Source organism: Rhineura floridana, chromosome 7, assembly GCF_030035675.1.
Source record: "Rhineura floridana isolate rRhiFlo1 chromosome 7, rRhiFlo1.hap2, whole genome shotgun sequence".
In the NCBI taxonomy this organism is placed as follows: Eukaryota; Metazoa; Chordata; class Lepidosauria; order Squamata; family Rhineuridae; genus Rhineura; species Rhineura floridana.
This window is the reverse complement of record NC_084486.1, coordinates 96,832,300-96,897,377: the sequence shown is the minus strand read 5'-3', so window position 1 is coordinate 96,897,377 and position 65,078 is coordinate 96,832,300. Positions and strand designations below refer to the sequence as shown.

General features: G+C 42.6%; 1 protein-coding gene across 1 annotated transcript; it reads right to left on the bottom strand.

Moving 5' to 3' along the window:
* Positions 1-4,750: 4,750 nt before the first annotated feature.
* KY (kyphoscoliosis peptidase) lies at positions 4,751-64,048 on the bottom strand. The gene is made up of 11 exons (XM_061636585.1): positions 63,755-64,048; positions 53,627-53,689; positions 49,356-49,403; positions 46,098-46,172; positions 43,476-43,532; positions 37,181-37,263; positions 34,895-35,003; positions 27,865-27,982; positions 20,335-20,523; positions 7,084-7,274; positions 4,751-6,258 (listed from the first exon to the last, which is right to left on the bottom strand). Exons 1-11 carry the CDS (start codon positions 63,894-63,896, stop codon positions 5,354-5,356), a joined length of 1,980 nt encoding a protein of 659 aa, XP_061492569.1. The 5' UTR covers positions 63,897-64,048; the 3' UTR covers positions 4,751-5,353.
* Positions 64,049-65,078: the final 1,030 nt, after the last annotated feature.

The window sequence follows — 65,078 nt, the reverse complement described above, 5'->3', positions numbered from 1 at the left end:
TTCTTCCCCTTTCCTCTTCCTTCTTCCTCCTCTGCCCACTCCAGGCCTTCCTCCTCTGCCCACTCCAGGCCTCCCTCCTCATGGTCAGTTTCACCTAAGCATGATTGCATGGGAGTAAATCCCACTGAACTCAATAAACATGCAAATGATCAAACCTCCCCTCCCCATTCTCCCCTCCCCATCCTGTGGTCAGTTTCACCTATCCTAAGCATGATTGCAGGGGCATAAATCCCACTGAACTCAATAAGCATGCAAATGATCAATCCATTCTCAGCAAGCTACAGGATCCCATTTCTTACCTCCTAGATTAAAAAGCAGAGAAATTCACTAACAGGCAAAAAACCTTGCGATTTAAGAACATACCTGAAGCCAACAGATACTTCTATCAAACTTTAAAAAGCAGGGAAATTGGGAAGCTATAGTGAATGCACCAGGGGAGCAGAGACCTGACCACCTCTCTGAGATATTGGACTGCCCTACAAATTTGTCAAAATGCGAACACAATTTGGGTTGGTCTTTCACAGTCCAATCCACTTCCTGTGTAGTTTGGAAGAATTTGGTAACGTGCCTCTGAGCATATGGTGAGTGGTAGCAACACCTGCAATCAGCCCAAATAACAGAAACAAGACATGTGCTGTGCTGATCTTGTTTTAGCAGGGAGGAAGCAACAATAGTAAAATAGTTGATGTAGTTCAGATAGTCACTTTAAATATGTTTGATTTATTTTGCAATTTTAGTGAAGTTTCCTGTAGTAAATCATTTTCTTTTGCTTCTGTTTCTATGAATATGTAAAGTACAGCAACATTTTGCAACGTTAAAAAAAGCTCCAAAAGCAATTGTGGAATAATGCCACTGACTATTCTGCAGAATAGTTTCCAGTGGGCATGACAAGCTTGTCAGTTTGCACAAGATATGACAGTGGGAGGTGAAACATATTGTAGCAAAATTCTAGGTGTGCTCAATATTTTTAATTGACCATGCCCCCCTTTCCTTAAGTGGAGTAGTTTAAGCATAGCAGGATGAAAACATACATCTTGGGCAGGCCAAGTTTGTTTTTTCCAACAGCTAGAGTCATTGCTTAAGTAGCAACATATTGTAATCAGTCTGATTTACATCAAACTGCTGTTTCAGATTCAACTGTTAATGCGCTCAAAATAGAAATAAAGCATAGCCCCCAGTTTGAAACACAACAGGCTGTCTTCACCATCACATGACATTGACCAATAAAAAGGCTTTGTAATTAATAAAAATAAATTTGACACAGATTTCTAGGATGAATAATGAGTGAAATTTAATTTTCTAGGTTAGATTCTCTGTAGAAATAGTAACACAGTAAAGAACAAAGTAAGAACACAAACATACAAAAATGTAATTCTCCATCTTTGGAGATGGCAGGTATTGCCACCACTCCCCATATGCTCAAAGGCACGTTACCAAATACTTGCAAGCTACACAGGAAGTGGATTGGACTGTAAAAGACCAACCCAAATTGTGTTTGCATTTTGACAAATTTGTAGGGCAGTACAATATCTCTGAGAGGAGGTCAGGTTTCCTGCTCCCCTGGTGCATTCACTATAGCTGCCCAATTTCCCTGCTTTTTAAAGTTTGATAGAAATATCTGTTGACTATAGATACGTTCTTAAACTGCAGGGGTTTTTGCTTATTAGTGTAGATCTTTAGCATCTTAAACTTGCCCAGTCCCTTCTGAAAAACCTAATATACTATGGGCCAGTTCTGTCCTACAGAGTGAAAGTAGTGAATTTTGAGAAGTGTATTTTTGATGGGTCATTGCTGCCACCACCACTGATTCAACAGGAACTGCTTTAAATTAAAAAGTAATTTGTTTGTATTTAAAAATTCCCTGTTTGGAGTCATACCTGATTCCAAAGAGATACAAAAATGTTTTGTGCCACTTCATTTGTGTCCTTTCATTTGTGTCCTTTCATATAACAAATTTGGTTACTGTGTTCTTTAATTCTGGGGAAACACTGGCTCATTCTTGGAAAGAGAGTTGTAATAACATGAAGTGCTAAGAACCTGAGACAGTTTTGTACTTTGGCAGGGCAAACTGTTAGTCCCGAAATGGACAGCAATCTGAGATGAGTATATTGTACACGGAGGTTGGAATTCCTGCTTGTTGCTTCCGTGTATAAAAAATACTAGATATGACTATAAGGACAAGTAAAAATAATATTGGGAGATATGTGTAGCTTGTATGCTACCTCATCAAAGCCCTCTTGAGTGGGCTTAATGTGTGTTGAGACTGTAAATATGCATGTTTTGTAGGTAGAGGAAGCTGGAGGGTGATGACAAAGCTAGTGCAGACTTCTGAGGCACTTTTATCTGTGGCTGCAGGGTTTTTATGCATTCATCTATGCCTTGAGAATGTTGAACATCCCTTTGGAATAATCAGTTGGTCTTAACAGTTTTATAATTAATGAAGCTGAAGGGGAGTTTTTTCTTTGAACTGAGCTTTTTAATAACACCAAAGAGTTTCTGTTTTTGCTTGCACAGCTGAGCCAGATGTTTGCCTTCTAGTTTACATTTTTTTTAAAAAAAAACCTTTGGAAATCAGTGTGTAGTATATTAGTAGATTGAATTGGTAATCTTCTGTAAAAGAGTTCAGAGAAAGTTTAAGGATTACACTGTGGCTAGTGTTCAGTATTATCTGCCTTTATCAGATATGGAAGTTTGCATCCAGTAGCCGAGGTTGCTTGTCTTTCAAAATTCATAGGGGCAGCCTTGCACCAAGTACCATTTTTGTGCTCCATAAGATCTGATAAGTCCAGAGCAGGGCCTTTTAATATTGAGGTCCCCATTCTGTGAAATTGTTTCTGCTAAGAGGCCTAACTGAGCCCTACATTGTAAGTCTTCAGAAAGCTTACAGAGCTTTCTCCTAAGAAATTTCTGATGATCCATTAGAGACAAGAAAGTGTGCAATAAAACTTTGGTAATACTTGGCATTAAGAGTGTTCACAGCTCTTATAATCCTAACAATATTTGGTAGGCCAGTGTTATGTCCATATTGTAGATAAGGCTGAAAAAGAGAAGGGCTTGCACAGGCCATCCCGTGAGGCTATGGTAGCTGCAAGATTATTCAAAAGGGCTTCCTGATTTGAAAGCACAGTATGCTAGTAGTTTGCCTAATCAAAAACATATTTCCTCCAACAGGGGAGATGCACCCTTGCTGTTTTAGGAATGTTTGGTAAAAGTGGGTATACTGCAGATTTCCTGCAGCATATTTTTGGGTGTACATTCAATGATAAAAAGGCAAGTACCACTTTACATGGACTGTGGTACAAGTTGGTATGCTGTAACTTTAAAAAAATTACATACCTGCTTCTACTCCAAGATATTAAGCACTCTTTAAATGTTTTTTCTAGTAAGCACTTAGAAGTTCTAATTACTTATTCAGGGTCATACTACAATTTTGAGGAAGCAACAGAAAGGCAATTGTCATTTGTTTGTCAGTGGAGGTTATCTGTACGACCAGCAAGATAGTGCTTCTTTAGCTGAAACCTACCATTTCCAGCACTCAAACTCACCTGCAAGGGAAACAGCAACTCTTTTGGCCCTTGTCATAAAATAGTATCTCTAACCCAATGTCTTCACGGAATGCAATTCCACAATGTACAAAAATGACACAGGAACCTGTTTGATAGTTGTGACTAAACTTTTCCTCTTTCCCTGTTCTAATCTATAAATACAATGCTTTGCTTGATTAGTCCTGCCCTCCTGTTGAGCTTTGCAGGAGCTGTAAAGGCTCATCTTGCAATGTTCTTTAAATTATATAAATGCTGCACCACGTGGCTCCATCACTCTTCAGGGTCAGACTGTTGCAGCCACAGTCTTTTCCTGACTTTCCTCCAGTGGTACTACTGTTTAAAAGTGGGGGTATGGGGAACATTGTTTGAACAGCAGTGTAGCTATCTTCCACTCTGCTCCCCCAAATCTGCATGACATGGGCTGCATATGGTACTGTTAGCACACTCGTGCAAGTTGCTATGAGGAAAATGCAATTGGAACATGTGTCACTTGTTCATCTCTATTAGACTACTAATACATTTATAGACTTCAAACTGTTGTCTGTTAGTGTCCACTGAGTCACAGGGCAGGAAAAATTATTCATTTGATGGGCTTGTTTGCGTATACTACAAAAAAGGCAATAAAACAAAACTCTTTTAAATGCATTCTGAAAAAATGAATTGCTGTGTTGTTGTTTTTACTAAGACAAGGAATCCATGCTGTTCAATGAATTTATGAAATTTGTAATAAAAATTGTTACAGCAGTGAAAGACTTCCAGGGCTATCAAAACTCTCTGCATGTTTAATTAGATATAAGATTTTAAAAAGCAAAATGCAGCCAATTGGTCATAGAGAAGATTAGATAGATTATAATTGCTGTTAAAATGAATTGATTTTCTGACTTTGTAAAACCACAGATAATTGCTGCTGTTTTAAACTATTCATGTTTAACAAAAAGAGTTCAAGTTTCTCTATATAAATAGGATACCTTTAACAATATCTGTATATATGTGTTTCATTCTGTGCAGGTCATCAAGATTGTCTTTGAGCATCCCACTGTGTTCCATAGGTAAATCATGCTGTGCGAGTGATATTTCCTAGAACCAGTGGCACAGTTTTTTAATTGATAAAGAAACAAATTAAGAGTTAAATTTCCCTTTTGTTCACAAACGTACTTCTTAACTGTGATGTGATTTAAAAAGCACCACAACCCAATGAGATAAAAACTAGTATTTAATTGCAATTAAGATCTGGTGTAAAAACATGTTTCGCAGTATCATTTATATTTGTAAGACAATGAAGTGCACACAAGAAGCTTCCACTTAAATTATTATCTTGCAGCATTTGATTGAATTCTGCAGCCACACTCACATTGATGCTCAAAAGTGTGTGGTCCTCTTTTCCTGGCCCACAGTTGTAGAATGCCCTTTTGTTGTTAATAACATTTTTGTTGAAAGTAAGCCATTCGGAAAGCAGCAGTTGTATCCCAAAATGTAATCTGGGTTGGTGGGAAGATGTACATAATTGCCTCTTTATTTGTATGCTATGGACCTAGTACATTAATATATAATTGAAATAATGTATATGGAAAGTCTTGTTTGATTTTTTCATGGGTAAGAAAGTGACATTTGCTACATGTGTCACTCATTATATAACCAATCAGGGAGTTTTGATCAAGTTATATTGTTTTGCTGCTGCTTTGGAGGGGTGAGCTTGGCCCCCTAGTTTTATGGCGAAAGCATGAATTACAGTAGTTCAGAGTGGTATGAACTGTGACATACATCAAATGTTGCTCATGTGGGCAGATAAGAAGAGTAGGAGTGGCCTCTTACTGTGGCTCTACTTCATATTTCAAGATGTGTGAGTAGAATTTATGATTAGCATTTTCCAGCACCATCACATAAACCTCTGTGCAGCCTGAAGTGCTGCAAGATCCCTCCCAGTAGCCATCCTTACCTATAGATAAGGGGCAGGTTTTTTCACATTGAACAAATGCCTTGGCAATGCTATGAAGCTTAAGTTTAAACTTAATGTTGCGGTCAGCTGGCAGCAATCCAGCTAGCGGCTCCACTAGTTCATAGCCCTCCACCCACTTGCTATAATTTTGGGGGAAAACTGGCCACTTCACCTTGGTGTTTGGACAACAGATGAGGTAGTTGAAGACATAGTTATAATTTCCAGGATCAGACTTCTTTTTGGCAAAAATTTTGAAAGCAAAATTCCCTGCATGCGGAAGATGAATCTTAAAGTCTACCCGGTTTCCTTCACAAACTTGCAAGATATGCCGTCTTGCTGTGTCCTCACTGAGGCCAATGTTGTCTGAATGCAGTGAAGCTAAAACACTCAAGTCTTTACTGAGGATGAAGCTGAGATCACAGCGCCCATCATTGGTATGAATGACTGGGCCCTTTTGTGAGGGCTTGAGGAATCCTTGTCTCTCTGAGAACCAGCTGGGCCCAACAGGTTGATGGAGTTCCTTTGGAAAGGACACATTCTTCTCTACAGAGCTGCATTCTAAGGTGTATTCTAGCACACAGCTGTAGACTTCGTCTGAGCCTTTGGATGGCTTGGCATAGATCTGTAGCTTATGGCTCCCTGTCTTCTGCGGATAGAGCTCTAGATTCATTCCATTCCTCTTCAGCGTCATCAAGCTATACTCCTTTGTCCCTTGCAATTCAAACATGAACAGCATCGACGAATGGCTCTCCACCGCTACTACTACTTTCCCTTTTACTGTGACATGCAAATAAAGAAGGCTGGTTAGGATGTTTCCTACTGTTTACTCAAAAATATAAATCAATCAAAAAGCCCTGGATAAAATGACCTGGGGAATGGAATGGCCTGCTGTATTGTCAATCATTTGGGCAGTGAAAAGGAGAATATTATGGTTGGCTGGTTAGAATTTGACAAGCATCTGTCAAATCCAAATTCAGAATAAATAAGAGGGTTGAGGGTGGGGAGGTTTCAGTTTGGAGTACTTGTTTGTTTCTGTTTTATTACAAATGCAGAATTGCTTATCATTCTTAGAAAAGATCATGAAAGCATATACGTCTTTCTGTTTCAGCTCAAGCTGCCTTGACTTTTGACTACAATGCCTTAGAAGCTGTCAGTGTTCAGAGAAAGCTGAGAGTTCAAAAGGCAGGATTTTAAAATGAAATCCTTTGTTCTGTGGTTAGGTTCTGAATGACATCACAGGGAGCAACTGGGAGCTTCTGAAACCCGATGTACTTGCATGTATCCACATAAGACTCTGTAGTTTAGCCCTCCATTTCCTGAAGCTCTTCAGGCTGGAATATAAATATTCTTGGGGCCTGTGCAATCTGATAGGTACTAGCACTTTATATTTTACATAGATTGGGATCCCAAGGGTGTCAGTGATTAGGGCTAAAAACGGCTGCAGACTCTGAGCCCTATGCTTTAGTCCTACAGAGCTAATCTTAAAAGTAGAAAAGTACCAGCCTAAATCCTAACCTTTGCTACTTTATTGGGTTTTTCCTCAACCAAAAGCTGAAACTTCCTTATAAGATCAGCACGTGGCAAGAGCCTATAAGACTGTACCTGTTTGAATAACTGGTGTTTCTGGGAGAGCTGTCAGCAATCCCATCTTGTAAAAGTCACTCTTGTATAACATGTTGCTCTCGAACTGTTTCAGTGTCACAGTTGGTTTGAGTAGCTGCCAGTTGCTGTTGTCTGGGAAATGATTATTAATAAATAGGGCAGGGTGGGTGAGGAAATAAAATTCGTTGTATCTGGAATAAGAAGGGAGAGGTCAATATCTCATTGGCACTGTGTACAATTTTCTTAGCTTTCAGCCTTGTATCAGATCTAATTAACATTGCAATTTTAAATATGTTTATCTGAAAGTTTATCTTCCCAAAATCAGTGGAGCTTCCTTTCAAGTATGCATAAATTAGGACTGGACTGTAAGAAGCACAACAGAGTTCTAGAAAGCAAAAGCAAGAGATGAGTTGTGTAGAATTGTGACTAGATCAATTTGGCTGAGAATACTGTAGAACAGACGGTGTCATCAAATTAGGCTGTCTGTCATAGGGTACTGATGGCCTAGTTCAGACATAATGCTCCTGTCTTAATAAACCATAGTTTACATGCTGGTTTCCTTACATCAGTTCTGGTCTGTTTAAACTAGAATTTCCAGTTATGTCTGAAATGAAGGACTCTAACGTCAGACTAACCAGGGTCTTCAACTGCAGTTTGATCCTAGACAGAAAATTAACATTACAAGTTTCCCATTACAGATGTTTTTGCAATATTTTTTAAATTTTTGCATATGTAACAATAAGAAGAAACCTCATCAGCTCATGTTGACAATATAAATAATCCATCAGTCCTAAAATAAACATAATGTAAGCAGTCCATATGTCCAAATTGGATATCCAAATGAGATTTCAAATGTAGAAGGAACTCTATTTTACAAATCAGGGCAGATGTGCTGAAGCCATTAACAAAGGGATGAGGTAAGGGGGCAGCACACAAATTTGACACCTGTTCCTGGCTTAATAAACTGGTATACATAAGCTTCCTATGTTGCATAAATCAATAATTCTGCAATAATTCTGTAAGTCATGGATGGCAGAGTTATGCAAGACACTGAAACCCCCATCGTCTCCAGCTTCTTGGATTTCACTGGATGATATCTGCACACTCCTTCCAGTCTATGTTTGCAGGCTTAAGGGCTACAACCTTGATTTTTTAAAAATGAAAGCTAGGTGGAAATTCTAATGGTGCTGAATGCTGCCCCCCCATATGTATGTGCAAAATGGGTATTTTAAATGCAGCAATAAGAAAAAGGTCCTCTTTTAGACATTAGGGACTCGGAGTGAAATTTTCAAAAATGGGGAATTTAACAACTTTATTTAGGAAATAACTGTTTCTCCCTGGAGAACAGCCCATCAGATGGAATAACAGTGCGACCTAGCATCAGCAGGCAGGAATGTATGTTTTTTGAGGAAGTAGCAACCCTGGCAAGTTCCCAGACCATTCCTGCCTCCTGTGTCTCTAAGTAGCTTCATTCTTCTCTAATCTTCTCTAGTTCTTTTGTTATTTCCAAACCCAATATCTTCATTTCATTTCCGTGTGTCTTTTTTAAAAAAGCCCACCCTCTTTTGGGGGGAGTTTTTTGGGTGTTGCTAAGGGTTCGTTTGCTTGGGGCTCTCTTTTCTTCCCCAGTCTCCCCAGTCTCTACTCTGTAGTGCAGCAGTACAACAGCTCCTCTTTTCAACTGCCATTGCGGCGGGTGCCATTTTGAGTGGTAGCACGGCTGCTGCCTTTTTTGTTTTCTGGCTGTTTTCTTGAGGGCTGTTTTTGCTTGGGGGGGCTCTCCTCTCTCCCCTGTTCCCCCCAGGCTGACTGTCCTGCTCCATGGAGCGGCAGCGCAACTGCTTCTATTTCAATCGAAGTAGAATAGTTTTTTTCAGGGGCAGCGCAGTAGGTGCCATTTTGAGCAGTAGCGTGGCAGCTGCCTTTTTGTTTTCTAACTTTCCCCCACCTCACCTCCCATTTCAGTTATTGTTGGGTTCCCTGTTCTCCCACTTGTATACCTCACTGTCTGTGAGGTCCTAAGTGTCTTTTCAAAAATTGTCTTTTTTTCTCCCCTTATTGCAGGGTTCCACCTCATCCCTTGTGTGTTCACCTTCTGCCACCGTGTTCCTTGTGGGTTCTTTTTTCTATTTTTTTTAAAAAAAACTTTCTTTTCCTTCTCAATCCTTCCTGATCTGCTGCAGGAAAAGTTAACTGTGGGACCAAATTAGTGTTCATATTCATACCAACTTAGTGGCCATTTCAAATACGCTTCCTCTGTTCCCCTCACCAGTGCGTGTGAGTTGAGCAGCCAGTATTATACATGTCCTCTGTGCCCCCCACCCGTGCTCGTGAGCTGAGCTGTGCTGTCATGGCAGCTGTATCTATTGTTGCTGATGTCCCAGACCAGAAGAGTGGCACAGTCATGCCAGATGATGCCAATGACATAACCTTTCCGGATGCAGAGTCCTCCGTCTCTGTGGCACATCCCCCTAAGGTGTCTGTCTCAACTTCCACATTACAGCACAAAAAGGCACTTAAAAAGAGAACACATGGCAAAGCTGCCTCTCATGCTCATGCTATGGAGAGTGCACAGCATAAGGCAAATGAAAAAGCAGACAGTGCACAGCATAAGACAGATGATAAGCCTCATCAGGCACAACCACAGTCTGCTGTTACTAGGGCCACTAACAGAGCACTGTACATTTGGACCCCAGTGCATGCAGATGGCGGCCATTCAGTTGCTGACAAAGAATGTGCTGAACATCATCGGTTTGCACCTCGGTCATTTGCCAGGAACCCTAACCCTCCTCCACCTCTGCCAGGTCCTCAAATTTTGCATTTGACTCCTGCAGTTCTAGCCCAACTCAAAGATGCCCTTTTGGGGGTGCTTTCAAATGAATTATTGCAGCAACCTCCCAGGGACCACTGTCAATGCAGACACAAGGTCGTACTGCTGGCCCTTACTGGGGCCTTCACATTCTTCAACAGAATACCGTACTGCGGCCGAACCATTGCCTCAATGCACACATATTCCCAGCAGCCATTCTTCAGAAGAGGAAGACCATGGGGATTCCAACCCTTTCATCACCATTGCATCTCTGGGTCAACTTGCTATCCAGTCCAAAGGTTCTGAGGCCACTATGGACCATCCTGATCCATCACTGATAGTGATGAAGGAGAGTGGAGTGATGGAGCTACAGTGGAAGAAGCTTCATCCCATAGGTTTTTTCAGCCAGGATATTATGTGTCTCTACTTTGTAAGACTTTAGAGGCCTTGAACTTGAATGAGGCTGTTGGGGATCCACCTGTAGTACTGGAACTTACCAAAAGTGTGTCTGTTTTAAAAAAGCCCACATGTTCAGCTCGTTATATATAAGTTGTGGGACCTTTCAAGAAGCTCACCAGCATGGAATGGGAGGCTCCTCTACATTCCAAGCACATTCCAGCAATGGCCAGCAAATTTTATAATCTTGACCCTGTCTTCATGGATGTCCTAAAAGTCCCAGGAGTGGATCACCCTATCTCTACTCTAGTGTCTCGATTGCTGCTCCCCAAAGAAGGGGATGTGCACTTCAAAGGCGCCTCTGAATGTTGCCTGGACTTCGCTCTGTGCAAGTTGCACAAGACATCTGCTCTTGCGTTCAGGGTGGCGTGCACAGCTTCTGTTTTTTCTAGAGCAGCAATGGTTTGGCTTGATGAGCTCCTGGATGAACCTCATCAGGATCTGGAGCACGTCTGCTGAAACTACACCGTTCTGCAGCTTTTGTGTCTGATGACATGTTGGATGCAGTTCAGTTCACTGCATGCTCCTTGGCTACAGGAGTGATGGCATGCAGAGAACCCTCTGGCTCTATCACTGGGATGCAGACACAATGGCAAGAGTAAATCTTTCTACTGAACTTTACAAGAGTCATAAACTTTTCAGGGATGACGCCTTGAAAGAGGTCCTGGTTGATCCCAAAGAAAAGAGGAAGTCTGTCTTGCTAACCACTCATCGTGAGGAGAGATGACCCTTCAAAAGATATGTTCCCTATTTGGTGCCTGCTACTTCTTACCAGTCAGCCTTTCACTCATTCTGGGGACCCAGGAGACAGGGTAGGGGTTGTGACTTTCGCTCCAACTGCCCCTACTGGAACAAGTCACAGTTTCAGGGCAGACAACAATCTCACTCAGGTGGAAGATTTGCCAACCCCTCTGCTTCCTCCAGGGGAGACAGACAGCAGTACCAGCGACAGTACTGATACTCTACTCCCACTGCTTGGGGGGTCACCTCCAACAGCTCTTTGCAGTGTGGAGGCAACATGTCACATACTGGTGGGTGTAGGACTCAATAGAGTCGGGTTACCAGATTGAGTTATTGGCTCTCCCTCCCACCAGATTTGTTCTGTCCCCAGCTTCCAATTCAGTCGACAAGAAACTGATAGTGCAAGAGGCCATAGAGCATCTTCTTCACATTCAGGCCATCAAGGAGGTACCTCACGAAGACCGCTTCACAGGGGTATACTCCTTTTTCTTTGTAGTACCCAAACAAGACAAGTCATGGAGAGCCATACTGAATCTCAAATTCCTTAATCAATATGTCAAGTATCAGAAATTCCAGATGGAATCCCTGTCGTCCATCAAAGGAGCACTGCAGCCCCAGGACTTCCTTGCTTCAACAGATCTAAAGGAGGCATACCTCCACATTCCAATCCATCCAGATCACAGGAGGTACCTTCGTTTTGCCTATGGCAATCTTCATTTTCAGTACTGGGCCCTACTATTCGGCCTTTTGTCCACATCAATGATCTTCACAAAAAAGATGGTCACCCTGATGGCACACCTCTGTCTCCAGGGGATCCATGTCTATCCTTACCTGGACGACTTCTTGGTACAGTCAGAAACAGCACAGAAGGCAGAAACAGGCATCCAGTTAACTCAGGCTGTATTAGAGTCTCATGTCTCATGGGCTCCTCATCAGTGCCAAGAAGAGGCATTTGTCTTCCACTCAACAAATTCAGCATCTTGGGGCACTCATTGATACACATAGATTAACGATGTCTTTATCCCTGGAGAGGTCTACAATGTTGCATCTACAGTGACTGCTCTTTGCTCCTCTCCTTTGGCAGATTTAATGGCCATGACCAAAGTCCTGGGCCTTCTGATTTCCACAATACAGATCACTCCTTGGGCTTGGCATCACACCAGGGCCCTGCAGTGGACTCTACTGCCTTACCAGGATGAGATTGCAGCCAGTGCTCACCGTCCTGTTCATTTTACCCCACTCCCTCTGGTTATCTCTCCGGTGCTGGACAGTGTGTGCAAATCTTCAGAAGGGAATGCCGTTCAGGGATCCTCCATGGACTGTTTTGACTATGGATGCTGGAGTGTTGGACTGGGGTGGCCATTGCCTGGGTGACTACATTCAAGGGCAGTGGTCAGATCAGGAAGCTCACCACAGTATCAACTGGCTGCAACTTTGGGCAGCAAGCCTTGCCATACAGCATTTCACCATCAAGTTCAATCTCCTTCATGTCCTGTTGCACACCGACAATACTACTGTGAAGGCATACTTCAACAGACAGGGGCATGTGCTGTCCAAACCTGCAGCTCGAGACAGCCTCTTTCTTCAGCTGGGCGGAACTATACCTTCTGTTGGTGCAGGCGGAGCATCTGCGTGACAACTTAAATTTCACAGCCGATTGGCTCAGCAGACAACAGATAATGCCGGGAGAATGGAAACTGCATCTGTCGATCTTCACAAGGATCGAACTATTTTTCAGCAAGGTAACTCTTGATCTGTTTGCTTCTTGCTACAACTATCAAGTACCCCGTTTCTACACGAGGTACCATACAGACAAGGCAGAGGTGACAAACTCCCTGTCAATTCACTGGCCTCAGGGTCTACTTTATGCTTTCCCCCCACTGCCTCTCATTGCACGTTGCCTTCAAAAACTATGGTCACAGAGGGCAGAGCTGATCCTAGTAGCATCATTCTGGCCTTGCTGCCTGTGGTTCTCAGAACTCCTCTATCTCTCAATGGGTGCTCCATGGAGGCTGCCCCTGCAACGGGACCTACTCTCACAGGGTCCCGTATTTCATCCAGAACCCGCGTGGCTGAAACTGATGGTGTGGCGCTTGAGCGCCGGTTCTTGAGATGTTCTGGTCTCTCTTGATATGTAATTGATACTTACCTGGCAGCACAGCAGTGTTCTACGAGAAGGATCTATCAGTCAACATGGAAAGCCTTTGCTCTGTGGTGTTCATGTAAGGATCTACATCCTTCTAGAGCACAGATTCCTCATTTTCTGGGGGGTTTGCAAGATGGTCTCCATCTGGGCCTTAAAGTGAATACCTTATGTCGATATGTCTCGGCCATCTCTTCAGACTTGTCATTTTGTTTCTCAGGAACAGGTGGGTCTCATCCACTTGTGAAAGGTTTCCTTCATGGGGCAGCTGCCTCTTGTCCACCGGCTGTCCGTCATTTCCCTACATGGAACCCCTCCACAAGGTCCTGCAGGCAAGGTTTTGGTGGCAATCACCTCAGCATGAAGAATTTTTGAATTAAATACTCTTTCTGTGGCCAAAGATCTCTGTGTTTCCATGTTGACAGACTGATTTTTCATAAGGACCAAGCTTTTATCCCTAGGGTGGACTCGGTGTATCATTGCCGGCAAGAACTGATTCTTCCTACCTTATGCCCCACTCCAATCCACCCACATGAAAAGGTGTGGCACTTGCTGGATGTCTGTATTGAAGGTTTATGTTCAACAAACTAAAGAATTTTAACAGTCTGAATCACTCTTTGTGTCCTTTCATCCAAAGACTATGAGTAAATGTGTCTCATCCACTACCCTCGCTGGGTGGCTTAAAGCTTTGCATTAGTTTGGCTTACAAGACATTGCACCTTCCTGCTCCTTTACATGTTATGGCCCACTCTGCTAGGACGGTGGCAGCTTCTGCTGCCTTTGCCATCAACGCTCCCTTGTCAGAGATTTGCAGGATAGCAACCTGGTCCTCACAAAATACCTTTATCTCCCACTACAAGTTAAATAAATATGCATCTGCAGAAGCCTCCTTTGGCAGACATGTGTTACAGCATGTTACCGTCTACACCTGAAGCATATGTGATTGTTTTCTTTCTATGCAATTACTTGTTCAGTCTTGGGCAGCTTCCCACCCTTTGCCTTCAGATGCTTTGGTACATCCCATCTGATGGGCTGTTCTCCAGGGAGAAGGGGCCATTGGCCTTACCTGAACATAATTTCTCCTGGAGAACAGACCATCAGGGCCCACCCATGGGAGGAATTGGGAATCACAGACTGGCTGGCCAAGGTTGGGAACAATATATTGATTGTCTTGCTCACGTTAAGGTTATATAAGAATTTCTTGGGAAACGTTCATTCTCAGCATTCTTTGGGGAATGGTTGTCATGAAATAGTGAACTCTTCTCTTTTTTGAGTTGTTGTTTTTCCATTTTAAGAAGTAGTGTTAGTTAGTTAGTCAATTAATTAATTATAGGATTTCCCCCTTTAACTCTAGGTTTTTCTCTCCTTTAAGTGCATATTAGGTTGTCATCGTTACAGTATCCTTCAGGCTATTAGTCAGTGAATGATCTGGGATCTTGCAAGGGTTTCTACTACTACCTCAAAAAACATACCATTCCTGCCTGCTGATGCTAGGTGGCACTATTATCCCATCTGATGGTCTGTTCTCCAGGAGAAATTATGATCAGGTAAGACCAACGGCCCCTTCTACATGTTGATGTAGTCCCTCGATGTTTACAGCACAGTGCCAAATGTAAACTCTCTGATTAATTTTCAGCAGGATGTACTGAAAACATGTTTTCAAAGTCAATGCTTGTCCTCAATTGTATTGTGCCAAAGAAGGTCAATGAAAGTGATGTGTTATTTGTCACTTCAGGGGGTGGGAAGCAACTATGTAGACACCAATCACTTACAAAAAATTCTCCCCTTTACGCTACATCCTTCAAAACACTCAGCTCAGAATAGTGAAGTAAATGGTCATCATGATTGAATGATGAGCACTGTACCCCCTTACAGAGCTTTTGTATATTTTAACATCTTAAATCTGACATGGATTTCAAAAAGTAGACAAATAAACATGAAACAAAACAAATAGTATACAGTGCATTGCAAAAGTAATCAGAACCCTGACCAATGCTCTCATATTTCTGAATTACAAATGATACATTGTAATTTTGTTCTGTATGAAATTTTATTTTGAAGCACTGACACACAAAATCAATTATTGTAAAGTGACATTGGTTTTATGTTGGGAAATGTTTATAAGAAACAGAAAAAACTGAAACATGTTGCTTGCATAAATATTCAACCCATGTGCTGTGGAAGCTCCCAGTTTACACAGATGAAAGAAATTGCCCTATGAGGACACAGTTACCTTACCGTTGGCCTCTACCTGTGAACCATTAAAGTTGCTGTTACATTGTCAGGATAAAAACCTCGCTGTTGAAGGATCATTGGTCAGGCTGTGGATCTGGAAAATGAAGACCAAAGAGCATTCTGCAGAAGTGAGAGATCATGTAATACAAATACATAGATTAGGAAAAGGGCACAAAATAATATCCAAATGTTTGGATATCCCAGTGAGCACAGTTGGATCAATAATCAGGAAGTGGAAGCTGCATCACACCACCCAGGCACTGCAAGAAAAGGCCATCCCTCAAAACTCGGTGCTTGAACAAGAAGACTTGCGAGAGAAGCCACAGAGAGGCCAATAATCACTTTGAAGGAGCTACAGAGTTCAGTGGCTGGGAGTGGAGTAATGGTGCACCACTCAACCATATCAAGAACTCTGCATAATACTGGCCTGTATGGGAGGGTGGCAAGAAAGAAGCTGTTACTCAAAAAGTACCATCTGAAAGCATGTCTGAAGTTTGCCAGAAAGCAGGAGAGTGCCCCAGCTGCCATGTGGGAAAAGGTTTTTTATTTATTTATTTATTTTATTTATTTATTTTAATAATTTATACCCCGCCCTAGTTCATAGAATTCAGAGCGGCGAACAGTAACAATATCCAATACAATCTAAAATAACAATAATAAGAGTACAGTAACAACATTAAAAATCAATTAACTATTAAATGTTTAAAAGCTAAACGAAACAAAAAAGTTTTTAACTGACGGCGAAAGTCCATGAGTGAAGAAGAACGTCGGATCTCTGGTGGCAGATTATTCCATAGGATGGGCGCTATGGTCGAGAAAGCTTTATTTCTAATATTGGCACGGCGGATTATAAAGGTGGATGGGATAATGAGAGAGTGTTCAAAAGGTATTCTTGTCGGTCGCTGAGGTTTAAATTCCAGAATACGATTTGATAAATATATTGGTGCTAAACCATTTAGAGCTTTAAAAGTTAATACTAAGATTTTAAACTGATGACGGAATGAGATCGGAAGCCAGTGAAGTTGATAAAGCAGAGGTGTGGTGTGTGTCTGTGGGCTTGCTCTGGTCAGCATTCTTGCCATCGCTCTCTGTATCAGCTTAAGCGGGCGAAGTGATCTTGCAGATAGTCCAATATATAGGGAGTTGCAATAGTCCAGTCTTGAGGTCACAAGAGCCTGTGTCACTTGCTTCAAGTCCGACATCTCTAAAAAAGGACGGAGTTGATGGACTAGTTTTAATTGAGAGAAAGCACTTCTGGATACTGTTGCAATTTGAGGTTCAAGGGACAGACCGGAATCTAAGATAATACCCAAACTCCGAAGTTGGGATTTCAGAGGGAGTGGGACCACGTCTAAGGTAAGTAGGTTTTTAATTTCATGAGATGGTTTTTGTCCAATTAACAGAACCTCCGTCTTCTCTGGATTAAGTTTTAATTTATTCCTATTAGTCCAGTTTTGTATGGCAACCAGGCATTGGTTTAGGGGATGAACCGCCTCTATGGTATCTGGAGGGAAAGAATAGTAGAGTTGGGTGTCATCTGCGTATTGATGGTAGTGTATTCCGAATTCGCGGATAATCCTTCCTAGGGGCTCCATATAAATATTGAATAACATTGGGGATAATACGGAGCCTTGGGGGACACCGTATCGTACTGGCCAAACCTTGGATGAGAAATTTTCAAGGACAACTCTTTGTAGCCTGCCCTCCAGAAAGGAGCGGAGCCATTGTAGTACCGTTCCTCGGCATCCTATACTAAAGAGGCGGTCTAAGAGAATGGTATGATCAATAGTGTCGAATGCGGCTGACAGGTCTAGCAAAATTAAGTAAGTTAGATTTCCTCTATCCAATTCAAGTCGTAGATCATCTACCAGTGCTGTTAGCAATGTTTCGGTCCCATGTTTTGGTCGAAAGCCTGATTGGAAGGGATCATAGCAATCATTAGTATCTATAAATGTTTGAAGTTGTGTGGCTACAGCTCGTTCAATAACCTTACTGATAAAAGATAAGTTAGATACTGGACGGAAATTGGTGTGGGGTCAAGGGAAGGCTTCTTCAATAAAGGAACTACAATTGCTTCTTTCAATGTCTTGGGAACATGGCCTTGTTGGAGTGAGGCATTAATTATCACACAGAGCCAGTTCGCAAGTTGAGCTTTTGATGTTTTTATAAGCCATGAAGGGCAGACATCAAGTGAGCAGTTTGTCGGTCTCATTTTAGTGAGAAGTTGGGGGATATCAACCGGTAAGATAAGTTGAAAGTTCGTAAATTGGGATGGGAGAACAGTTTCAGATGGAGTGTCATTGGATTCTGCCAGTTTGGCTACATCAATTTCTGATGGAATATCATTATGTTCTGCTATTTTAATAGAGTCCAAGGTGGAGCGAATCTGATCTATCTTAGTTTCAAAGAATGTGGCAAACTCCTGGCAACGGGATTGAGAGTGGGCTATATCAGAAGCCGGCTGTTTAGGACGAAGGAGGCTGTTAACTATCTGAAAAAGTTGTTTTGGTTGATTTCTGCCTGAATTGATTGCAGTTGAATAGTATGCTTTTTGGGCAGCGTGTCTGGCCAAAGTATAGATTTTCACAAATTCCTTGGTTTGGGCTCGATCAGATGGACTCCTGGTTTTTTGCCAACGGCGTTCTAGCTTTCAATAAGTACGCTTCATTTCTAACAATTCTTTGGAGAACCAGGGGACTGATTTAGATCTTGTAATTTTTAATGGGCGAAGGGGAGCCATTGAATCCATAATTTCAGTCATAATGTTGTTCCAAGAGGAGATCAAAGTGTCGATTGGAGTTCCAATAGGGGGGCATGAATATTCCTTAAACTTTGATGCGAATAGGTCGGGATCTAACAATCTCTTAGGGCGATATAATTTAGTTGAAATTCTAGTTTTGTGGGGTACAGGTGACACAAGAAGGTTAAAGCTAATTAAGTAATGGTCAGACCATGATAGTGGGGTAGAGGTTATATTCTCTATTCGGAAATCAGAAGTACCTGTTTCTGGTAGGAAGACAAGATCTAAGATATGGCCTGCAATATGTGTTGGGGTTGAAATTAACTGTTGCAACCCCAATGTAGACATTGAGGATAGAAAGTCAACAGCGTTACTTGAAGTAGAGGATTCTATGTGAATATTGAAGTCTCCTAAAATTAAGAGTTTAGGAGAATCCAATATTAAACCTGCAATTAGATTGGATAAATCAAGCAAGAAGTGGCTTGGTGAATTGGGAGGACGATAAATCACAAGAATTACAATGTGATTATGATGACCAAGTTTCAGACAAAGAGATTCAAAACCAGGGGAAGGCTGAAGGAAGATTCTAGATAAGGGAATAGATTTACGGAATATAAGCGCTACTTCCCCACCACGGTGATCCAACCTGGGTTGGTGGTAGACAGCGTAATCAGGCGGGCATATACCAACCAAGTTGGCTCCACCTAAATTGTTAAGCCAGGTTTCTGTTATACAGACAATATCAGCCTGTTCGTCTAGGATGAGATCATAGATTATTGAAGTCTTATTATTGACTGATCTGGCATTAAAGAGTAATATTGAGTAATCAATGTGTGACTTTTTTCCTGGAGTAAGTTGTCCCTTTTGTTGATTGACTCGAGTAGGGGTTACTAGGCAACGTGAAACAATGATATCTTTAGAAGATTTGGCGATGTTTAGTCTTTTGTATTTCCCTTTGCCTAGCAGTGTTGAAATAGGCCTAACGTCAGGACTCCTTTGACGGTATGTGTAGGGCGAGGTGGGTACTACCGTTATGGAGGAGTTGGAATTTATTATACTAAAATCAGCAGTCTCTTTTGTAAATAGGCCTAGGTAATTTGTTATATGGGAATGGTGGTTGACCCTTCTCTCAGATGATTTAGTAGTTGAAAAGGGGTCCGCAAGTATTGATGAAGATTGTCAAATTAGTTCTGGTGCCTCATGTACTATTGCATCGCAGAGCATACTGGGTCAGTATTGTGGTCAGATGAGACCAAGATAGAGCTTTTTGACCAAAACTCAAAGTGCTATGTGTGGTGCAGACCTAACATTGCCCATGCCTCAAGACACACCATCCCTACAGTGAAATATGGTGGTGGCAGCATCATGCTATGCAGATGCTTCTCATCAGCAGGGAGTGGGTTTCTTGTTAAAATTGAAAGAAGAATGGATGGAGCAAAATACAGGGAAATGCTGCAAGAGAACCTGCTTCAGTCTACTAAAAAACTGAAGCTTGGGAGGAAATTCACTTTTCAGCAGGACAATGATCCCAAGCACAAGGCCAAAGCAACATTGGAATGGCTCAAGAACAAAATGGTGAATGTCCTACAGTGGCCCAGTCAAAGTCCTGATCTCAATCCCATTGAGAATCTGTGGCGCTCTTTGAAAATTCCCATCCACAAGCGACGTCCAACCAACCTGAATGACCTGGAGTGAATCTGCCAAGAAGAATGGGCCAAAATCCCTCTGACACTGTGCGCAAAGCTGGTACATACCTACCCCAAAAGACTTCAAGCTGTTATTGCAGCAAAAGGTTGCTCTACCAAATATTAATGTGTGTGGTTTGAACACTTATGCAAACAACATGTTTCAGAGTTTTATGTTTCTTACAAACATTTCCCAACATAAAATCAATGTCACCTTACAGTAATTGATTTTGAGTTTGTGTTTCAAAATAAAATTTCATACAAAACGAAATTACAATGTACCATTTGTAATTCAGTAATATTAAAACATTGGTTGGGGTCTGATTACTTTTGCAAGGCACCGTATGTTGCAAAGCCTATTAATGTGACTAAAAAGAGCTATCCATTTTGCATATCCCATCCCCTGTGCCTGAGAGCTATTGGGAGGAAGAGACAATCGCACCTGAAGGTAAATTTGCTGAAGCATTCATCAATGGAGCCACTCCCCCAGGTGCTGTCCACCAAATGCCACCTTCCATCAAGGTAAACAGCATTCCAGGCATGGTCATACTCTCCTGTAAAAGTCTGCCCAGTCCTGTAGCCATGGCCTTTAGAATAGCCCGATAAATTCATGCATTGCACTCCTGCAATACTGAGAGGGGAAAAAAGAAAGGGCTCAGAGAAGCAGCATTGTCCTTCTAAAGGTCTGTCTTTATTATTCAAAGTTATAAATGTTGACGTGTTATGATCTCTTGTGCTCACTGCAGATTAGGATGAAACACACCTGACTGAAGAGACTATTACTATGTACATGTGTTAAGTGAAAGGTTGCTTTTTGTTCTTGCTGATGCATCTTGTTCTGAGCAAGTGTTGTTTTGGGAGGAGACAGGTTATAAACTAGATTGCAGTCAATTCTCCAAGTGCTGCAAAGAGCTTGCATAACTGAAGACTCCTGAAAACAGCAGCCTCAGTTTAGTTAAGATAAACAGGAAGCACAAGATGCTTCTAAAGACCCAGATAGGAAGAAGAAAGTGGTCTTACTGTCTTTCTACACTGAAGCAGTGATAGCTCTATCTGCTGCTCCCTTGGGTGACACTCCCAGCCTCTGCAGGTCAATCAGGATAATACTCTATTTTTAAAGGCAAAGTTTGCCTCTTAAGAACAAAAGAGCCCTACTGGATCAGGCTAAAAGTTCGTCTAGTCCAGCATCCTGTTCTCATGGTGGCCAAACCAGATGCCTATGGGAAGCCCGACAGCAGGACCTGAGTGAAACAGCACTCCCCGCTTGTGATTCCCAGCAGCTGGTATGCAGATCCATACTGTCTCTGGAGCAGAGCTTGGAAAAGTTACTTTTTTGAACTACAACTCCCATCAGCCCAATCCAGTGGCCATGCTGGCTGGGGCTGATGGGAGTTGTAGTTCAAAAAAGTAACTTTTCCAAGCTCTGCTCTGGAGGTAAAACATAGCTATTGTGGTTTGTAGCCACTGACAGCCTTATCTTCCATGAATTTGTCTAATCTTCTTTTAAAGCCTTCCAAGTTGGTGGCCATCGCTACTTCTTGTGGGAGGGAATTCTGTAGTTATTCTGTGCAGTGCGAAGAACTCTTGTTTATCCTCAGTCTTCTACCATTCAGCTTCATTGGATGACCCTGAGTTCTAGTGCTACGAGAGGGAAAAGCCTCTCCATTTCCCTCCACACCATGCATAATTTTCTATATCTGTCTCCATTTACTCGTAGAATGTAGAAGTCCAGAGCTTGGAAAAGTTACTTTTTTGAACTACAGCTCCCATCAGCCTAATCCAGTGGCCATGTTGCCTAGGGCTGATGGGAGTTGTAGTTCAAAAAAGTAACTTTTCCAAGCTCTCCGTAGAACATAAGAAGAGCCTGCTGTATCAGGCGAGTGGCCCATCTAGTCCAGGATCCTGTTCTCATAGTTGCCAACTGGAAGCCTGCAAGCAGGACCTGAGTGCAAGAGCACTCTCTCCTCCTGCGGTTTCCAGCAACTGGTTTTCAGAAGCATGCTGCCTCTGACTAGGGTGGCAGAGCACAGCCATCGTGGCTAGTAGCCATTGATAGCACTGTCCTCCATGAATTTGTCTAATCCTCTTTTAAAGCCATCCAAGCTGGTGGCCATTACTGCGTCTTGTGGGAGCAAATTCCATAGTTTAACTATGCGCTGCATGAAGAAGTCTTTTCTTTTGTCTGTCCTGAATCTTCCAACATTCAGCTTCATTGAATGTCTACGGGTTCTAGTGTTATGTGAGAGGCAGAAAAACTTGTCTCTATTCACTTTCTCCATGCCATGCATAATTTTATACACTTCTATCATGTTGCCTCTGACTTGCCTTTTAGCTAAACTAAAAAGCCCCAAATGTTGCAACCTTTTCTCATAGAGGTGTTGCTCCACCCCCTTGATCATGCTGGTTGCCCTTTTCTGAACCTTTTCCAACTCTACAGATATATTTTTGAGGTGAGGCAACCAGAACTGTAGACAATATTCCAAATGCAGCTGCACCATAGATTTATACAATGGTATTATGATATCAGCAGTTTTATTTTCAATACCTTTCCTAATGATCCCTAACATTGAATTTACCTTTTTCACAGCTGCCACACACTGGATTGAAATCTTCATTGAGCTATCCACTATGACCTCAAGGTCTCATTCTTGGTCAGTTACCGCCAGTTCAGACCCCATGAGCGTATATATGAAATTAAGATTTTTTTGCTCCAATATGCATAACTTTACATTTGTTTACATTGAATTGCATTTGACATTTTACTGCCCTTTCACTCTGTTTGGAGAGGTCCTTTTGGAGCACTTTGCAGTCTTTTTATTTTAACAACCTTGAACAATTTAGTATCATCAGCAACCTTGGCAACCTCACAGCTCACCCCTAATTCCAGGTCGTTTATGAACAAGTTAAAAAGCACAGGTCTCTATACTCATCCTTGGGGTACTCCACTTTCTAAAGGCCTCCATTGGGAGGACTGTCCGTTTATTCCTACTCTCTACTTCCTGCTACTTAACCAAACTAAAAAGGCCTAAATGTTGCTCCAAACCCCTTGATCATTTAGGTTGCTTTTTTCTGCACCTTTCCTCTTTATCCTCAAATCAGGTCCAGGAGGATTTAATCTAGGCTGGCTCTGTTTGTAAAGATTTGGCCCCATAAATTCCTGCTGGCAGCCTCACCAACAAAACAGCAGCCCTGACTGGAGACTTGCTTTGACCAGGACCTTGTGTCTTGTACAATTTCTTAGTTTATACTTGCCGAATCCAAGGTTAGATAACTGTAATGTGCTTTGCATAGACTTGAAGATAGTCTTAAAGTTACAACTGATCCAGAATGTGGCTGTGAGGATTCAAATGGGAGCTGCCCATTCAGATCATATTATATTTATCCTCCAGCTTCACTGGTTACCAGTTTGCTTCCAAGCTCATTTTAAGCACTGCTTTGACCTTTAACGGGTTGGGCCTAGAATATCTCAGGAATCACATTCCTCCATGTGAGTCAGCCTGGGACTTTCACTTGACTCTAGAAGCCCTCTTTTGGATCTGACTATCAAATGAGATAAGGTGAATGAGTATTCAGGAGAGAGCCTTTTAAATTGTGGCGTTTATGATTTGGAACAGTCTCAGCAAAGCACACCTGTGAGAATGATTTTATATGTGGACTTTTGTAGGATTCTGTTTTTATCATGTATTCTGCTGCTACTATTTTACACTGCTGTTTGTTTTTGTTAAAATGTGGTTTTACATGGTGCTTTCTCATTGTGTATTATGTTTATATTTTTGTACATTGCCTTGCATGCTCTGGTTTAAAAAAGGCAGGGTATAGATCAGTCAATAATTCTGAACAATCCTGTGTGGCATAGAGATGGCCTAACTAGGTTCTTTCCTTTTACTGTTAACAACTTATCAATTAGAAGTGAGTGGCTAGAGAGGGATGTGGAGAGCTCCCTGGACGCTTAACAAAGCCAGTAGCTTGATCAGAGTGATGGTAGATGAAATTAAATCTGTGGTAACATTGGATTGAATGAAACAGTTGGAATTGATTGCAGACAGTGATACAATCCTTGTAGACAGTTCAGCGAAAGCATCTGCTCAGTGCATGGAGATGATTAAAAGCAAATAAGATGTCAGCCTGTGTTTCAAAGGGGAATAGAAAACAGCCTGGAAAATGTTACAAATTACAGTGGTATAATGTGAATGGCATGGCCTTCCCTTCAGTACTATTGTAGACAGAGTTGGTCACTTCAATGTGAATAAAAGTGGTTGGGAGAAAGAGAACAAAAAAACAAAGGATTCTGGGAAAGTGCATGGAGGAGGAGAGTTGTTTCAGCGAGGCCTGTGGGGGAATGAGATAACTCCCTGTGATAAAGTGTATGGCTGCCTGTAGATAAGGCAAGTCTATATAATCAATGAAAGGAGAAAATGGTCACTGGGTTGCCTGTTGGGTTCTTTCCCATAATGCCTGTAGCTGGACCAATATTAGAGGCAACACTGATTTCTGATTTAAACTGCTGAGATATAAGCATTTTTGCATGTGGACGCTTTCCTCTGCCAAGTTGGTGTTTTGTTCACCCAGTTAGAGCTGCCCTTAGTCAATTAACTTTTCTGTTGCAAGCTGTGGGGTTGCCAACCCAGACAGCTGCCCCAATCAGCAAGGCTTTGGAGTTTTGGACAGGTTCTTTCTTGATGTGCCAAACTGGCAATTTGACATCATTTTAAAGAAGTATTCCTGGTTAATTATATTATTTACATCAACAATGGAGATTGATAGTAGCTTGTCAAGCCATTTGTTTCCAAGGCTATTTTTGTGTTACCAATTAGGACTGCAAGGTAGACTTTCTCTAGTGTTCAGTTTCTTCAGAAATTATCCTCCATAAAAGGAGGATATTATCCTCCATAAAAACTGTTCATCTCTCAAATGTAGTCAGAGCCTTGGCAGGCCTGCCAAGCAAAGCAGCTGCTGGAGGAGGGACACCACCATCACCACCAGAATCTTGGACTCTTGATCAAATACGGAGGCTATGATGTATGTGAGATTTGAACACTGGAACATATAACAGGGTGCCAACATTTTAGTGTAAGAATGGCTAATTTCATGGCCAAACAATGAAAATTCTGGTCCTTAAAACCTATTTCTGATTAAAGGTTGTGCTCTCCAGCCATTGTCACTTTAATGCATGGCTTGAGGAAAAATGGAAAGGCAGTAATGAAAGGTCAAGAGTGCCCCTTTTTGCTGCTTCAAAATTACCTCCCTGATCTTTACAACAGCAACTGTACACCATTATTATATTGTGCTAGTTTGTGATAAGTAAGCTAATCTGCTTATATCACAGTCACCATATACAAGGACCCTAGAGGCTTCTGATCTGGAATAGCAATGTCCAGAATAGCAATGATTGACAAACATGTTAGTAGTGTCTACAGAGCATGCACAAACTTAGCAAGCTGTCAGAGATCAAAAGCTCCTCTTCTCCCTTTTACCCCATGCATTATGGTTTTAGTTGGAGGTACACATGGCAGTACAACTGCTTTGGAGTATGGAAGAGACTTGGGTTTCTATTTCCCCTTTGGCACAGTTTGCTATGGAAAAAACAAAACAAAGGAAGATGGGGTGATCTGTTGATTTCAATTTTTTAAAAAAACAGAAGGAAAAAAAATGAGGTTGGATAACCTCAGGCAGGTAGTGCCTCAGGATATCAGGAAGGGAACATATGCTTTATTGATGCACACTAGGCAGTATGGAAAGCAGGAAGAAGGCTGGCAAGTGGTGCAAAACACCTTATGAAGCCCTCTACTTTAGTAGTCTTTAATGGGTTTTTTCCATCTGTTTTGCAGCCCCCAATGTGATGCATTTCAGCACCATTTTAGGGCTTTCCTGTGTGATCTCAGACAATCAGGGAGGATCACATCATGTAACCAGAGTTGACTATGCAACATCCCTGAGGACAAAGCTCTTCAATGGCCCTGCCTCTCAATGAGGCAGAGAAGGGATGGAAAACATCTCCATTGCCAGGACAGCTACAGGAAGCTCCCTATCTTGCTATGCTACTCTGGCAGACAGTGTTCATTAGCACAATGTGGCAAGATTTACCTGATCCATCCACAGTTGCAGAATGTGGATAAGGATCTGAATTAATAGCTCATTGAAAGAAATGCAGTGAGGATTGACAACATCTGTATTCAAGTGTACACATGCAAATGCTGCTGTTTTCCATATGTAGTGCCCTATTGAAAATAGGGATGAATATTTAGGTGAGCACCCCAATATGCCACAACTGCTCAATTAACTTCCAGGAGGACTAGATCCTGACAAGGGAACATCTGGCTGAGTTGATAAGTTATTATAAAATCATATTTTACAACATAGTATTTCATCATGTTAATGTTTCCTTTTAATGGATACAAGAAGCTTTGCTTAGAAAAGCTCTCAAAGCTGTAATTTTAAAAATAATAATTGTTTCTTTGGTTCTAGATGTTAGTTATCTTAACAATGGATAAAGGCTGTGTTGGAAGAAAACCTAATTCTTGATTTAACCAAAGCCTGGCTGTAACAGAGGAGGTGGCCCAGGCATCAAAGGCTGCAAAGAAATTCCAGATTAGACCAAAAATAAAAATAGAATTCTCACTAGCCCTAATTCACAAAATCAAGCTGACAGCAAAGTCCTACTTGTGAAGGAATCAGCTAGATGTCTTGCAGCCTTTATTTTGTGAGAAGTCAGATGGAGGTTAGTGACAGTCCTTACACAGCCAAATCCCAGTCCTCTAGCTTGGGGGTGGGGATCTTCAGGCCTGGGGACCAAATGCGGCCCTCTAAGCCTCTCTATCTGGCCCTCAGGAATCTCCCCAAGCCACACCCCTCACCAGCCCTGCTTTTCCTTCTTGAGTTCTTTTGCTTGGCTGGAACATGTCCTTGAACTCTGATAATGCCTCTTGCTTGCCTTGATGGAGGATAGAGAGGCGTGTGCAAGTGTGTATAAAACAACTGGAACGCAGCCTACTGTACAAAGTTTCAGTCATTGCTATGCCCACTTTTGCCCCGCCTACCACTGGCATGTATTTATTTATTTATTTATTATATATACATACATTTATTGAATTTACATTACATACCCAGCCTTTCTTTTCACAACAGAAACCCAAGGCGGCTTGCATATGGTTCCCAGGAGTTCTCCCATCCAGGCACTGACCAGACCTGACCCTGCTTAGCTTCAGCAGAGTGCTGGCCTCGTGTGCCTTCAGACCATAGCCTGTAGCCCCTGGAAGTCCCCCAGAAGAGAATGTGGCCCTTGGGCTGAAAAAGCTCCACATCCCTTCTCTAACTTGGTTCTAAGAGTCGTTAGGAGATCCGTATTCCTCTTAAAGCTACAGTTCCCACAGTGGTTTAACTATCAATCTCTCCTCCCAGGGAACTCTGAGAATTGTAGCTCTTTGAGGGGGAATAGGGGTCTCCCATCAACTCTCAGCACCCTTCACAAACTACAGTTCCCAGGATGCTTTTGGGGAAGCCACGACTGTTTAAAATAGTATAATAGGGCTTTAAATGGATAGTGCAGATGGGCCCCTATTCACAAGAGTGCTTCGGTTCTGGGGGTGTAGTTTTTTTTGTAGAGCTCAGTGTGGGGCACTGCTCACCATTTCTTACATATGAGGGGCTGCATGGGGTACTTCTTCAGGCCTAATGTTCTTTTAACCTTCAGATACTCCAGGAAAATCACAGAGCCTCTTCTAACTGAATTATACCTACACACTCATCTGCCATTATGTTAATGCAATGAGAGCCTCAGCAGATGGTGCAAAGTAAATTATGGACAGGAGGGAGGGGGAGAGTAAAACTGACCTTTCTAGGACTTGCAGCTATTCAACAGTACACTTCAAAATGGCATTTCAGATCTAGTTGGTGTAAATGGAGACGCACTGGTGCACAAGTAACAGAGCAACTGCATCTTTTTGAGTGCTGCACATTTCCGGTTTTAATATACCTGCACATTTGCTCAAAGAGACCAGCATATCCCTCACAAATGCTCTTTCCGCTCTGAAGGACATCCCTGGGCTTGAAAGACTGCTGGTCTTTGTTATAGAAGCCCACAACGTCATACTCTGAGGAACAAAAGTGAAAGTTCAGCCACATGTGTAAAGCAAAACAAGTTGGCAAGAAAAACAAAGGTCATACAGACATGTGCTAATAACAAGGATCTGTTCACAATGAAACAGGTACAAAAGATGTAATATATGCCTCCTAAACTTCATTAACCTTTGGAAACAGGCTTATGAAGTAACCAATAATGTTTGCCTTCAGAGTTCCCATATGCTTTTCTGTCATGGGTCTGAAGTGTGGATATTATCTTAAAAATTCTTCCCTTAAAGTTGCAACATTGGCACTCAGTGTCATCAGGGCTCACTTGGTCAGTTGTCTTCTGACAGGGTAATTTTATCAGGTTGGGGAAGGGAGCCAGTGGAGTACATCAGGGATGGTCGAGACAAAGGTAGATTGGGATCTATAGGTAGATTTCCTGGGGATTTGCAGTAGATCAGCAAGAGTTTCTGACTCCCAGTTGTTAAACAATTGCAACAGCAGAACAACTTTGCTGAACTGAAGAAATTAGACTGCTGAACTGAAGAAACCTAACCAGGAGTGGATTCTTTTTTTTTTTTTTCAATAATTTTTATTCAGATTTTCATAAAACATACAAGACGAAATCATAAAACATTCAAAGACAAAAAACAAAATCAAAAATAGTTAAACAAAAAGAAAAAAAGAGAAAAAAAAAAACAAAAATAAAAAATAAAGAGTAAAATATTGACTTCCCATTTGTCAAAGATCAAATCAGTTATAAGTCTATAATATATAACAATCCTGTCTCTTAAGTCATATTATAAAATCACTTTCCTCCAGTAGTTATCTTACTTAATCATCAAATCTCATAAACATTACTTTATTCTTTCCACAAAAAGTCAAAGAGAGGTTTCAATTCTTTAAGAAATATATCTATCAATTTTTTTTTCCAGATAAGCATATCGATTAATCCATCTCATTACTAATTATGATAATCTTATTGTCATAACCATAGTCAAAATAAACATTTCAATTAATCCATCACATCAGAATCTGTTAGGTTCAGTAATTTCAGTAGCCATTGTTCTATTATCCCTATTAGTTCCATTTTCCATCTTCCATCTTCAGTAGTCTTGTTAAGTCCAGTAATTTCAGTATCCAATCTTCCATTATCAGTATTCCATAATAATCTTGCTGTCAAAGCCATAGTCATATAGTAAGAGTCTGATGGGAATTACCTCTATCCCAAATATTTTCTTGCCATCCATTCTGAATAGGTTGCTGAAATACTGCTGTAAAATCATATCTCTGTTCTTTTTTTCAAAATACACTGGGTCATCTCTTGAAAGTTTTTCCATTGTCACATGGCTGCAGTTAATTCCATAGATTTTCTCTATATTGGGCTCCATCACATCATTCCAGTCCAGAAGATTATCCATGCCATTGATAACTTTATCTCTAGAATCTTCATTAATTTCTTCAGAGATAACATTGAGTTCCAAACAATTGATTTTATTTCTAAAGTCCATAGACTCCAAATCTTGTTCCTGTTCCACGTTTGTTCCAATCTCCGGGATCTCCTCTCTCACAGGGACCCCTGTTCCAATCTCCAGGGTCTCCTCTCTCACAGGGACCCCTTTAATCTCCTGTGTCTCCAAACAATAGATTTTGTTTCTAAAGTCCATAGACTCCAAATCTTTTTCCTGTTCCACGTTTGTTCCAATCTCCGGGGTCTCCTCTCTCACAGGGACCCCTTCCAGGGTCACCTCTCTCACAGGGACCCCTATATCTTTAATCTCCTGCTTCATTTTACTCAATTCAATTTTCAGCTCCTTACAACCCTGTCGCAGGTTTTGTTTCGTTATCTCAATCTCATCCATTATTTTCTGAAACATAGTTATTTCCAGATTCTCAGCCACTTTCTTAATTGCCATTTTAAAAGAAAAATATAGGAAAACCACTTCTTATTTCAGCAACAATTGGGTTAATACTCCAAACTTGGTGACATCACAGTATAAACAGAGCAGACAGCCTTATCTCTCCATGCTTAAGTAAACAAAATGCAGTTCCCAGGATCGAAACAATTAATGGCGGTCGTCAGGAAACAGATTCGTCAAAATAAAATAGACCAAAAAGAGAGTAGTCTCAGACAATATAATATTCTTCAAAATAAAAATCTGGAATAGAAATCCCTCTTCTGTGTATATCTTTAGAATGCAAATCCAGGACAGCTTTTTGCAACAAAAACAGAGATAAGCTATTAATTAGTGAGTAGCAGAGAGAAGTTATGGCTCCCCAGTGAGATGTCAAAAACCGATCAATCTGGCAAATCTCTTTTAAACAGCAACAATTTAAGTCAAGTAAAAGAAAAATATAGAAAGAAGGGTGCTTGCCTGTTAGTGCGTTCTCTCTTAGAAGATAAGATGAACGTTCGCTTTATCAGATAGAGCTTGTTGTTGAAAATCCGTCCCACCTTCGTCGGCTGGACCTCGTCCCATAAATTAATGAGATCTGGTCGTCCCAACAAAAATAGGCTTTGAGGTTAATCTCTTCGTTTCTCCCTACCCGGGAGAAGTTTAATCAGTCAAAAAAAAAAAATCTGACTGATATATCTGAATAAGCTTCTTTTGAGGCAGGAGCCCGTCTCAAAAGCAGGCACAGGCTAAGTCACCCTTCCCGGAAGTCACCAGGAGTGGATTCTTGTATAAGAGTACAGAACTCAGTTTCGCTTTGGTGCTGGAAAAAAAAATCCAGGCTCAATGTGCCCAGAGGCACCCTGATCTTTAAACCTAACTATGACTTTTGCACCTGGCTCTGGTTGATAGTTCTTGGGATTCTAGTCTGCCCATCCTTGGGGTTGATGAACCACTAAATTGAAAGCCCTGCTGGGCTCTCATCAGTAGAAACTGAAGAGAAGATGGCTTTTTTCTTGTTCAGTACAGCAGCTACCTGGCAAGTGTATTTTCCTTCCCTGTGCTGCTGTTGGTGGGGTGGTGACAGAATGGGAGGGCTTTGGATCCAGCAGATTCAAAGTCTCCACTCACCCACCAGTGGTGCATCCCTTTACAGCCCTTTCTGCCATTGGCTGGAAAGCAACAATGACAATTCTTCTCACGCTGCCTGGGAGGAGACTTTCAATGAAAGACCTCCTTCTCAACTCTCAGAAAGGGACATCTGAAATATTCTGTTGGCCATTAGGATGGCTTTGCAGGAACTGTAGGATTATGCCCTAAGGGAGAACAGCTGTTTAAACCTTTTGCTCTTCAGCCAGTTTCTGCCCAAAATTGCTATCCCAGCTGTTTAGCTCCTTGCAGGAGAAAAGATATATTGGCGGCATAAATAGAAACCCAATTTAATAATAACAATAATAATAATAATAATAATAATAAATTTAATTTCTGTGTCGCCTATCTGGCCAATGGCCACTCTAGGCGACGTACAAAATCGTTAAAACACAATATGATAAAATACAGTAATACAATATAAAAACAGTATAAAAGCAATACAGCTGGAACAACAATATTAAAACAGGGCAGGAGGCATTTCAATCATAGCAATTAACCCTCCCCGGAGATCCCGAAGGCCTGTTGAAAGAGCCAGGTCTTTAAGGCTTTCCGAAATGCATTTAGGGAAGAGGCGTGCCAGAGATCTTGTGGGAGGGAGTTCCAGAGGGTGGGGGCCGCCACTGAGAATGCCCTCTCTCTAGTACCCACCAATCTAGCTGTTTTTGTTGGCGGGATTGAGAGAAGGCCCTGTGTGGCCGATCTTGTCGGGCGGCATAATTGGTGGCGTTGAAGGTGCTCCTTTAGATAAACTGGGCCGAAACCGTTTAGGGATTTAAAGGTTAATACCAACACCTTGAATTGGGCTCGGAAAACAACTGGAAGCCAGTGTAGATCGAACAACACTGGTGTGATGTGATCCCAGCAGCGACTGTTCGTAAGTAGTCGAGCCGCCGCATTTTGTATAAGTTGTAATTTCTGGACCGTTTTCAAGGGTAACCCCACGTAGAGCGCATTACAGTAATCCAAACAAGAGGTGACCAGGGCATGTACTACCAGTGGGAGCTGATGAACAGGAAGGTAGGGTTGCAGCCTTTGTATGAGGTGTAGTTGATACCAGGCTGCCCGGCTCACTGCCGAAATCTGAGCCTCCATGGACAGCCTGGAATCAAGTACAACCCCAAGGCTGCGGACCTGGTCCTTTAGGGGTAGACTCACCCCATTGAACTTCAAGTCAACATCTCCCAACCTCCTTTTGTCCCCCACGAGCAGCACCTCGGTCCTATCGGGGTTTAGCTTCAGCTTGTTCCTTCCCATCCATCCACTCACGGATTCCAGGCACTTGGACAAGGTCTCCACAGCCAACTCTGGCAAAGATTTAAACGAGAGATAGAGCTGAGTGTCATCTGCATATTGGTGACACTGCAGCCCAAATCTCCAAATGATTGTCCCCAGCGGCTTCATATAAATGTTAAATAGCATGGGAGAGAGGATAGAACCCTGTGGCACACCACAATTGAGAGGCCAAGGGTCTGAAACCTCCTCCCCCAATGCTACCTGTTGGTACCTGTCGGAGAGAAAGGAACGGAACCACTGTAATACAGTGCCTCCAATTCCCAATCCCTCCAGGCGAAGTAAAAGGATACTGTGGTCGACAGTATCAAAAGCCGCTGAGAGATCGAGGAGGACAAGAAAGGTGAATTCTCCCCTATCTAATGCCCTCCTCAAATCATCTACCAGAGCGACCAAGGCTGTTTCAGTTCCGTGACCAGTCCTGAAACCCGATTGGTATGGATCCAAGTAATCCATTTCATCCAAGTGTGCTGACAGCTGGTTGGCCACCACTCGCTCAATGACCTTGCCCAAAAATGGTAGGTTCGAAATTGGGCGGAAGTTATTGAAAACTTGGGGATCCAAGGAGGGCTTCTTTAGGATGGGCTTTACAATTGCCTCCTTGAAGGCTGATGGCATCACACCCTCTTTCAAGGATGCATTTACCACCGCTTTGATCCCCTCGCCCAATTTCTCTCTGCAGCTCATAAGGAGCCACGAAGGGCAAGGATCAGTAAGGCAAGTGGTAGGCTTCACAGACGAAAGCACCTTGTCCACTTCCTCAGAAGGGAGAAGCTGAAACCGATCCCAACTTACCAGCGTGCAACTGGCCAACTCTGGTTCATCCACTGTATCCACGGCGCACGGGATCGAGCTCCGTAAGTGTTCGATTTTATCAGCGAAGTGCTTTGCTAATAAGTCACAGGAGGCCTTTGACTGTTCCAAGGGCTCCTGAGCAACTGGACCGACCAGGCTTCGGACCACCTGGAACAGCCTCCTGGGACAGCACTCCGCAGACGCAATAAAGGCAGCAAAGAAAGCCTTCTTTCCTGCCTTTATTGCCACTTGGTAGGCAGCTACTGCTGCTCTAACCTGTGTCCGGACATCTTTGGAGCGGGATTTCCGCCACCGGCGTTCTAGTCGTCTCACCTCCTGTCTCAGACTACGCAACCGCAGTGTATACCATGGTGCTAGCTGAGTTCTATTCAGGGGGAGAGGACGTTTCGGAGCCACCCAGTCTAATGCCCTGGTGATCCCCTCATTCCACTCCTTCACCAGGGTTTCGACCGGGCGACCTTCAGCAGGTTCCAATTCCCCTAGCGCAGTCAGGAATCCATCCGGATCCATCAGGCTCCTGGGGCGGACCATTCTAATAGGTCCTTCACCCCTGCGGAGGGGGCATGGCAACAAGAAGTCCATATTTACCAGGTAGTGATCTGACCATGACACAGGAGTGGCATAAACCACTCCCAACTTCAGACCACTTCTCTCCTCTCCCAGGACAAACACAAGGTCAAGAGCATGACCGGCTACATGGGTGGGCCCAATATTACTTAGGTGCAGTTCCCAGGAAGCCATGGTTTCCAGGAAATCCCGAGGGGCTCCTGTGAGGGCGGCCTCGGCATGCACGTTAAAGTCACCCAGTACTAACAATTCTGGGGACAATGCCCGTACAGCCGAGACCACCTCCAGCACCTCGGCCAGGGAATCTGCTGTGCAGCGGGGTGGGCGGTACACCAGCAAGATCCCTAAACTGCCCTTCGGGCCCAACCTCCAGTACATACAATCAACAAATCGAGTCCTATGGAGAGGAGGTCTGGCAAAAACCAAGGACTCTCGATAGATGACTGCCACACCCCCTCCCTGCCTTCCCACCCTCGGCTGCTGTGCATAATGGAAACCTGGCGGACACATGGCCTCAAGAATGGGAGCAGAGGCTTCGTCTAGCCAAGTTTCCGTAATACATGCCAGGTCTGCCCGCGCATCCAAGACCATATCATGGATGAGCGAGGTTTTCTGAGCCACAGACCTGGCATTACATAACAGCAGTCGAAGTTCGGTAGGAACCTTGCGTCCCCCAGTTTTCGTCTGGTTCTGAGCAGACCCGGAACACGGGATGGATATAATGCATCTGTACAATCAACGGTGGTTCATTTTGTAGATGGTAATATTGAGCCTTATGTGATGTCACTGTACAATACTATTTTCATAACTGTGCCAACTGCATCTTTTTGTGTGCTGCACATTTCTGGTTTTAATATACCTGCACATTTGTTCAAATGGTTTAATATACCTGCACATTTGTTCAAATGTTTGAATGGTTCAGTCCAGAATAGCTCAAGGGAAGACAATATTTTACATACTTGCTCCCTGGGAATGCACAATGTTTAGAAAGGTATATGAACATGAAGATTATTGACTGGAGAGCTTATCTTTTATTAATATTTTGGCTGGTAAAATTCTTTTCAAGATTCTTAGAATCCAGATTTTCCATGGTTTCATCACATTCCTTCCCTCTATTACCTAAACAACGTGTAAGCTGGAGTTCTAGAACCAGTAAAAGGCAAGCAACAGTTCAGCATTATTCACAGATTCCAGGGAGTGACAGCACCCGCTGCTTACCTATATGGTGGCATATCCACGTCCAAATGGCCCTAACTTTTTCCAGGTCAGTACGTGCTACACGAAGCAAGGTTTTCACCAGATCCTCCACACTACTCTTGGCGGTCACCTGCATTATAGGGAGCAAGAAGATGGCTGGTGATTTCAAAGCAGACAATACTCTGAAAGTGGGTTACCTTTCTTGCCTTCCTACAAAATTCAGAGGAGTCCAAGTATCCATCTTCGTGTCTGTACGTGGCAGAACCACTTGCTAGGTTAACGAAGTTGTTATGTTTCACAGAAAGCACATGAGCTTACAGTTTGGCTCAGGACTGCTTTAGGAGCCAACATTTTTTTAGAAGCCTTTTTATTTATTAGTCACCACCAGGTGGGCACTCAGAATAGTGTTTCCCTCAGCTCCACCATGCTGCTTTTGGCAGCTCTCAAGAAGCAAGTCTTTTACAAGCTTGAAATATACTTTTGGGTAGGGTTACTCTCTCCTGTTCTGCTTATGCCCTTCAGATATGTTCAGGCACTAACCAGCTATAACTAGATTCTATTTAAATTGTTTCCTTTCACATGGCATGATTGTTGTCAGCCAGGCATACTCAACCCTCAGGCCAGGACGAGGTTTTATTACTGTACAATTTGCCAGCCAATGAAAGAGTGTTGTATCAGTTCTAAAAGTTCTGGAAGCCACATTCTCAGATGATACCACATGCTAGGCTGCTACTGTCCTGTAAGAAATACCTAGCAAGTTGTTTAAAGAGTTGCCAGTGAAACTGTGTCCAAAGCAAAACTGGTAGCAAATTTTGGAGTTCTTCCTGAAGTGAAATTTCTGAGTGAAGCAAAACAATGTTTTGATAAAACTTGTTAAGCTTCTCAAAGGGCTTCAGCAACTCCCTAGATTATCATCAGATTTTGCTTAAAGCAGAATCTGAAGCACATCCGGAAGTTCTTCAAGTTAATATCATCTGAAGAATGTCTAGGGCAGTGTTTCCCAACCTTTGGGCCCCCAGATGTTGCTGGACTATAATTCCCATCATTCCTGACCATTGGCCATGCTGGCTGGTTCTGATGGGAGTTGTAGTCCAACAACATCAGTGGTCACAAAGGTTGGGAATGGCATGGCCTAGGGAAAGGGATCATTGCTCAGTAGTAGAGCACCTGCTTTGCAGATTCAGTCCCTGACCTCTCCAGCTAAAACAATCAGGGAGCACAGCCTTCCCCACCCTATGGTCCTCCAAATGTTTTAGACTACAACTCGCATTATCCCTGATTGTTGGCCCTCTAGGGCTGACGGAGTCCCAAACAGCTGGAGGGTAGCAGGCAATTTGAAAGACCTCTTGGTGTCTTTCAGATGGAAAACTGCTGCCAGTCAGAGCTGGTGATACTGGGATAGATGGACAAATAGTGTAACCTCATATGAGACAGCTGCTTATGTTCCTGCACAAAGTTTCAATAAGACTAGCAAAATTTCTTGAGAAGGGTTGGCACTTACCTTACTAAGGCACAATCCTAAACACACTTGCTAGAGAGTAAGTCTGATCAACCAAAGAATGATTTGTTTCCAGGTAAATATGCATGAGATTGCAGTGCAAGCTATCCCTTCAGCAGTTCATATTTTGTTGAAATCCAGTTTCGACTTGTCTACCAAATTCACATTTACAATTGCAAACAATTTTGGATTACTCTTCTAGAATTACTCTTCTAGAGGAGGCAAGTGTTCAATAAGATGATTTTAGAAGGACATTCTCAATGTAGAATCTGAGAAACAGCTCAGGAGGACACAAATGAAACTCCAAGGAAAGGTGAACTGTTCCTATTTTGTCCACTGTTCAAGTGGAAGAGATTATCTGAAGAAGTCAACATGAGTAATAGACTCTGCAATCATCAGACTTCAACAAACTATGTTTTATAATTTCTTAAAATTGTGGTGGTGTGATTGCAGAGTCTATTGTGTATGAATAACTCAGTCTACAACCCAATTCCCCCAAAGCATTCTGAATGTAAAGGCCAATTTCCATAATCTTTTTTCAAGAAATGTTTAAATTAGCATTAGGCTGACTGGTTTTGAATTCCCCACACACTTGACTTCTCTATTTACCAGCAGCTCTGTGTGACAAAAAAAGGTGATATGAACTGATATATCTGAGCATTCAGATAACCAAATTCTACAAGGATTCCATTGTGTTAATCATGATGGTCACAGTAATCTATGCAATGGAATGGACAGCAGGAGTTCCGGACATGATGGCAGAGCTCAGTTTGAGCTCATGATGGATTGCCCTCCATTTACTTTTTTACCTTTGTTGCATATGCATCCAATTTCTCAAAGTCCTTCAGATCAAAAGGCAAGGATTTCAAGCGTGACTTGTCCCATGGATAAGCTGGAAACAAACATGCAATCAGTAATAATTATTCTGGAAAGGAAGAGACTTTCCTATTGGGCAAACACTCTAGCAAGCCTAAACCAGATCTATAATAAAAACATTTTCACATGTGGGGCTTACAGCAGTTTGGGTTTCCAACAGTTTGTTATGTAAACACAACAAAAAGTACAGTAGCAATTTAACAGTCTAATAAATATGAATTGATATATCTGAGCATTCAGATAACCAAATAAGCTTTCTTGGACCAGAGCCTGCTTCGTCAGATGCATGAAGTGGCGTCCTAGGTAGATAAGTTTAATATGGGCACAGAGAGAAAACAAAAGGTTTACTAATAAAGTGGGGGCAAAAGGCCAAGCAGTGCAGGGGATTAGCCTAAGCAGTGACTCATGCAGAACACAGATTAATACAAAATCCAATAACATAAGATTTGTAAAAATATTTTTTCTCCTTGTAACCATGTGTACCCATAGCCCTGCCTACCCAGGATATCATGTTATGTAGACAGACTCTGGCTGCAATACTGTGCACATTTTCCTGGGAATAAGTCCCATTGAATGAGATTTAGGGGATGTCTGGGTAAACATGTATAGGATTGTGCTGTGATGGCCACTAGTTTAGATCACTTTAACAATGGATTAGACAAATTGATGTAGGTCTGTTAATGGCTATTAATGGAACTTCTAGGTACATACGCAGAATGCCACTGAATGCCAGCTGCTGGGCAGCCACTGTGGGAGAGGCTAATTGCCTTCATGCCTTGCTTGTGAACATCCCAGAGGCATCTGGCTGGCCACAGTGGGCAACAGGCTGCTAGACTACGTGGAGTTTTAGTTTGATCCAGCAAGGCTCTTATATTCTTACAGATCTGCAGAGGATCAAATTTAGAGATCATCGTTACATTGGCTGCTCACAGACATGCAATGAACACACACACCATCGATGCTGTGTTGTGACCCATACATCAGCTGATGTACATCTGCACTCAGGGTAGAGACACACTTACTGTTGTGCCAGTTCCAGTGCATCTCTACCTCTCTTTTTTCAAAATGGGAGTACATGACGCTAGTCAACCTCCACCCCTTTTTACTCTTAAAACCTCATCGGATTTGCTCCAGGGCACTTTTTTTTAAAATTCAGCTTCAGGGAAATTTCACAACTGATTGGTAGATCGACCTCTTTGTCTTCCAGTTGTGTCCAATGGAAACGCTTTGCTGTGGGCGGTCCTGAAAGGTTTGAAGGCAGCAGAGGGGAAGGGAGGCTTCATTTTGAAGCGACTAGTATGCACACAGCCTATATCTCTGCTGTAAACTGGTGTCTTTATGGACTCAGGAACAATGCCTGGAATGGTCTAACTGTGTTGCACCACTCCTGATTTTAAAGCCGGTGAGCACACAATCTTTCCCCTTTCTGCTATGCCTGAGTGTTGGGGAGAGGGCAGGCACAGCTGAAGAAAACCTCAGTGCCAGAAGCCTGTGTGCCTCAATATTCTTTAGACTTGGTTCAACCTCATTTCCAGACTGTGATTAGTGAAGGAGCAACCACAGATAAGGGGGGGTGTACTGTCACCTAATGTACTGAGCAGCCATCTGTCTGTCTCAAACCAGCACATAAGCACAAGGCATCTGTCTCTTTAACAGGCTTGTTTGTTTATCTGGCCTTTTGCTGAAGAGGGCTATTACACTGACCTAAAGAGAGCTAAAGCAGATTTATGCACTTAAAAGGTTCCTGCTCTATACAGCTCAGAAAATTACTTTTTCGCCATTTGGGAGCTGGGTAGTTTCTTCAAATTGGTAATCAGTTTTAGTCTTTGTCAGGCTGTAACTGAAAAGGCTCCCTACAGCTGCAGAATTCACAATAACTTACAGTCATACACTGTTTCCATTAGTTAGAATTGCATGCCATGCCTCCAATATAGAATCATAGAATTGTAGAGTTGGAAGGGGTCTATAAGGCCATCGAGTTCAACCCCCTGCTCAATGCAGGAATCCAAATTAGAGCATACCCGACAGATGGCTGTCCAGCTGCCTCTTGAAGGGCTCCAGTGTTGGAGCCCACCTCCTCCCTAGGTAAGTCAAGATATATTATGTCCACAGCACAAACTGGAGCAATATTTTCCTCTTCTCCCAGGCATTTTAACAGCATTTGAATAACGTGTTTTTAACTTGCTTATTGGTTTTTATGGGTTTTAATGGTTTAAATTTGTATACTTGTTTTTAATGTTCTTAATTGTTGTAAGAGAGCCAGTGTGGCGTAGTGGTTAAGGTGTTGGACTACAACTTGGGAGACCAGGGTTTGAATCCCCACATAGCCATGAAGCGCACTGGGTGACCTTGGGCCAGTCACTGCCTCCCAGCCTCATGAAAACCCTATTCATAGGGTCGCCGTAGGTCGGAATTGACTTGAAGGCAGTACATTCACAGTAACTGTTGTAAACAGAGAGCTTCGGCTATGGGGCAGTATATAAATAAATAAATAAATATTTAAATATGGATATCATTGGCAGGCACTGACTATCCCAATTTCAGATATTTAATTGGAGGCCTATCTTAAAAAAGTGTCATGCTCAGCTAAAACACTTGCCCATTAAACTTTCTAAGAAGGATGGTGATGGTTAGGTTATGATGATGCACACATCTCCCCAGAAGCTAATTGAGGCTGCATCTCCATCAGGACTGCTGCAGTCCTAGTAGACCTCCTCTTACATTGAGGGGCAGCAGTGTAGTGGCAAATTCAGAAGTGCAAGGTCCCTTGATGATAGTCACATCATGCCTCCTCACAGCCACACCCTTTTCCCCACTTCCTTAGTCTCCCTTATTCTCTCTGGTGTCTTGCAAATCCACACTCCGCTACAACAGGCATCCCTAGGAGTCAATCAGCATGAAAGGGGAGGCTCTGTGTTCGGTATTGAGCAGAGTCTTCTCAGTGGTTGACTCACCTCCTTTCACTGTGATTGGCTCCAATCAGCATGAAAGGACAAGGGCGCTTCTCAGTGGCTAACATACCTCCCTTTCATGTTGATTGGCTCATTTATAGGGACCTGGCTGGGACCCTACATGCAAAAAAACAAGGGGTCTGCAACCCCCTGAGACCCTGGACAACTACACCCCTGTCCCCATCAGCCATAAATGGTGGTGGCGGTGGCAGCAGCGGCAGTGGCGGCAAAGGCAATAACACTCCAGGAGAGGCCAGGAGCTACCATTTTATTTCCCATAATGCCCTGGAGCACCTGATGTAGTGTTCACTCTAGGAGATTGTGGAAAATTAAAAAGGAGGCTTGCAGCCCTGGCTACCCTGTGTGGAGGGTCCAAAACAGATGTAAGTGCTGGTGGGCCCTGCTGGAGCACAGGGACGCTGGCAGCAGCCCTTGGATGCCAGATGCTGATGACATCCCTAATCTCCACCATGGTTTATAGCTTCATTCACTAATAAACAGCTGTATTTGTGACTAGGAAACAATATCACCAAGGTCAGGGAAAGAGCATGGAGGTGTAATCAAAGAGTAGGATTTCGTTCTCAACCAAAATTGAATTAATCATATGTATTTGTCAAAGCACTGACGCATTTTCAAAATGCACATTTAGCCTTTTAGAGTATAATAGTAATAATAACGTTCCTTGCTTCAAGAGTCATTAGACGTGACTTGCCCCTAATCCAGACATCCTTATGGGCAGCAGTAGGCTGTATTGATGCTGTTACTCATGTGGATTATTCTCTAAGTAGATGGAAAGTGCTGTCAGCTAAAAGCACTGATCACCCACCCATCAGTTCCAGGAAAGTGCATGCAGCACTTTCGCAGCTCCCTCCAAGGAGGTGATCAGTGCTGGCACTGGCATCCTGGACAACTAAGCAGGGAGCACATGGCAAGGGCACCAGTTTGTCAGCTTTGGGTGTTGAATGCAAATTTTCTCCCAAAGAATTCCTTTTGTTTTATGTGTGCAATCCAAAAAAGTAGGGTGGTCAGCGTGAAGAAGCCGGTTTCCACCCTTGCTCAATCATAAGAATATAAGCAGAGTCCTGCTGGATCAGACCAAAGGGCCATCTAATCCAATATCCTGTTCTCACAGTGGCCAACAAGATGCACATGGGAAGCTTGCAAGCAGGACCTCAGCACACCTGCAATCTCTCCACTTGTGTACCCCAGCAATGGGGTTCAGAGAAATCCTATCTCTGGCAATGGAGGTAGTCCATAGCCATCATGGCTAGTAGCCATTAGGGATGGGGTTCACTGCCTAGTTCCGATCCGCTTGTATTCTGATTCTCCGTCGTTCAATCCCAATCTGCCTTTTTGTTGTTGTTCCTGCTTGCTTTTGCACTTGCCAATTCAATCTGCTGTTTGGGATTTTTTGGCGGTGAAAAAAAATCACATAATTTTTAACATAAATGCTTATGTAAATTTATGGAAGTTAATGGATAATAGTGATTGTAATTACAAAAATAATTATGTAAAATTGTAAAAAAAAATTGGGGGGAAAAGCCATGCAGATTACAGCTGTGGCCTGCCACAAAAAATCAGTGCTGGTCCGAAAAGACAGCAGACTGTCAGATTCAGTCAAAATCCGGTACTAAGTCCGATATAGCGGATATTCTTCCCCATTCTAGTAGCCACTGATATCCTTATCCTTCATGAATTTGTCTAATCCTCTTTTAAAGCCATCCAAAGTGATGGCCAACGCTATGTCACTACAATGAATTTCATAGTTTATACACTGTGTGAAGAAGTACTTCCTTTTCTCTATCCTGAATCTTTCAGCATTCAGCTTCATTGCATGGTCTGAGTTCTAATAATGTGTGTGAGAGAAAAAAACTTGGAATTTGCCTGTGTTACAGCTGCCATACACTGTTGCCATCTTCATTGAGCTATCCATTACAACCCCAAGCTCTCTTTCCTGGCCAGTCACTGCCAGTTCAGACCCCACAAGATTATATGTACGTTAATTTCTTTTGCCCCAGTGGGTGACTTGCTTACATCTTCAACTTCTTATTTTATGTTCACCGCCCAGAGAGCTATTGCTAGTCGGGCGGTATATAAATTTAATTAAAAAAAAAAAAAAAACTTCCAATCATTTATAGACAAAAAACACAGTTCCCAGTACCAATTCTTCGGAGATCCCATTTCTTAGATCCCTACATTTTGAGAACTGTTCTCTGCTTCCTTTTCTTTAACCAGTTACTGTTCCATAAGAGGACCTGTCCATTCATCTATTTTTAACTCTTGGAAATGAAAACAATATAAGAATATATCAGGGCTCAAGGAGACCAGGCTTTAGGAGACTTAGGTCTCCTAACTCATTCAAGACTAGAGAAGCTTGCATGCAACTATTAACAGCTAAACCCATATGTACTCAGAGTACCAAGTCATAGATAAGCTAAAGAATTATTGTCTAAGAAGTCATACTGTATTTTCTGAACTATCAAGGGGGATGAACTAATTACAGGAGGACCTATCTCCATTGTACCTCTGTTTGGAAGACTGAGAACATTCACCATTCTTATGCCACTGCAGAAGACCCTGGTGGTCAAAATCCATCCAGCAAAGGCTAATGTTTGTATTCAGTTTTAAGATTTTAGCCCTGTTATGACCATCTAATGTGTTCTTAATGGATATGACCAGTGATATAAATACGTTATACACGCATTTATCTAATCTATCCACCCATCCAGTGCTGTCATTCAGTTCATGGAAAGCTCTGATCCAGTGGAGGCATCCATGAATGGAATAAGAAAACAATTTTTGCATTTTCCTCCTTTCTCCTGCAGTCTTCTGTGCCAACTCCCATTCTGTTTCAGAGGGTCCACAATTCCTCTGGAGTGGATGAGACGTGCAGAGGGAAGGGGGGGATTTGCCAGAGTTGCCTCCTCCTCACTTCTGCTCACAGGACCTCTGCTGGACCAAAGAGCCGTCCATGACTGGAAGAAATACAGCATTGGACACAATCCATAGTTTCTCGAATTATGACTGCCTTTTACTATGACTGAACACGATCCCTCTAGCTTCAGAATGTCAAAATTCAAAAGATAATATGTCACCTATAGGTAAAACCTTCCAGGTTGGCTACTGTTATGATGTCCTTATAGTCTTAAATGTAATTTTTAATATCCAGTTATGTGGTTTTTTTTAAAAAGGATGCTTTCTGTTTGAATATTGTTATTTCTTCTTGAAACAGTACTGTAGGAGTGGGACAGATGATATAGTACAACTCTATAGTTACCGTGCTGGTCTTTCAAACCTGGTGGACGCGGTTTGTGTTTTCCATTCTCTTGAAAACCTATGAATTTGTGAAAAGAGTGTGAGATAAGTGAAGAGACAGGGTAGAAACACATCCTCTGTTCTGCTGGTTCCAGTGCATCTTCCACCTCTCTTTTCTGAAAACATGGGCACATGATGCTAATCAAAACCCTGCCCCTTTTTACTGCAAAACCTGGTGGCAAGCAACCTGAGTGGGTTTTTTAAAAAAATCAGCTTCAAAAAGAGTTCGCAACTGATTGGCAGATCAACCCGTTCCCCCTCCAGGTGTGGCCAATGGAAACGCTTTGCTCTGGCTACTAATGTGTTTACAGCCAGAGACAGAAAAGGAATCACAGCCGAAAGGACAAAGGAAAAGGGGAAAAAAGTATACAGTAGTGCAAGCACTTAATTAACTATACGAGAGTAGCTGTATTAACATTTATTTAAGAGGTCAGCATGTTAAAGTCCAACATGACTGTCCCAGTTTCTGTGCAGGGGGAAAAAAGTGTACCATCATGTGAAAGGCATGCTGTGAGTGTTTATTTTGCCATGAGTACACATTTTGAGCTATCAGTCATTCCTGTTCCGATAACCTTTTTTAGTCACTCACTGATTCCCCAAAATCTTCACCATAATGGAAAGTATTGTTTCATATTCATAATTTAAGGAATTTTGTTTATTTACTTCTCTCTCTCCCCCCCCAACCAGGAAACATAGTAAATGAAAATATTAAGAAAATGGCCCTACAAAGATGGAACAATTCTCCAATATTACAAGTGCCAAAGTGGCAAGAGCTGGAAACTTGGCACCAGAAGCTGCTTCCATCCAGCACCAGGTAGCAGCTTTGGGAGTTGGGATTCATTGGGAGCACAGTGCACAATGGTTAGATCACTCACCCCATGTGCCATGGTCTCAATACTGATCAGGGGAGAGGGATTTAGTTAACATCGAACAAAAGTCCAGACACATCTAATGCAGGTTGCAAACAGGAACTCTTTTGGAGAAAGAGATTTTGGGTGTCTCCATTCCATACCACACCATTTTGTTTCACTTTGTGATTTGACAACCACATTTATGCATGATCTGGCCCATTTTGCATCAAAGACAAATAACTGGGTGTTAGAACAAACTAAACCAGAACTATCATTAGAAGCTAAAATGATGAAACTGAGGTTCTCATACTTTGGACACATAATGAGAAGACAGGATTCACTAGAAAAAACAATAATGCTGGGAAAAACAGAAGGGAGTAGAAAAAGAGGAAGGCCAAACAAGAGATGGATTGATTCCATAAAGGAAGCCACAGACCTGAACTTACAAGATTTGAACAGGGTGGTTTATAACAGATGCTATTCGAGGTCGCTGATTCATAGGGTCACCATAAGTCATAATCTACTTGAAGGCACATAACACACACACACATGGCCCTCTTCAGTTGTTCAGACTGAACATGAGAGGGCTAAAAGTAGGGCAGGGACAGGGCTTGCATTTAAGCCCCCTCCCCAACATTCTGCATGTGTCAGCTCCACTTCAGACTCAGAAGGTCTGAAAAGGACTTCTAAGCACATTCGGATGAAGGCACTTAGAAGAACATGCTTAAAACTTCATCTTCTGATCTTCCCACTCAGTGGAGTGGTCATGCCCAGGGGGATATTGGGGATGGAGCTTGCATGCACACCTCTGCCCCGCCCCCATTTTTAGCCCTAACATGCTTAAATTCAATGCCTGGAGAGGACTGAAGTCTGCAATCAATCTTTCTGCTTCTCTAACAGGTCACCAGCAGTGTTGCACCAGACATGGCCATGTGTTTGGTCATGTGCATTCAATCCAGTCATGGTAAAAGGGCACTAAATTATGCAGTCCATACTGTTTTCTCTGTCTCCCCCCCCCCAATCTTTTTGCTCATACACTTGTCGAATTAGAGGCAGGCTCAGTGTACACTACAAAGCACATGGTCAGCTCTGATAGCACTGAATGCCTATTCGCAATGGTGGAGGGGGACAGCCCCAGTAATCTGTTTTGGGATTGGGAAGATGGATCTGAAGTACTCTTCCTCTCCAATGGATGATCAGCACTGTCAAGCTGACAGCACCTGGAGCCTTCTGCTGGAGCAGAGAGATGCTTGACTGTTGAGCTTGTGTTCAATCTATATCTGCACACCATAATCTTTGGAACAGGCAATTGCCCAGATGCTGTTTATCTGATATAACAATGAATTTTATAATAATAATTAAAAATCATAATCAAACATTTGTGCAGTATTTTCAACTGTTCAAAGGGCTTCTCATGTATTATCTGGTTGGAATTCATACAACCCTGCAGGGTAGTCAGTATTAATATCCCGCATAGCACAGAGAAGGGAACAGAATGAGAGAAAAAACTAAGGCCATCTGGAGAGTTTGCAGCAAATGTGAGGACTTCCTGTTTCAAAGCGCAGCCTTTTTACCACTATGCAACATGAGCTCTCATATATAATTTGATATAATTTAATGTGATAGAATTTACCTTTATCCATCAGTCAATCTATCTTTGTTGCTTTGACAGCAGAAAATAAAATCGTAATAATTTCAACAGAACAAAATCTTACTTTTTAAAAACTACGCACCTTTCCCAAAGGAGAGTTTCTTGAATAATTGTGGAGTGGAATTTCTGGCATGTACCTCTACTGTCACATGAGTTCCTAAAACAAACAAGAATTTTTGCAGCTGGTCAATACTGGGAAATGCAAGCGTTCCTTTGCAAACAGGGCTCCCTTTCTGACGGAGAGCCCCTCCAGGATCAGTGCACTAGAGAGTTCTCTGTCAGAAACTGCCTCGTACTGGCTAGAGGCTGGAGGAAACAGTTGGGATTCAAAGTGTTTCCTCCAATGCTTTGAATCTGCAGAGGGGAAAATACTCTGTTTAAAAGGTTTATGAACTAGTTTCCCATATAACTATGCTATCGCTATGAATGCTTTCAGTGGAAGCTATTTCAGGGTTCAGATGTATATCTATCTTAAGCCAGTTCTCATTTCTCAGCCTATCTTAGAAGTGAACCAGGAGGGACTAGGTGCTTTCCTTTCCAAGACATATTTTGACAGCTGTGTCTCCCCGTGTGTTTGATATTTCCTCATCAAACAGAGAAATGTAGCTGGGAGCCTCTGGGGCACTTAACAGATGTACTTTATGATTTTCTGTAGTTTCTTTGCAGACAATGAAGTCAAGTAATTGCCCTGTCAGTCCTTCATTTTTACTTCCAGTTCTTCTTTTCCTTCTTTTCTTGTTCTTTTTTTTAGTTTAATAGAATCTTTCTGTTCTTTCTCCACAAAGAAGGGTTTACAACTGTGCTTACAATATTAATTCTTTGAGAAAAAGATTTACAGGAAAAAGTTCTGGGATGGAGGTAGAGTGAAGTTTTGCAGATTAGTCAACAAAGAATGGCTTGTCATCAAGACTTCAAAAAGCATAGGAAATTGCCTAATACCAAATCAAAGCACTGGCCCATCTAATGCAGGGATTGCCAACCTCCTGGGGTTGGTGGGCACATTTGAAATTATGAGAAAGTACCGTGGACACCATCACACAATGGCTGTCATGGGAGGCATGCTCATTCATAAAATGGTTGCTTTGTTGGGCATGGCTATGACAGTTCTCTGAGAGACTTACTGGGGATGCCAGGAATTTAACCTGCAGACATTTGCATTCAAGTATGTGCTATATCACTGAGCTATGGTCATTCTATTACAGAGGCTTACAAAACTATGTCTATAATGCTCTGCTTCTTAGAGGCATCTGGCAAGCCACTTACGGGGACCAAATGCTAGGCTAGATGGATCATTCCAAAGTCAAGTCAATTATTTTGTTCTCATGCAGTTGTGAAAAAAGGACTCATGGTGAACATCTGGAATGGGAAAATTCATATAACACAGCCTTGCCCAATCTGGTGCCCTCCAGATGTTGTTGAACTACAACTCCCATCATCCTTTACCATTGCCCATGCCTGCTAGGGCTAACGTGACACCCAGTCCAACCTCAAGACTCGATTACTGCAACACTCTTTCTGTGGAGCTGCCCCTGTATCTGGTCCGGAAGCTGCAACTAGTGCAGAATGCAGCAGCCAGACTGCTCACAGGAGCAAATTACTTGCAATATGTTACCCCACTGCTGAAAGAGCTGCCCTGGTTGCCAGTTTGCTACTGGGCCAGGTTCAAGATGCTTGTGTTAATTCACAAAGTCGTAAACAACTTGGGCCCAAAGGACCGAAAGGGCTCCTCATGTTCCATCTTGATCACTGAGATCCTCTGATGGGGCACTTTGGTGGTTTCCCACACCCCTGAAGTTCAGTTGGCTTCCACCAGGGATGAAGCCTTTAGTATGGCAGACCCTGTCTTGTGGAACTCCCTACCAATAAAGGTTCAGCAGAAACCATCCCGCCTTTCTTTCTTGAAAACTGAACTTTTTAGATAGGCCTTTGTAACATGAATCAACATGGGCCACTCCAGCTTCATCTCGCGCCACCACCTGGAGCTCGCCTTCCGCGCCCCACACTTCTACCTACGCTGCCTTGGCAAGAATGATATCCTTGTTGGTGGCGCCTTCCAGAGCAGGGGCGGCCCGGGCCTCCAGCTGCCCCCACATCCTTCTGTTCACCATTTTTGGGATCCCCAGGGAAGCTTGTGAGACTTTAGGGGCGATTTCTATGTGTTGGACCCTGGGTGAGAGCCAGGGTGGATGGGTGGAGTCCTGGGTGGGAGCCAAGAGGTTGAGATGTTGAGGGGAGAAGTGCAAGGCAATTGCTTTAATATTTATTTGTTAATTTGTATTATGTATGCATTTGCATTGTGGTTTTATTGTATATTTTTATATTTGCTCTTTTATCTTCTGTACATCGCTTAGAAATTTTTATATATATTAAGCAGTATAGAAATGGCTTAAATAACAATAACAATGAATTGCTCTCTAACTAAGCAGTATTTATTGAAACTTGTATTATTGTTTTTAATTATGCTTTTATTGGTTTTAAAGTTGTATTGTGTCTTATATGTTGTAAGCTGCCTTGATGTACTTCTATGAAAAGTGCGGCCTATAAATACTTTAATAAATAAATAAACATCTGGAGGGCAGCAGGTTAGGGAAGACTTGAATAATGGAAAGAAGTTTCCAGACTTATTTGCTTGGATTATTACAATAATCTGCCTGTGTTTGAGAGCCCTTCTATCTTTATAAAATGTTGTCCCTGGATGGAATGCGAATTTATTTTCATTAAGAAGCAGGTATCAGTACGAGCAAGTAGTCATCTCTATGGAGACCAATATGTTCCCTATCACCTCTAAATATTAAGAACTGTATGGCAACCACTGGTACCATTGCAGAAGTGGAAATTATTGAAATATGTCTAAGATTTTCTTCCTTTTATAATGCACACATTTCCTTCAGTGGATGGAAATTTATCATTTTGAATCTTTAAATATTTGTTGTGATACTGACAAGTCGTATCAGGAAAACAAAATAAGTTTAAAATCCTTTTGAGACTACTTTACGTACTCCTGTGAGTCTTGTTGCATCTCTGGGTAGATCAGCAGCTATACTTTCCACTTTGTCTCCCTCAATAATGCAGCAAATTTAGATTGATCAGGCATGGAGCATTTTTTTTAATGAGGCCCTGCCTCATTTTAGCCCTGCTTTTATAGATTAATTTCAAAGCATTTCTCTTAACCGCTAGAATTTTTTAAAGATATATCATGGTGATTTTCTAAAATAGCATGGTGCTTTCACTCTTTTCAAAGTTCTCTGCTTTACTATTTTTATGATATTCAAAGGTAAGACCTTTCTCACAGAAACATGTAACACAAGTATGGGAAATAATTCATTGGTTTATCGCATACCTTGAGCTGAGCAGGAAGTAATGGCTTGCTGCATCTGAGCTGCATGGCCTGGTGATAGAAAGAAAGCATTGCAATGAAAAGAGGGTTTTGAGACTGTGGTAATGTGATCTGTTGTTGTAAAAGTAGGCAAAATGTTAGTAGAAACATGTGGGATCAGAAAAAAAAATTGCAGCGTATCATCACTATTAGGGTGTTACTGTTTAAAAGTGCCAGCCAGCCGTTTATACCCTCCTCCAAGATGCTCCATTCCATTCCCCTGCCCTATCACCACTTGTCTGTCTTTCTTTTCCAACTACAGTAGGGCCCCGCTTTACAGCGTTCCGCTAATACAGCGGTTGTCAATTGCAGAAAGGCCCGCTCCTATGGTGCTTGTTCCGCTTTTACGGTGGTTTTTGCTCATCGTGCGCCATTTTCATGTCATTTTCACGTGACGCGCACCATTATCTTCAATGTGTTCTGCTTTACAGCGGTTTTCGCTTTACAGCAGGGGTCCGGAACGTAACCCGCTGTATGAGTGGGGCCATACTGTAAACTAAATATTCCATGGTTACTGATCATGCTGTGTTCTAATTTGGGTTTTTGTTTCTGGTGGACATGCTCTCTTTAATTTTTTTAAATTTTTTGATTGCAAATCTCAGGGTTTCCTTAAGCATGCTGATATCTTCCCTTTGTTTCTCCGTTGCACATTCAGACTCCAATTCCGTCAGCAGTCACTGTTGGAGAGAGTGATTTACATTGCAACAATGCAAGAAACCAGTTCAGGTTTGCAGTTTTTAAGAATGCATGTAAAGCTGCTAACCGCATAGCACAGCATTCAGTGTGACTCCTCACAGCTAAAAAGTATGGCCCAGGCAGTGAGAGCTGAGTATATACATCAACATTATATATAATTCAAAACGAGGAAAAAAATCAGGTTCTAAATCTAAATTCCAGTGCAAATTGTATTGTTATTGGAATGTTGATTAATTTGGTACCATGACACAAGTTGTATTATTTATTTAATTGAATATTTGATTTCGTCTATGAATTGCTTCCCTTAAAACATCCCAACATGATTTAACAATAAACACAACACTAAAAACACAGAAATACAATTTCAATCCACAGCAGATAACAACTGGGATAAAAACTCCACTTAAAAGGCTTGTTGAAAGGAAAAAGTCTTCAACAGGTACCAAAAAGACAGTAAAGAGGGTGACTGTCTGATGTGCAACAGGAAGGAGTTCCAGAGCGTAGTTGTCGCTACACTAGAGACTCAGATTCTATACTGTATGAAATGGACTTCCTGATGAGAAAGTATATATGCTGGTGGGCCCAAGGTATATAAGGCTTTGTACACCAGTGTCAATACTTTGATCTCAGCCTGGTAGCTAACTGGAAGCCAATGTAGATATTTCAGCAGCAACGTATATGATGGAGAATTTCTGCCCCAGTGAGCACTCGAGCTGCTGCATTTTGTACTAGCTGCAGCTTCTGGGCCAACCTCAGGACCAATCCCACATGGAGCACATTGCAGTAGTCCATCTGGAAGTCACCAGCATCAGGGCCGGATTAAGCTGAGGAGGGCCCCTAGGCTGATTCTGAGCTGTCCGCAGTCCCATTCCATCCCATCCCCCCTGCTTCACCTACTTTTCTGCTTTTTTACGGCTGTGCGCACAGGTTTGTCATCAAGATGGCGGCCGAGGTTTCCCTAAGGGGCTGAAGCCTCTGCCACCATCTTGGTTGATGGCAGCAATGTGCGCGTGTAGCACGCATGCGTGCCATCAACCAAAATGGCGGCAGAGGCTTCAGCCCCTTAGGGAAACCTCGGTCGCCATCTTGATTGATGGCAAACCGCAAAAAACAGCGGATAAAAAGATAAGTGAAGCGGGGGGATGGCGGGTGGTTCGGAAGCTCTTGTCCCGCGATCCACGGCTCCTGTCCTGCTTCTGCAGATCGCGGGCCCCCAAGAGCTCTGGGCCCCTAGGCTTCAGCCTACTAAGCCTAATGGATAATCCGGCCCTGACCAGCATACAAATTAAAGTGGTTAGGTTGTGCTGGGCCAGAAACAACAATAGCTGTTTAACCAGCCAAAGCTATTAAAAGGCACTCCTAGCCATTGAGGTCAGCTGGACCTCTAGAGACAGAGATGGGTTCAGGAGCACCCCTGGGCTATGAACCCACTTCTTCAGGGGGAATACAACCCTGCCCAAAGCCAACAATTGACCTAGTATCCAGACTCAGGAACTGCTCACCGACAGCAGCTCTATCTTGGTTGGCCCTCATCCAGCTCACCACCAGTCCAAGCACTGGTCTAGGACTGGAAGGTGAAATTTCTAAAAATCCTAGCAACTCTCATGAGGGTCATGCCCTGCTTATGAGATCAGGGATTTCACACTGTCCACTGTCCAGACAAAAGCCACCATTTGGTACAAAAGGCAATTCTTATGTTGTTCAGTTATTCCAGAAGCTGGTTTTCAGATATTCAGTGAATGCAATGAAGGGGTAATTAGCATCAAGCTCACTTTCCTTGCTCCTTACCTCCATCTGCTCATTCCATAGTCTGAACAGAGCTTATGCATGCACATGGTGTACACAAGTAAAATCTCTTATTATGATCAGGAACCCTGTGAAAGGCAGCATCCACCACAATCGTGTGTAGTTGTATCTGACTTTGGATGAATGCAACTTGGCAGCAAGGACAACAGACACAAACCAATCCCCATTCCATTCATTCACAAAATACCTGAAAGTGGCTAGTAGCTCAGGCCAAGTGCATTATCTTATTTAGTCTCATATTTCAACAGGTTTTAATTTTGATTTAAAATACTTGCCCCCATCCCTGAGCACTGAAAATGGATCCGTCTACATAAATGAATACACTGGGCTGCATCCTTTTTCTTTCAAAGATCAGTATATTGACAGTCCCCAGGGAGAAGCTGCAGCATTTCAGAAATGCATTTGCCATTCCAGGTACCATGTATCTTATGGCTGGCATGGCTCAGACTCATGAATGATGAGATATCACTGCAATGTGTGTGATGATGGCCCATGTGTTTGTTTTAATATGGCTCAATCTGCAATTACATCATAGCATTCAGAAATACTGTAGGAGCACCGGCTGCTTCATGGTGTCAGACTTCACAAGTACAGTAATCCTGCCACAGTGCCCGAAATTGATTTGTTGACACCTCCATGCTTGGTACATGAAGATTTCTGGCAATACAACCAGAGACCTTCAGTAAATAGCTATGAGGTGGTGGAAGTGGCAGTTTTTAGATTCAATTGTTGTAAAGCTAAAGAACCAATTTCCATTTCTAAGCTGAAAATATCATTCCCAGATTCTTGGGTAATATAGCAAGGTAGCTCCTTCACTAGGACCCCTGCTCTGTAACAGCTTGCATAGAATGAGGAACAGAATAACTCTGTCACTTGTACTGTGGGTTGAGGAGGGATGGACAACTCTGTCAATTATGGTTCTCTATGTTTCTTATTCTCCAGTGTTAAATTCCATTCTTCACATTTCCACAGCTATTTGAGATGAAAATTCACCAGCATTTTAATTGCTAACTTCTCCATATAAACAATTTTGCAAACAATTTTACCTAATATAATGCAGTTTTGTATGTTATTTTCAATAATAATATATGTAGTTGTGCATATTGTTTGGTTGAAGAACTGCACTGCAAAATTCAGAAAAGTGCAAATGTCAAAGGACAGCTGTGTTTTGGTTCGCATATAGTTTGAAGAACTGCAAGTTAGGGTGTGTCTCATTATAATGCAAACACAGTCTAATTTCTCTTCAATCACTAAGTATGAAAGTAGCAAAATGGGACTGTCCAGAGTTGTGCCCAACGTCTAATATTGGAATTTTTAGATTCAGATTGCTAATATCTGCAGTTAGTTGTTTCTGTATTTGGGGCTTTGGGAGCCCTCTCCCGCAACTGCCCACAATACCAAAATTGTGGGATCTGCAAATGCTGCCATGTTGCAGAGCATATCAGGGCCACCTCTACTATTGGCAGGGTGAGGACAGATTTTTCACAGCCATAAAATGGCAGCAGATTGTCAATTATTTAGTTTTTTATTATATTTGAGCAGTCTCTGGGAGTGGGGACACCATCTGGATTTTATGTTTCAGGCAACAAAATATCTTGAGCTGATAATGATTTAAACCTCCAAGAGTCTCTCTCTCAACATTGAATGGCTGCTTCTAACTGCTATCAGAATACACTGTGATGTGGACTGCATTTCTCACATGGAAAACGAAAGGGTGCCAGAAAGTGACATACCATGAAGGACATTTCCTTGGTATTGCTTTAGATTGTTGTTTCCATTGCCATCCCCTCGAAAGCCTACAAAATAGTAAATAATAGCATGAGATTTTAGGAGCCCACTCAAGCATGCAGAAATAGTATGGAGGACAGTCCCCCCTGGTCTTTAACCCCTTCAGATAGGTGGGCGATCCCATTATACAGTGCAATCCTATACATGTCTCCTGTTCAGTGGGACTTATTCCCAGGTAAGTGGGTATAGAATTGCAGCCCCTTGCACAATGCATATGGAAAGTTAGCATATCAGGAATAAGGAACTGTTATTATTGTTAATTGGATTTCTTACCCACCTTTCACCATGAGGTCCCAGGGCAGGTTGCAACACATGAAAGATGTAGCATTAAAATAAGCTAAAACAGATTAGTTTCGCATAGCCTTCTTACTGAAAACTATAGTAAAATTTCGTTCCCAGAAGAAAGTTTTGATATATGTTTTCATGTTGGACCATCTTCTGAAACATGTTTCCCCCCTTCTTGATTTTTTTTTTTAATATTCCTCTGAACTTTTCCTTTAAATGCAGTTGCCAGGTCAACTGAACGGCAGTTGTGTCACACTGATGTGATTGATACATTCAATGATTTGGCTTTTGATTTCTATGGAAAATGGCAGCAAATGTTCAGTGTGCATTTCCTTTTGCTATTTTAGAAGGCATCATTGTTTCTTAAAACCTAATTTTTCCTCATTTTGTTGCCATAATTAAATGATAATCAGGTTTAGGCATGCCCTACATCTCCAAAGTTGAAGTATATAATCAGAAGTATCAAAAGTTATGCTTTCAGAAAGAACACATTCAAAAACATGCAGACATGCACGTTAAGAATATGTATAAATAACAAGATTTTGACTATTCTGAAAAATATAGAGGTGGTAGAAAGCTGAGGAAGTAAGAGGGATAGGAATAGCAGTTAATGAAGCCCTGTTCACAATGAACGGAAGCCCTCCTCAAAGCCCTTAGGCTTTGGAAACATCTGACAATAATTCTTAGTTATGAACATGCATAGAAAGAAAACACACATACTAAATTATGTAGTAGTTGCTGACAGGTAGGGTTGCCAACCGTACTCTTTTAAGAGTACACGTACTCTTTTTGAGATGGTGCAACAGCCCGTACTCTTTTAAGAGTATATGTACTCTTTTTGAGATGGTGCAACAGCATACTCTTAAAGTCAAATGTACTTTTTGAAATGACAAAATGATGGTAACCCTACTGACAGGCCATTGTTGGAGTGACGGGGGGATCTTTTGTTCTGGGCCCTGGATCTCCTGCCCTCCCACCCTTTAAACATTTTGAACCTATTTATTTTAACTTTGTTTACAGGACACCTGGCACACTGCAAAGCACAGAGCTGGTGAGACTTCAGCTAACTGCCATCTTCATTTGCCCCCTTTTAAGATGGCATTTGCCATTTGCAATTTTCATAAGTACTTCTTTTAAAAATAATTCAATTTTTTAAAAATCTGCAGACTGATTTTACTAATAGAGGATAACTCTCTCTCGTCAACAGAAATGTTTTAAATTGATTAAAATGTTGCAGCCTTAATTAAAATCCATATATATGGCAGTATTCAATGTTAGTTTTACTCAGAGTAGACCTATTGAAATCAATGGAGTCAAGTTACTTAAGTTCATTGATTTCAGTGAGTGTACTTTGACTGCATTGGATGTCACCCATAATATTTTGGATTAATCCAACTAGCAAACTAACCAAACTGCTTAGAAATCTAAAGGAAACTAGGCTACCATAATGGATTTCACACCCCACTAGTAAATTCAGCCAGGACAGCTATGATTCAGTAACTCAGCACTGCCATCCTTGCTGTTACTCTGCAGGCAGCCCTGATCTAGTGGCTTTTGTATATACCATCTACTGTGAGCATTGCTCTGTTTGCAATATCTATTATTATTATGAGCACTGGTATACCAGCAAAAGCTCACTCTTCTCCCAAATATGAGACAAATTCTCAGCAGGGCCCAGCAATCCTCTCTTTGTGTGTTTTTAAAGAGTGTGGCAAGGAAATGAACTGTTTCCCCGTATAAATTAAAGAAAATTGCAAGTCTGTGTTTATTGTGCATCATTTACAGTGCACTCCTATTCATATCTCCTCAGAAGCAAGCCTCACTGTAGGGCATATTCCCAGCTAAGTAGATATAAGGTTGCAGCCTTACTGTCCTTCTGCAAGTCCTGTGGAGCTAGGATTGGAAGTGGTATGGAAGCACTGAAGTGCTGCTGCTTATTCACTGAAGTCCTGCTTAGCCCTCTGTCTGGTTTCTGAGATTTCACTAAAAATGGAAAGCCTGCCTTTGCAGCTGTAAAGGTGTGATCACAGGATCACAATACAGCCTGTCTTGCAGAACTGGTGATAAATGGGTGAGTAAAGAGATGTCGGTTCTTTGGAGTATTAGAGATTTTAGCCTAGAAATAGGCTTTTTAAAACTAGGGTTGTTCTATATTTTTGCAGCAGGTATTTTAAACAATATACCACACTTTCTCAACGGAAGGAATGAACCAATGGACTGGCCAAAACAAAACAAAACACACACACACACACACACCACTCCAGGGTGAATTCTGAAATGTGCTGGCTCCTTCTCAAGGCAAAATCTCCTCTTGTGTTTCGTTCCTGACTCTATGTCTGTTACTCTTCCTTGTTTGGAAACAAACATACAACCCTGAATGCTTTGACTGATCCACCTCACTGCAGGCAGCTGACCAGAGCAGAACAGGACTGGAGTGATGATGAGTGAGCACTGCAGCCTGCAGAAGGCCTACTGGAATGATTTGATTATTGCATATTGACACTTTTCATTATAGATATTGGCCACAATCCCACAATCTTTAATATATCCTTGCTTTTCTTTTAACACATTCCCCAAATCTGCTCCACTCACATAGAAAGCAGGAGCTACAGATTCAATTTAATAAGCAAGGGAACTGTCCTATTTATTTATTTATTTATTACATTTCTACCCCGCCTTTCTTTTCATGATTGAAACCCAAGGTGGCTTACATATGGTTCCCAGGAGGTCTCCCATCCAGGCACTGACCAGACCTGATCCTACTTAGCTTCAGCAGGGAGCTGGCCACATGTGCCTTCAGAGTGAGGGGAGCTGCATCTTCCTTGCATCCTCTGCTTACCACCACCACCACCACTACCCCACCACCAGCCTCTCCCCACAAGCCCTCTGCTCAGTTTAAACTGCACATTAAGTTGATGTTCTACGTTTGGAGTTCCCAACACTTTTTTATTTTTGTAAAAATAGTGGCAGGGCTCCTCAGTTTTGACTGAGGCCATGATGCATTGGAGGGAGGGGGAGGAATAGGAGACTTAATATTCCCTGCACATCACAGGCAGTGCCCGTCTCCATGTGCCCTATTTTAAGGAAAACATTTGAAGGGCCATCTGGTCCAAATCCAGCTTAAAGAGCCTTGAGAAGAGAGGGTGGGAGGGGCCTCGAAACTGTCTATCAACAGTGAGCCCCTGGACAATAGACTGAGCAGGCACACAGTCCACAGTCTTTCCCACAATGTGCAAGATGTGTTTTGTTTTAAGTTAATGATTTCTGAATTTGCAGCATATTCAGCATATGCAAAATGTATGCAGATCAGTGCCCCTTTTTTTGGTGATGCATAAATGACCATCCTACCTGCTATTAGCCATTGAGTGGAAGCTTGGGGACTTAAAAACAAAGAAGGGATCACTTCTGGTATCAGAGCTAGCTATGGAGAAAGTGATGTCTGGAGTCAGAATACAGGGGAAAAACTAAGTCATGGAGGGAGGGAGGGTTCTGCACCCCTTACCTACATCCACCCTACTTTCTACACAATTGTTAATTATTGTTGTTGTTGTTGTTGTTGTTGTCTTTATTTATACCCCGTCATTTTTCCAAAACTGGAACTCATGGCGGCTTCCAAATAAAAAATACATATAATTAAAAACATACAAAGTCTACATTAAAATAAGATTAAACTATTTCCAATATTAAAACCATACACACATATAGTTAAAAGACATTAGCAATGCAGCACCCTTCAACCCTGTCCTTAGCCTTCAATTCCAAAGGTTGTTGGAATAAGAAGGTCTTTGCTTGTCGGCGGAAGGACTGCAAGGAGGGGGTCATTCTTACCTCCCTAGGAAGGGAATTCCAAAGCCTAGGGGCAGCCACCGAGAAGGCCCTCTCACGCGTCCCCACTAGTCGTACTTGAGAAGATGTGGGTATTGAGAGAAGGGCCTCTCCTGAGGATCTCAGGGCCCGGGCAGGCTCATACAGGTCATCACCAGCACTTTGAATTGTGTCCGGAAACAGACTGGCAACCAGTGGAGCTTTTTTAACAGGGGGGTAGTATGGTCCCTGTAACCAGCCCCAGTTAGCATTCTGGCTGAAGCACGTTGTACCAACTGAAGTTTCCGAACAGTCTTCAGAGGCAGCCCCACGTAGAGCGTGTTACAGTAATCTAAACGGGATGTACCTAAGGCATGTGTCGCCATGGCCACATCAGACGGCTTAAGGAACGGGCGCAGTTGGCGCACTAATCTTAACTGTGCAAAAGCACTCCTGGCCACTGCAGAAACCTGGGACTCCAAATTTAACGCTGTCCAGGAGCACACCCAAACTGCAAACCTGTGTCTTCAGGGGGAGTGTAACCCCATCCAACACAGGCTGTATCCCTATTCCCTGATTTGCCTTACAACTGACCAGGAGCACCTCTGTCTTGTCTGGATTAAGCTTCAATTTGTTCACCCTCATCCAGTCCACCACTGATGCCAGACACTGGTTTAAAACCGAGACAGTTTCCTTGGAATTAGGTGGAAAGGAGAATTAGAGTTGGGTGTCATCAGCATACTGATGGCACCGAACCCCAAACCCCCGGACAACCTCTCCCAGCGGTTTCATGTAGATGTTAAATAGCATAGGGGACAAAACTGAGCCCTGAGGGACCCCACAGGCCAACGGCCAAGGGGTCGAATAGGAATCCCCCAGCACCACTTTCTGGGTTCGTCCCTCCAGGAAGGAATGGAGCCATTGCAAAACAGTGCCCCCAAGTCCCATCCCAGCAAGGCGGCCCAGAAGAATACCATGGTCGATGGTATCAAAAGCCGTTGAGAGGTCCAGCAGAACCAACAGGGACACACTCCCCCTGTCCAGTTCTCTGCGTAGGTCGTCCACCAAGGCGACCAAAGCCGTCTCCGTCCCATAACCAGGCCTGAAACCAGATTGAAATGGATCCAGATAATCTGTTTCATCCAAGAATCCCTGGAGCTGGGAGGCCACCACACGCTCTATTACCTTATCCAAAAATGGAATATTGGACACTGGCCGGTAATTATCCATTATGGAGGGGTCCAGGGAGGGCTTTTTTAACAAAGGCCTTACAACTGCCTCCTTTAGGCAACCTGGGACTCTGCCTTGGTGTAAGGAGGCATTAACCACTCCCTTCACCCACTCAGCCAGTCCCTCTCTGGCACTTTTTATAAGCCAAGAAGGGCAAGGGTCTAGCAGACATGTGGTGGCTCTCACCTCTCCAAGGATCTTGTCCACATCCTCGGGCTGTACAAATTGAAAAGAATCCATCATTATTGGACAGACAGGAGCCAAAGTTACATCCCCTCCCCTGAGACTGTATCAATTATAGCATCTAAGTCGGAACGAATCTGAGCGACTTTATCTGCAAAGTGCTGTGCAAACTCTTGACAGCGGGCTGCTGAGTGATCTATATTACCCTCTCGGGGGCCAGAATGCAAAAGACCCCTGACCACTCGAAACAGCTCCACTGGACGGCTCCCCGCAGATGCAATGGTGGCAGAAAATAATGATTTCTTGCTGCCCACACTACCACAGAGTAGGCCTTCAAATAGGCTCTAGCCCGTGTTCGGTCAGACTCGCTCCGAGTCTTCCGTCAATGCCGCTCTAGTCTCCATCTCATTCATTTCATCACCGCCAGCTCCTTGTTAAACCAAGGGGCTGGTTTGGCTCCACTTCGTGAGAGGGGACGCTCAGGAGCTATCGTGTCCACCGCCCTGGCCATTTCCCCATTCCAGAGGTCAACCAGAGCTTCGACAGAATCGCCTGCCGAGGTGGCAGGAAAATCCCCAAGAGCCATCAGGAAACCATCCGGATCCATCAGCCTCCTGGGGCGGACCATCCTAATCGGTCCTCCATCCCTGCAGAGGTTCCGAGTCCCAGTGAGTCTAAACCCCACCAGGTAGTGATCTGTCCATGACAAAGGAACTACAGAAAGTTCCTCCACACCAAGATCACCATCATCCCCCTCCACACAGAAAACAAGGTCCAGGGTGTGGCCAGCAACATGAGTGGGACCAGATAAGTTTAAACACAGATCTGCCACCATCATATGTGGTTCAAGCTCCACTTTACTGGCAACAGTTAAATCCCTTAAAGTATTTTGACTACAGCCATGCTGAAATAAACGGTGTGTGGACTTCATTTATGCAGCCAGTACATGCATCCGATGTTTACTTAGATGTAAATCTCAGCGTTCAGTGGGGCTTGCTCAGAAGTGTACATAGGATTACAGTGTGGTGGTCCTGAAAGAACCTTAGCCACAGAAACCGCTCACAAACTCCTTATATAATCAAATAGTCAGAGACCAATGCAGCAATTTAAAAATAGATAGTTTAAGAACTGCAGTTAAAACAATTTTTGGATCACAATGTTACTGTTTGTCAGTTTTTATCTGTGGGCAATTAAAAATGTTTGGTCTGCTCTTACATTACATTAGTCTCTCTCTCTCTCCCCTCCCTTCATTTTCCAAAGGTTACTGAGGTGTGCAATAACTCCAGACGTTTCATTATCACAATCATGCAGTTAAATTACTCAGATTGAATATGTTCCATCCCAAGCTAATTCCACATAGTTCTATGTCAGCATAAACCTGTGTAAATATTTTTTTCTGTTTGGCCAGTTTTGTACTTGTCCAAATTATTTTGAATCTCCCCTATATATGGTGTTGAAGTAACTGAGGTTGTACAATACTCCATAAAGTCAACATTAAACAGATTTGCAGTGGTCTCTTATATCAGTATGAATGCTGGTAAGCACTGAAACACCAGGAAGAGAAAGGTTCAGCATCCACAAGAGAAGCAGTTTATGTTTTCTCTTCCCTAATTCCACAGTAGTGCATCACCATTAAAATGCTGAATGTTTCATTTTGTAATATGTTGCTCTTTGTTGTGATGACAGACACATAGAATGCTCTGTGAGTGTTGTGTACAGTACCATGCTGACAGGCACTCTCTCTTCCCCAACAACTGGGCTTTCTTAGTGAAGGTTAAGTTGTGCAAAATTCCAATTTTGTTATTTTTAATTTGCGGGGAATCAGGAAACCTAGATTGCGTACACGTTACACAAGTTTTTTTGGTAGATCTTTTTGCCGCATTTCAGAGTACATTTGCATGCCATTGTACACTTTGGCATGGTTGGATGTGTTTCCAAGCTGCCTGGTCTCTCTCCAAGCCAGTGGGTGGAGAGGAAGTGTGGATGTCTTCATATGGATTATTTTTCAAATCAGACTGAAGCTGGTTTGGGCGAAAATGCATCAAAATGCAGTATTTCTCAAGAAACTACAGGACAGATGTGGATTAGTGGCCAACATCATGCGTACACAGCTTCACAAACCAGTGGTGGGACACAGTGGTTGCAGAGTGAATGGGAATGTGTACACAGCCCTATTCTCAAAGTCAACCAAATAATGACCATGAAGTCAACCAAATGACCATATGGTTAGAGGAGCTGGCATGGACAGAAGAAAACAGGTATCATGGGACACTGATCATGCTGGTCTGAAGGTCAAACCACATGTGAATTACTGTGTTTTTTTAAACAATTGTTAATAGTCATGGGGAGGTGGGCTGGTTTTTCTTGGGATTCCAGCATACATGGAGTGGGGTTAACACTTTCTTCCCCTGCCACTGGCCCAATGAAAATTCCCCCTTCTCACAGAAGTATTAGCCCTGGAAGGCAGGCTCCTGTATGCACCTTTGAGAGCTTACTATTTAGGGTTCACAGCTGTTGCAGGAGTGGGGAATTTTCATCAGGACTGCAGCAGGGGAGCAAAGGGTTAAAACCCTTCCTTGGAGTGTTGACAAAAATCTCCCCTCCCATGGCAGCTATTAACAGTTTTGAAAACAATCATGGCACTTCAAGTGACACTAATTTGGTCCTGTTGTGGTCACCATGAGAAGCAACTGGAATTTATGTACACCTCCATTTAGCTTGAAAGCTGATGTAGTGATTGTAAGTGTTGCATAGTGGTCAGAGCAGGGCTGTGGAGTCGGAGTTGGAAGCAATTTTGGGTGGAGTCGGAGTCGGTAGAAATGTACCGACTCCGGCTTCAAAATAAATTTTGATTGACAATTTTTTTAAAATATAAATTCAAAATGTCAAAGAAGCTTCTCATGAAGTCAGCTGTAGTTGAGCATTTCACTATAACTCAAGATGGAAAACATTTTGTGTGTCAGTGTATGACACAGGACCCAGATGAAGACAAATGCTGTGATGCCAAGATCAGCGCATATTCAGGCAGCTATAAAAATGCTCCTATGAGAGCTTCCAATTTAAAAAGACATTTACAGCCCTTTCCAGGGCTGTGGAGTTGGAAGCAATTTTGGGTGGAGTCAGAGTCGGAGTCGGACAGTAGAAAAATAGAGGAGTCGGAGTCGGAGTCGAAGGTTTGGCATGCTGACTCCACAGCCCTGGGTCAGAGCATTGGACTAGAAGTGGGGGAGACCTGGGTTCAAATCTCCATCCAGCCACAAAACTCACTTGTCTGTTTCTTAGCCTAACCTACGTCTTATGGTTGTTTGGAGAGCGGGGGAGAATTGAGAGGCAAGAGAAGAACCATGCATGTCACTTTGAGCTTCTTGGTGGAAAAGGAGGATGTAAATATAATAAAATAAATAGTAGAGGCTAAGAGGCTGAACTATGAGCCAGAAAGTTCCGGGCTCAAATTTTACCTCAGTCATAAACTCACTAAACGGCCTCAAGCAAGCAACTTTCACTCGGGTGTTAATTCTTATGGGAGTGTTGAATGCTAGATATATATAGTACATTTCAACATTAAACGTGTGTAAGGTACATTGTCACTGGGTGAACTTGGACCAGTCTTTCTTTCAGCCTAATGCACCTCATAGGGCTGTAGTGAAGGTAAAAGTGTGTGTCTGGAGAACCATATACACTACTCTTGAGCTCCTTGCCACGTGGGTGGGTAATAAATAAATTGCCCTCATACACTAGCAAATGGAAATGCCTGTTTTGCTCAGTTCCAACAGTAGATATCATCATCATCATCTTTGTATTACTACTGCTGCTGCTCCTGCTGTTAGCCTTCTGGGATCTCCCACTTCACTGTTTTCTGTACAGCAAAAGGTTGATACTTGAGTCACCTACAATTATGTCCTTTGCAAAATGTGATTCAGGCTTTTGGTTCTACTGTAGCTATAAATGGCTCATTTTGATGTTCCTTGTGTTAGTCACAGACATGCATGCTCAAACACACACACCACAAGCATTTGTTCTCTTTGTTTATGATGGCAACAGACTGGAGATTGAATTTCAGACGCTGTCTGTTTCAGCCCACTCTCTCACTCTCTACAGACTGAGGGCATTTTCTGAATGACACTTGGGAGGTTTCTCACACTGTAAAAACCTCACATTGAGGTAGGACAGTGTACACATTGCTCTGGTAACGACAATGCACAATGTTGTGCTTATGCTCCAAGTGCTGCTGCACAGGACTGCTCCCAGCTGTATGCCACACGGCAATACCTTGAGCTGCTTTGCATGCAACGGGAACAGCATTCACCTCATCAACTATTTTCACTGGAAAGTTGGTAGGAGGGAACTAAATTGAACGGTTGCAGAAGGAACAGAGACAAAAGGATTTTCCATGTTTTGTTGAAAGTATTGTTTGCGGGAGTGTATGTGCAAAAATAGCTGCCTCTTTCCCCTTGTTCTCTCCCCCCCCACACACACACTTCCATCCTGTAAAGTTAAACACTTGCTACTTGGTTTGCAATGCATGCACTTCCCATCCTTGCAAGCTATCTACTCAGCACCGATTTCTTTACCTTGGCTTTGGCGTGATGCATGGCTCTCCGTCTGTTTGTCTACCTGCAACCTCTGCACCGGCTTCCTCTTCTCAGGCTGGACTATAAGAAGCATTTCTAGAGCTACTGCACTGGGGTCTTTCTGAAACTCCATAGTACCCATCAGAGCATTGCTTCTCCTCCTTTCCTCTCAGAGATCCTCTTGCTACTGCTGCTACTGTTGCCAAGTGCTGTGGGTATTTGCCACCCTTTGAGTAGCAAGTGCTCCCCCCTCACCCAAATTGCACACACATACAGACATGCATGCAAACACATGCACAACTTTTGGCTGACCCTGCCAAAGATACCGTTTGTGAGTGCCCTGCAGACATCTACCCTAATGAGTAGGTTACAAGTCACCTTTGAAAGGAAATCTCAGCAGGGATCCATTTCCTAAATCTGAGGAAGGAGGCACATTTTGGAGAGGGGGGGGTGTCTAGTTTCAGAACATGTTCTCTTTGAACCCCATCCCTTTCTGGCTGCCCTTTCAGCAATAAGCCTTTGCCTACATGTAAATCCTGCTAACACCACTGTTGCTCTCGGAGAATTTGCTTTGTGAAGCTTCCACACCCCCTAAAAGGACGTCTCCTTGATTGCCAAACTCAAAGTGGAAATTTAAAACAAGACCGCAGGGTGTGTGTGTTCAATTATTTAAAAGTGTGTGTGGGGGGGAGTAACAATAGGGATGGCTCTTTGTGAATGAAAGTTTTGGGGATCGCATCCTGGAATATTTCTTCAAGATAAACTGGGCAATCCCAGTTATTTTTAGAAGCAATCTAGTTTCTAAAACACAACAGTAGCAGTAATAATAATATTTGCCCATAAAAAACACATTCTGTTTCTCAAGCTATTCACTGATTTTCCAACTTTTATGCTTCACCATTCAGTTTTCATTGCAAATACAGGCAGAGAACACGGAAAAGGTGGAAATGTCAACAATTTTTACAGCCTCGCAGTCCAACAAATATTAGGTACTAGCAGTATGGTATAGCAATTATGAGCGACCTAGTTTAGCCAGCTGCTGTAATGGGGAAAGTGTGTTGGCATGAGAATCCTTTCTAAATATATCCTGAACCTCCATCCTGTCATAGTCTAAGCTGGCAGCTGAGCAATGTTTGGCTCATAGTCTTGCCAGGGGTGGGGGTTGGGGTTGGATTGGGGCACCTGTGGGTTGGGAGACTATGCAACAGTTATACAGTTTTTGAACTTCTGCAGCATGCAACTGACTGCAAACTACCCTCGGTTTAAATGCTCCGAGCCCAGGGTCCTGTTCACATATATAATTTTTGTGTACTTTTTGGAAACA

Bases quoted from the DNA above. Each gene is read 5' to 3' on its own strand.
- KY (XM_061636585.1), bottom strand. From the start codon at position 63,896: ATGGGTACTATGGAGTTTCAGAAAGACCCCAGTGCAGTAGCTCTAGAA. The intron at 46,173-49,355 runs GTATGCGATAAA...TGTTTGTTTTAG, and splicing joins TACTTCCTGCTCAGCTCAAG to GAACTCATGTGACAGTAGAG. The intron at 7,275-20,334 runs GTGCGATTGTCT...TTCTTATTCCAG, and splicing joins TTCAGCAAATTTACCTTCAG to ATACAACGAATTTTATTTCC.